Below are 61,549 nucleotides of genomic sequence, written 5' to 3'. Positions count from 1 at the left end.
TCCTTCATCACCCTGTCCCTCGAGCTATCATCATCTCTCCACTGAGCAACTGTGCCTGCATCCTACCTGATCCTCCCAATTGCACACTGGGTCCATCCAACATCTCACAGCCCAAGGGCACAGCTCATCCTGCACCTACTCCTCTCTCATGGGAAAACATTGATAATTTCTCCTGACTCTTGGAGACGGGTCCCTGAATGTTACATCATTTGGAAAGTGTCATGTTTGATGTCACTGCAGCCTCTTGTGATGCAGAAAGCCCAGCAGGCTTCTGTACACCAGCCACACTGGCCTTTTCAAACTCATACAAGATGATGTGTCTTCCGCACACAACTCATTTCCTCTACTTGGTACGTTTTTTCTTCTTGTTCATTCCATGTTTCCTTTATATTCTTCAGTTTGTACTTTCTCTGTTGTATTTTCAAGCTGAAATTATTGGATAACCCTTATTTTCTCCAATTATTTGATTTCTAAACAACATCTGCAACTTTTTGGTAATGTTTTCCACATTTGTTCTTTTGAATGTATACAAGTATATATATGTATGCACCTAAGGGTGAATTTTTATTTACGATTACTTTCCAGGTGAATAGCAAGTTAGTAGTGGTTTAAATCTTCTGTTTAGACTCATATTTCTTTTTATGGATATGAGTCTAGTTTCTAGCCTATGTTACTTATTAGTGATAATTAGTCGAATGATCTTGCCCAATATACTGAGATTTTTTTTTTCAAGACTGACATTTATTTCACCTGTGTTTATGTGTTTTCAGATACCTGACTTGTGTGATTGGTTGAGTATATTGATACTACCTCCCTCCCTATAATCCTCTTACACACACACAACTCTGGGCTCCTATCAATATCCTTGACCTATTTCCAGCCCAAGGGGAAATCACTATTTACCCACTAAGACTTCCCAGGACCTCCCAAGTGATATGCATCTCTTCACTTCTTCACTTCCACACTCCCAGTGCATTTGATATTAACTCAGCCCATGAATTTGCCTTTGTTTGTCTTTGATTAGCTGAATGCGTAGGAGACAGGCCCCTGTAGAAGGACCACTAACACATTAGGTCTAGTTCCACTCTGTATTGAAGATATGTGATCTTTGTAGTCACCATCTCTCTTTACATATCTGAATATGGGTTTGCTCTCACCATGTACAGACACACATATCAAATATTGTATGTGTGTGCTCAGTTGTGATCGCCTCTTTGCAACCTCGTGGACTGAAGCCTGCCAGACTCCTCTCTCCATGGGATTTTCCCAGCAAGATTACTGGAGTGGGTTGCCATTTCCCTGGGATCTTTCTAACCCCGGGATTGAACCTGAGTCACCTGCATTGCCTGTATTGGCAGGCAGCCAGATTCTTTACCACTAAGCCCCCTGGGAAACCCTGTCATATATTAAAATTATGTCATGACTATAAGAGAAATCATTGCAAACATCCAACAAATGATGACAATGATTACATTGTGATAAGTCTTCAGAGCAAGTCTATGTGATAAGAGAACACTTAAGGAGAGTTCAGTGAAGTACACGAGACAGTCATACTGATATTTTGATACTGAGGATATAAGGGCCTTGGAAAGATGTTGGGTCCCATAAGGATCTTAGTGGAAAAAATGTCAGGTCATCCTTTTGTTTAGTAAAATTAAAGAATAAAAATTATTCCACATATAAGGATATAATTTGTCATGTAACATGAATCAAGAGTAAAGTATTGAAAATTATTATGAAATGTCTTTACAGATTTCTACTCAGTTCACTTCAGTTCAGTCTCTCAGTCGTGTCTGACTGTTTGCGACCGAGTGAATCGCAGCATGCCAGGCCTCCCTGTCCATCACCAACTCCCGGAGTTCACTCAGACTCACATCCATCGAGTCGGGGATGCCATCCAGCCATCTCATCCTCTGTCATCCCTTTCTTCTCCTGCTCCCAAACCCTCCCAGCATCAGAGTCTTTTCCAATGAGTCAACTCTTCGCATGAGGTGGCCAAAGTACTGGAGTTTCAGCTTTAGCATCATTCCTTCCAAAGAATACCCAAGGCTGATATCCTTCAGAAAGGACTGGTTGGAATTCCTTGTAGTCCAAGGGACTCTCAAGAGTCTTCTCCAAGACCACAGTTCAAAAACATCAATTCTTCGGCACTCAGCCTTCTTCACAGTCCAACTCTCACATCCATACATGATCACAGGAAAAACCATTCCCTTGACTAGACTGACCTTAGTCGGCAAAGTAATGTCGATGCTTTTGAATATGCTATCTAGGTTGCTCATAACTTTTCTCCCAAGGAGTAAGCGATTTTTAATTTCATGGCTGCAGTCAACATCTGCAGTGATTTTGGAGCCCAGAAAAATAAAATCTGACACTGTTTCCACTGTTTCGCCATCTATTTCCCATGAATGATGGGACCGGATGCCATGATCTTCGTTTTCTGAATGTTGAGCTTTAAGCCAACTTTTTCCTCTCCTCTTTCACTTTCATCAAGAGGCTTTTTAGCTCCTCTTCACTTTCTGCCATAAGGGTGGTGTCGTCTGCATATCTGAGGTTCTTGATATTTCTCCCGGCAATCTTGATTCCAGCTTGTGCTTCTTCCAGTCCAGCGTTTCTCATGATGTACTCTGCATAGAAGTTAAATAAGCAGGGTGACAGTATACAGCCTTGATGTACTCCTTTTTCTATTTGGAACCAGTCTGTTGTTCCATGTCCAGTTCTAACTGTTGCTTCCTGACCTGCATACAGATTTCTCAAGAGGCAGGTCAGGTGGTCTGGTATTCCCATCTCTTTCAGAATTTTCCACAGTTTATTGTGATCCACACAGTCAAAGACTTTGGCATAGTCAATAAAGCAGAAATAGATGTTTTTTTTTTTGACTCTCTTGCTTTTTCCATGTTTCTGCCAAATATCAACATATGTCAGCTATAGATATACATATGTCCTTTCCCTTTTGAACCTCCCTCCCACCTCCCTCCCCATCCCGCCCCTCTACGTTACTATAGAGTCCTAGTTTGTGTTCCCTGAATCATAGAGAAAATTCTCATTCAATTAAAAAAGTAAATAAAATATTTTAAAGTATCATGAAATATCCTTTTTGCCAAGTCACGAAGCTTCTTATCTTGTATCTTGATGGTTCATTTTTGTCCCTCAATAATCTGATCTTGGACTGTACTTGATTTATTGACAACTAGTATCTTGCATTTCTGTCTTTCTAACTCAGTCCCCTTTTAACCTTCCAACACACAGGGATCTTTGAGAAAGAGAACCCTCAGAAGTCAGGACAAGTGGGAGCAGTTGAGCAACTCTCATGGCTTCAGGAATTGTGGTGAGCCTACAGGAGGAGGTGACCTGCCCCATTTGCCTGGAGCTTCTGACAGAACCCCTGAGCCTTGACTGTGGCCACAGCTTCTGCCAACCCTGCATCACTGCAAACAACATGGTGTCCATGAATGACCCAGACGAGGACAGAAGGTGCCCTGTGTGCAGAATTAGTTATCAGCCTGGGAACTTGAGGCCTAATAGGCATGTGGCCAACATAGTACAGAGGCTCAGAGAGGTCAAGCTGAGCCCAGAGGTGGAGCAAGAGAGAAATCTCTGTCTGCGCCATGGAGAGAAACTCATGCTCTTCTGTGAGGAGGATAGGGAAGTCATTTGCTGGCTTTGTGAGCGGTCCCAGGAGCACCATGGGCACCACACATTCCTCATGGAAGAGGTTGCCCAGGACTATCAGGTGAGAGAGCAGAATGGAGGAAAGACAGACCATAAAGTGTTACTTGAGGGGAAATCTCCACTTTGCATTTGACTTTGTTTACCTGGTCACCATGGACTCGAGGCCTGTGATCTCTTTTCATCCTAAGCCTACCTTCTGATGCCTGAGGGATGTTTCTGTAAATTCCCCCATTACAAAGCAATGATCTTAGACACAGACTTTAGGTCAGAAGTAGGTGGAAATCTGATGCCCAAAGAAGCTCTCAGGATGACTTTGAACATGAGGGTAATGAGGAAATGGGGTAATGAGGAGGGTAATGAGGACACTGAAGTGTAAGTTTTTCCCTGCTGCAGGATCAGGTTTCTCTAGAGCAAAGAGAACCAGTCTTCTTTGGAGAGAGAATGCTGACTCCTATCTCTTTTTTTTTTTTTTTTTTGACTCCTATCTCTTGAGTCTTAAGAATATATTCCCCACCTCGGGTTTTCTCCCAGGTCATATATTCTAATAGCTGTTCTCTATAGTTTTTGTAAAGTAGATTCTCTTTGGAAATCAGCCTCATTTCTCTCATTTATCTTCTGCAGTGATGCTGAGAAAGCCCATAGCTTGACTCTGGTGTGGTTCTTTTCTCACAGAAGAAACTCCAGGAAGCTCTAGAGAGACTGAGGGAGAAGCAGCTGGAAGCTGAGGAGTTGGAAGTTAAAGTCCAAGCAGACATTGCTGCCTGGAAGGTAGGAGAAGGCACTTCCCGAGGGAGTTAGACAGATATCTTGGACAGGACCTTGGGTGGTCACAAGTAACGGCCTTCCTCTTTGTTCCCCGACAGTTGTCATTTGATTAGTCCTTTCCTTCATCCTATCCCTGATGGGGTGGGCTAAAAAGGGAACGTATCACACATGAACATAGATACTGGAAGGGAGGTATTTACCAGAGGTCATCTCTCATGAGGATACCAAGGGAATTTCCTATTCCATTTCTGCCATGTGCTTCTGTCCTTGACTCTTTGGAAGGAGACATTTGGCAATAGCTCACGGCTCTGTCTTGGCTTCCCTGGTAGCTCAGCTGTTAAAGGATCTGTGTTCAATGCAGGAGAGCCCGGTGTGATGCCTTGGTTGGGAAGGTCCCCTGGAGAAGGGATAGGCTACTCACTCCAGTATTCTAGCCTGGAGAATTCCATGGACTGTATAGTCCATGGGGTTGCAAAGTGTTGGACACACCTGAGTGACTTTCACTTTCACTTTCATAGTTCTGTCAAACATAACTGAGCAACTTACACCTGTCCTCAGTGTTCAACCTTAGCAGAAGGTGGTGGGAGGGAGTCAAGAGTAATGCAGGAAGGCACGAGCATCCTGGACAGTTGTGTGAAGACTGAGTCACAGCCAGGGTTCCCATTTGGCTGTGAGTTGTCTTCAACAATGCAGATTTGGAACTATTATTTTGAAATGTGATGTAGAGAGAAAAGAACTATCCTGTGAGCTTCCCTAATCATTGCTTCCCTCCTTCCTTTTCTCCCTGTCTACCTCACTCTTTCTCGTACTCCTGAAGGATCAAATACAACGTGAGAGACAAAATGTCAAGGCAGTGTTTCAAAAACTGAGAAAGAACCTTAAATATGAGGAGGTGAAGGAAATGCAAAAACTGAAGCGTAAGGAGGAAGTTGGTCTACGTAACCTGGCAGACTCTGAGCATGTGCTAATCCAGCAGAGCCAGCTGGTGAGAAATCTCATGTCAGATGTGGAACATCGTCTGAAAGGGTCAACAATGGAGATGCTGCAGGTAACACTGGGCAAGAAACCCCAGCGTCTGTGATATGAACACTTGAGCTTTACTGTTCATATGATATATAGCTTTCTATGGTTTTAACTTCACTCTTCTTGTATCATTGAATGTAAGATATATGTCCTGTAGATGGCAATAGTGACTTTTTATCAGGTCAAAAAATCTTCCTTTTAATAGGGATATTAATACAATGCCATTTAATAATGTAATCATTGATCTGGTTATATATAAATTTATCATTTTTCTATTTGCATTCCATATGGCTAGTTTTCATTCTTCTTATTCACTTCAACTAGCTTCTTTTTTGTTAAATATCTCTGGTATAAAATATTGTTTTGTTATTTTCTAACTATGTATATTTTTTTCATTTTTTCCTAATAGTTGCTCTAATGATTAGAATGTTTCCTATCCCATCATGATCTACTCCTGACTAACACCAACTTCATTTCAGTAAAAATAGAAACTTCCTGTACCCCTGGTTTCATTTCCTTCCAGCAACAACACAATGATGTTTTAAATATTGCACCCAATCCTACAGACTAATGCCTGCAAGCATCTGAACTTTTCAGAACAATGGGAAGAAAAATTCTCTTTTCTTCTGGAGTTTATGTCAGGAGATTTTTGCTTTCTTCAGTAACTGAGAATAAAGTCAATATGAATGATAGTTGCTCAGTCGTGTCTGACTCTTTGCAACCCCATGGACTATACCCCAAGAGGCTCCTCTGTCCATGGAATTCTCCAGGCAAGAATACTGGGGTGGGCTGTCATTTCCTTCTCCAAAAGTCAACATAGGTGAAGTAAGTAGGATTGGAGAAATACACAGACCAGATTCTGATGACAAGGCTTGAGCTTCAAAATTAAGCATTGACTAAAGATGTAACGGTATTCACAAAAGGTTCTACTTATTGCAGTTTTATTTGATTTTTGTCATATACAAAAAAAATAGTAGAGAGATTTTGTTTTTTGTTTTTTGTATGTGGACCCAGCTGTTGTACTAGTTTTAGGCAACATGGAAATAAGTCTAATATTAAAGACACCAAATATACTGATAAATATCTGCTCAAAGAAAACAACATCTCTGATGATTAAGAAGATTAGATGGCTACAAACTGTTAAGGACTTGATCAAAACTGACTCAGTACAAACTAAAGTGCAGATAAATGCTCTAGTTATAGGACAATGACTGAGTGCTTATTGGTAACATTATGAAAATGGGATACAAGAGAGGAGACAGTTAGTTGATGAATAGTAAGTTACAGATTAAAGGTCCTAAATTACCGATTCTTGTGACTTATTTTTTACTGAATAGATAAATAAGCATTTCAGAGACGAAGATTGCCGGGAGAAATATCAAGAACCTCAGATATGCAGATAACACCACCCTTATGGCAGAAAGTGAAGAGGAACTAAAAAGCCTCTTGCTGAAAGTGAAAGAGGAGAGTGAAAAAGTTGGCTTAAAACTTGACATTCAGAAAACGAAGATATGGCATCTGGTCCCATCACTTCATGGGAAATAGATGGGGAAACAGTGGAAACAGTGTCAGACTTTATTTTGGGGGGCTCCAAAATGACTGCAAATGATGATTGCAACCATAAGATTAAAAGATGCTTACTCTTTGGAAGTAAAGTTATGACCAACCTAGATAGAGTATTGAAAATCAGAGACATTGCTTTGCTAACAAAGGTCCGTCTAGTCAAGGTTATGGTTTTTCCTGTGGTCATGTATGGATGTGAGAGTTGGACTGTGAAGAAGGCTGAGCACCGAAGAATTGATGCTTTTGAACTGTGGTGTTGGAGAAGACTCTTGATGGTCCCTTGACTGCAAGGAGATGCAACCAGTCCATTCTGAAGGAGATCAGTCCTGGTTGTTCTTTGGAAGGACCGATGCTAAAGCTGAAACCCCAATACTTTGACCACCTCATGCGAAGAGTTGACTCATTGGAAAAGACTCTGATGCTGGGAGGGACTGGGGGGCTGGAGGAGAAGGGGGCGGCAGAGGATGAGATGGCTGGATGGCATCACTGACTTGATGGACTTGAGTGAGTGAACTCTGGGATTTGGTGATGGACAGGGAGGCCTGGCATGCTGTGATTCATGGGGTCGCAAAGAGTCAGACAGGACTGAGAGACTGAACTGAACTGAACTGAACTGAAGAGTCAAAACTGAGTAAAAGTAAAGATTTGGAAATCAACTGTGTGTGTTATGCTGAAGTTAAGGGAGTGAAAGAGATCACTGATAGTGTGTAAAATGATGCTAGAGACACATGAAAAACATGTACATTAAGATATTTGTTTACTTCCAGCCTCATAAAAGCCATGTAAATAGCTTTAGGAATATTAGCATTATGTATTCATAGTTGATTCTCCAAAGCGTGACTTAAAGCTTGGCAAATAATAGTATAATACTTGATACTTTTGTTGAATATATTAAAGAACCATTAAATATTCAAATAGCCTCATGGGACATCTTATGCCTTTGCAGGAAAGTGAATATGTTGGTTTTTATGTTCTCTCATCAGCACATACTAAAAGCCTCCTGCTTTTACAGGTGTCAAAGCTATTTCACCTTTGTTGAAACTGTGACACCGTTACAAGGGTCTTCTAGAATGAATGACCTTGCTCTTGTCTTTATTTTTGCTCTCACATTGAGACCATCCTATTCACACAGTCAGGGGCTGGTGGGAATATAATGAAGATTTCTAAGTGGGAGGACCTATTACTTCTTGACTTATGTTTTTTTTTCCTTACTAGGATGTGAACAACATCATGAAAAGGTATGTGTGGGAGATCAGAGATAGTCCATTTATGGAATAAAAATAATTAAAACCACTGACTAGATTTATCTGGTGGCCAATTAGAGGAAAATAATGGTCAAGGCAGAAAAAATGGTATATAGATTTCCCTTCAATTTCTGTTCACAAATCAAGGCTAAATTTTTCCTAATGATTAAGAATGGACCAACTTCTACTGTAGATAATTGTGGTCATTGAAAGTCACAGAATTTAGTCTGTACCATAATAGGAATAAGACGTTGCAATAACAGACTCCTGTGACCTCAAATATTTAATGCACACTTGGTGTCCTTATGCAACTCAGCTTTCATATTTAGTAGGTGCTTGAATTACCTTGGGAGAGTCATGTCTTCTCAAGCACCCAAATTGGAGACAACTCCTTTATATTTGAATTTTGCCTTGGATATAGAAGAGACTTGGCCTTCTATATCTTTCTGATTAGATTTCCAAAAGCAGGCTTGAATATCAAAGACCATTATGGCTGTGCTGCAAACAATGGCTCCTTCTTGCTCACAGAGTCTAGAAGGCAGAATGGAAAGGTAGCATCCTTGTGTTTGAATTTGCACATGTACATGGTGGCAGCAAGATTGTTACAAACACATGAAATGTCAACCACTGTTGCTTTAGTATTCCTAATGTCCTGTTTCTCAAGGGTTGCCATTATTCCCAAAGAACCTGGGATGTCAGGGTATTCTGAGAGCCTCTGTTTTGGGGAGCAGACGTTGAAGATCTGGGGACTCTCTAGACAGTGTTCTCATACCTGGTATGTCTCAAACACCTGGGTGCCAGGTTCTGCTCCCTAACTTTCTGACACCTCCCTAGAACATATATCTATGCAGGGATTTTTCCACAAATTATTTTTTTGTGTTACCAAAATATTATTTCAAATAATTTCATATGCTTTCTAGGAGCTAGAGAGGGAGAAGTTAATGACTTCACTAAAGAAGGAAGAACTGTCCTGACAGGTCAGTACAGTCCCAGGTCGCACGGAGGTTAACTAGGAAGGTGGACATTAACACATTCCTTCTGGCGCCAAAGTCAGGTGTCCAGTCTCTCATTTCCCAGGACAGTTCAAGTGCATCAGTGGAGTGAAAGTCAGTGGTTTTAGAGGAACAAGAAGTCAGTCGTGTGGGGGTCAATCTTTGTCTTCCCTAGGAGTGAAACCTTAACCCTGAAGAAGCCCAGAACTCTCCCCAAGGGACAGAGGAGAACGTGTTCAGCTCTTGATCTGACAGACATACAGCGAGTATATAACGGTGAGGAGTGCTACCTAAGTGGGTGTCTGTGGAATTCTTGTGGTGGGGGTAAAACAGGGAGGAGGCTCCAATTTCTAGGTGTGGATAGAGACAGCAAAGCCCAGATACTTTGCGTATGACGATGTGGTCCTATTCGTGGGAAGTGACCAAGTGTTTGCTCATCTTCTCTTTCATCACTTCAGTACCTCACCACAGCCCTTCCCCTAACCTGGAAAAAACAGATTTCAGAGCTGACTCCCTTGTTTATATGTAACATTATGGCTTATTATTATTATTTCAGGGCTGACAGATGTGCAACGCTACTGGGGTAAGGAAACATCACAAGATCATCAAGCCACCCTGTTTTCATCATCTTTTAGATGCTTTCATTTTCTATTAGGTCTCATATTTTAAGATGTCTGTTTCCACTCCCAACACACACACTCACACACACACACACACACACACACACACACACACTACCTTTCCATTCAAGTTTTTTTAAAGATCCCTTTTACAGTGTTACAAATAAACCTACATCATAGCCCTAAACCAACCCTGTAATTTTTCCACAGTTCACATGTTCCTGAACCTTCTTGCTAGGACCTTGCCATTTCTGAGGACCAGAAGCAGTTGAGATATCTGTGCAATTTGGAACCAAATATATATAAGAATGATGATTTTGGCAATTATGGTGTCCTGGGCTCCCCAGTCATCACATCACAGAATAATCACTGGGAGGAAGATGTGTCAGAAAAAGCTGCCTGGATCCTGGGTGTATATGGTGGCAAACAGCATGGATATAAGTTGAAGTTTCTGTTTGAAAACAAGGGAAATTGTCAATATGTTTATTGGAGATATCAACCTAAATATAGCTACTGGATTAGAGGGTTAAAAAATATGTTCAGTTTGAATATGGTGCTTTTGATGAGTCTTCTTCCTCAGGTCCCTTGATCATAACCCTCTCCCTGAGTGTTCCTCCCCATTGTATTAGAGATTTCCTAGACTATAATACTGATGTTGTCTTATTTGTCAATATCACAAAGCAAGGAATTCTCATCTATAAACTCTCTTCATGTTCCTTTACTCAGAAAATGTTTCCATATTTCAATTCTGGGCAATGCAATGCTCCCATAACTCTGTGATGGCCAAACTCTTGAACTTTCTTAGATTCACACTCACTTGTTTGTATTCTCTTGATATATGTGCATCTAAGATACGTTTGCTTATCTACTAATGCCCCACCTCTCCTTCTTGTTCAATTTAAATCTCCTTACTTCATCAAAAGGACATAGAAAAGGCAGAGGAACCAGAGATCAAATTGCCAACATCTGCTGGATTGTCAAAAAAGCATGAGAGTTCAAAAAAAACATCTATTTCTGCTTTATTGTCTATACCAAAGCCTTTGACTGTGTGGATCATAATAAACTGTGGAAAATTCTTCAAGAAATAGGAATACCAGACCACCTGACCTGCCTCTTGAGAAAACTATATGCAGGTCAGGAAGCAACTGTTAGAACTGGACATGGAATAACAAACTGGTTCCAAATAGGAAAAGAAGTACGTCAAGGCTGTATATTGTCAGCATGCTTATTTAACTTATATGCAGAGTACATCTTGAGAAACGCTGGGCTGGAAGGAACACAAACTGGAATCAAGATTGCTGGGAGAAATACCAAGAACCTCAGATATGCAGATGACACCACTCTTATGGCAGACAGTGAAGAGTAACTGATAAGCCTCTTGATGAAAGTGAAAGAGGAGAGTGAAAAAGTTGGCTTAAAGCTCAACATTCAGAAAACGAAGATCATGGCATCTGGTCCCATCACTTCATGGGAAATAGATGAGGAAACAGTGGAAACAGTGTCAGACTTTATTTTTTGGGGCTCCAAAATCACTGCAGATGGTGACTGCAGCCATGAAATTAAAGGACACTAACTCCTTGGAAGAAAAGTTATGACCAACCTAGATAGCATGTTGAAAAGCAGAGACATTACTTTGCCAACAAAGGTCCGTCTAGTCAAGGCTATGGTTTTTCCAGTGGTCATGTATGGATGTGAGAGTTGTAGTGTGAGGAAAGCTGAGTGCCGAAAAAATTAATGCTTTTTACTGTGGTGTTGGAGAAGACTCTTGAGAGTCCCTTGGACTGGAAGGAGATCCAAGCAGTTCATTCTAAAGGAGATCAGTCCTGGGTGTTCTTTGGAAGGACTGATGCTAAAGCTGAAACTCCAGTACTTTGGCCACCTCATGCAAAGAGGTGACTCATTGGAAAAAACTCTGATGCTGGGAGGGATTGGGGGCAGTAGGAGAAGGGGATGACAGAGGATGAGATGGCTGGATGACATCACTGACTCTATGGACATGAGTTTGTGTAAACTCTGGGAGTTGGTGATGGACAGGGAAGCCTGGCGTGCTGCGATTCATGGGGTCGCAAAGAGTTGGACACGAGTGAGCGACTGAACTGAACTGAAGTATATATTGACATCATGGGTGAATTACTCTGTGCAGAGGTAAGCAGGTATAAAATCTGTGAGCAGCAGTGGACTCTGTGTATGTGCTATGGCCATGGGGAAAAAGAGCAGGCTAGATAACAGTATGCTAAGTGAACGAATCCAGACTGCAAATATCGTGTATTAAGGCATTCATGAACTGACCAAAAAGGAAATCTGTAAAAATGTGAAGAAGATCAGTGATCATCTAAGGCTCAGGTCACAATGAGGGTGACTGTTATAGTATTAGATTTGTTTTCAAGTGATGGAAATGCTCCAAATTTGCTTGTGGGTCAGAGACGTAGCCATGTGGAAAACTACCTTTCTCTCTCTCTCCTTCAATCTACAACCATTAAAACATTCACAGCTCAACAAAGGGACCTCCATCCAACACAAGGTGACACTGAAGAATTCTGAACATGAAAGATGGGTGGCCTGGAAGACTCAGTAGGTGGAACCAAGGGAACGGTGGGGGTGGGGCCTGAGATCCCCGGCTTCTGACCATGAAAGCTGAGCCCACTGCTCCAGAGGAGCCAGCAGCAGCAGGCAAGGCAGCACACATGACTTTGGCATCATGCATGGACACACAAACCCCACTTCCAAAGAAACCTGACAGTAGTGTCCGTGAAGACCGGGCCCACACCCTCACCCTTCCTGCTGCTGAGGCATAGAGCACCCCAGCCCCTGCACCCTCATCCATGGTGGTGGGGCCCTTGAACCTTTACAACAAAAGTCAAGGTGGGGATGGGCTGCTCAGTCCAGCTCAGTCCAGGTCCTTCCAGCTCTGCCCCTCTTCCCCACAATGGAACCTGTTTCAAGGGATTTCGGATGTAAGGAAAGAGCCCGCCATCCTGATGGAGAAAGCAGCTCTGGCACAAACAAGGCAGCAATGACACGGCTGTCACAAGATAGAGCAATGGAAGTGTGGAACTACCCACACCTCTTACAGAGACGGTGGAAGCTGGAAAGTGCCAGCTTGCAAATGCAATCAATCACAAGTAACCGCAGATACTAGAAGCCAAAAGCTTATGTGATGTTGCCACCTACTGGTATATAAAAAGAAATAGACTATATTGAATCTGTCATTTAATTTCAAAAGTGCAAGCAGAGGGAAAATGGATCAAACAATATGAAGAATTATAGTAACACCACACCACAAAAAGAAAAAGATAATTTTCTAGATGCCAAATTTAAAATAACTGGTAGTCCAGTGGGTAAGAATCTGACTTCTAATTCAGGGGTCCCAGGTGCAACCCCTGGGCTCAGCAGGGAACTGCTGCTGCTGCTGCTAAGTCGCTTCAGTCGTGTCCGACTCTGTGCGACCCCACAGACGGCAGCCCACCAGGCTCCCCCGTCCCTGGGATTCTCCAGGCAAGAATACTGGAGTGGGTTGCCATTTCCTTCTCCAATGCGTGAAAGTGAAAAGTGAACTAGGATCCCATATATCTGGAAGCAACTGAGCCCGTGTGCCACAACTACTGAGCTTGCATGCTGTGCTTGCCTGCTGTAGAACCCATGCTCCAAGACAAAAGAAGCACTTGACTACTGCAACTAGAGAAAGCCCAGACACCACAGCAAAGGGCCCGAGCACCACAAGGAAGACTCAGCAGAGTCAAATATAAATAAATAAATAAACAGAATAGTGTGATCGAACTATTGGAGAATTCAGAATAGTTGCCATGAAGAAATTCAAAGAGTTATAAGAAAACTCAGAAAAGTAATTTACTAAGCTGAGGAATAAAATTAAAGAACCTGAAAGAATACTTTACTAAAAAGACTGAAACGCTAAAGAAGAGCCAGACAAAAATTCTAGAGCCGAAGAACACATTAAATGGGATGAAGAATTCATTAGAAAGCATTTAAAAGAGACCAGATCATAGGAAGACAGAATTAGTGAGCTCATAAATAGAAATCTAGGAATAATACAAGTAGATAAGGAAAGAGAAATAAGATATATTTTTAAAAATGAGGAAATCCTACAAGAATTACTGGAAACTTTTAGAAAGGGCATCATTAGCATAATGGGTATCCTTTAGGAGAAGAGAGGGAAAAGGGAGAAGAAATATTATTTAAGAAATAATAGCTGTGAACTTCCCAAACTGGGAGTAAGAACTTGATATACAAGTCTATGAAGTTAAGAGAACATCTAAAGACCTCATTGCAAAAAGATCTTTTCCAGGACAAGATAATAAAATTGTCAAAATTCAATGCAAAGAAAGAATTTAAAGGCAGCCAAGGCAAAAGGGATGGCAACCTACAAAGGACCTCCTACTGGACCATCAGCAGATTTTCAGCAGAAACCCAACAGGCCAGGAGGGAATAGAATGACATTTGTAAAATACTCAAAGATAAAACTTGTCACTCAAGAATACTCTACCCAGCAGAGTTATTATTCAGCTATTATTCAGTTATTATCCAGCAGAGTTAGTATTCGCCCACCAGATATGGCAGGGAAATACTTACCCAAGCAAGAAAAAGCTGAGAGAGTAGATGAACCCTAGACCTTCCTTACAAGAGATGCTAAAAGGAGAATCTACCAGAATCAAAACGGCAAAAATACACAAAACATTCAGCAAGGTGATAAAGAGACAGAAGCAGAGAATTACAGAGCTTTTTTTATCCTGTCACTAATCTACTCTTGTTGTATCACAATGTGATAACTTCAGGTGAACGGGAAAGGAACTTAGCCGTACATGTACACTTATCCATTCTCCCCCAAAACCTTCTCTCATCTAGGCTGGCATATAACATTGAGTAGAGTTCTGTGTGCTATACAATAGGTCTTTGGTTATCCACTTTGAACACAGCAGTGTAAAACATCATTTTAATAATCTAATTTTCTTTACTTATTAAACATCCTGACCCAGTGCCTAAAGATTTGAAAAAAGATAACTTCAAAAAAAGTATTTAAAATAACTGAGTGTTTGAAGTTTGGATAATAATAGCAATATAATAACAATTAGTATTACAGCAGCATCGGGCTGCATCCTCCAGCCTGCAAGCCTTGTACTTGCTGAGTCTCAAGACCAAAGAGAAAGCCCAAAGTCAATGACAGAGACATGTTCAATAGACAGAGGAAACATTATGTGTGTGAAGCAAGGTCCTGGAGCAACTCCCACTGTGTGTAGCAGATAGAAGACAGAACACAGCAGCAGTCTTGCTGTTGGACAGAACTGCCAACAGCAGCGTTGAGGAGCTAGGGAAGCTGTCTGAGGGGTGAAAGTGAGGTGTGTCTGACTCTTTGCGACCCCATGGAGTATAAAGTCCATGGCATTCTCCAGGCCAGAATATTGGAGTAGGTAGACATTCCCTTCTCCAGGGGATCTTTCCAACCCAGGGATCTAACCCAGGTTTCCCACATTGCAGGTGGATTCTTACCAAGAATACTGGAGTGGGTAGCCATTCCCTTCTCCAGCAAATCTTCCCCACCCAGGAATCAAACTGGGATCTCCTGCATTGCAGGTGGATTCTTTACCAGCTGAGCTACCAGGGAAGCCTTAAAGATAGAGCATCCCTAATATTGATTTCTCGATTAGCAGAGAAACCAGCAGAGGGGCTAAGGACCTTCATGGGGTAAAATCTTCCCTTTGAAAAACTAGCATGGTGGAGTCATTCTTTTTTTTTTTTGGTGGAGTCATTCTGATCTAAGGATTAGAACAGTCACTAACCAGGGCCAGGGGGAAGGAAGTACACAGGTTTTTACTGATTAGGCTCTAAGTTTAAGAGGGAAGATCAGTCATGTGTGTAGAATGTAAGGAAAGAACATTCATGTATGTAGCATGGTTGAGCAGAGGATAATCCAGAGAGAGAGTCTGCTCAAACAGGCAACCAATGATCATTTAGGCCATGAAATGTCTTGACAAGCTTCTAAAGCATTTCCCAAATGCAATTATTATCCTTGACAAAGTGAAAATAAAATTAAGTCAAAGGAAGTTTAAGGTCACCAGCCCAAAGTCATGTAATTAGCGAGCATTCAAATCAGATTTTGAATTGAAATTTACCTCACTCACAGCCACTTAGGGAGAAAAAAGCAATATTTGTACTGTCTTTTAAAAAGTTTTGCTAATTATATTGAAGAGAAGGGTATAAAGTTGTTTGAAAACAAGTCCATTTTGTAAAGAAAAATTCTGATTTTTTTCTAACGTAGACTAAAGGGTTAGCTGATTCTTAATCTCACCTTTAATCATTATACTCCCCCGACTCTAAGTTTATTTATCTTTACAATTAGTGACAAACAAACAAAAAACAACAAAGACATAGCATGTAATAGAATTTCTGGAAAGTTTCTACTTCCCAGACTTTTATATGATAAATACTTCATAAAGAGAATTCCCTCCCAATAATTTTTCTCTTTTAAAAGAAATCCAGGAATTGTCTGTCAAAAACATGACTAAAGAAAGCATTTACATAAATCTTTTTTGTTTGCTTCTTTGCTTTGGTTTTGATTTGGATTTTGCTCAGAAAATCAGCTTGAAATCTTTGTGTACTTCTTCTTGTTTCTTACCTAGGCATGGTACAGAGCAGTCTATGCCACACAAATCTTTTCTTCTGTCCCTTGGGTTCCTATAAACAGTGATGTTATTCAGCTCCTTGAGGACTTGTAGGAACCTATATAAATCCTACTCAGCAGGGTAAGAAGGCACTGGCAAGAAGACACAGGTAAAATAACATAGTGATAGAATACCAGAAAAATGGGATAGAAGTAAGACTAAAGAGGGAGAGTTATTTCTATGAACTGGACAAGCATGTATGTATTACTGTTACTGAACTCGGGTTTCGTTGCTCTTTGCTCAAAAGCCAGTACTCAAGAAACAAGTGTTGCATGGAGAGGGAAGTTCGCTTTATTCTGGAGGCTGACCACCTGGGGAGAAGGTGACTAGACTCACGGCTCAGAATGAACTCTGAAAATTCTACTTTACTCTAAAAGTTTTTAAAGGGAGAAAGAAGTTAGTTGCAGTTAGTAATTTGAGAAAGAGATCAGAGTCTTCGTTATCTTCCACTGCATGCAGACTTTGTTCTGCACAATAAATCACAGACTTATTGGTGATGAGGGAGGCGTTCCAGGACTCATGCTTAGCATGATGTTGTCATCCTCCACCTGGGTAAGGGCCTTAGTTCCTGCCGAATAACTCAATGATATTGTCATGTTTCTCCCTTGATGAAGAACCACAATCCTGCTTTATCATTGCACTATTGTTTATGATTTCTCCTTTGTTTCTTCAGTCCCTCACTGTTCTGGTTAGCAACTGCTTGAATCTGCCTTTCGGAACTCATGGAAGGTCTTATGAGGCTGCCTGAAGTCCATTTCCTACAAACAAGAATCAGGGACATGAAAAGGATTTGTACCCACATGGTGCCCACAGGGTTCTGCTCAGGTTCATTACTAAAGAGATAAGTAAAGGAAGAATAGGGATGACTGAGCTTGGAAGATCACGGTCTACAAATGCATAAACATTTTACCAAGGCACTGATTACTGAAGGAAATTTTTTATGGGTAACATTATTTTGGGAGGAAGGGCACCAAAGAAAATATTTATTAATGATGAAAAAGCTGCTGGACCTCTGAGTATAGAGAGAGGATAGTAATAAATCTGCAGAGATGTTGGCTTCCATCATCTGGGACTTCTTCCTTTCCTGTTCTCTTCCTGCCTCCCCAATCTATTAGTCTTCATATCAGTTAAGATAACATCTATTATGGCCTTCAGTCACTTGGAGATTGCTGAGTACCAATTTTTGCTTTCTGATGGAGGAAAGCATCAGAAGCATGGAGGAAGATTTGAGCTTTTCAACTGCAAGATTAGAGAAAGCACAAGAAAGTTTTACCAGCTAAAAAAATAAAGTTTTACCAGCTAGCAATGTTATAAAACAAACTGATGAAATAGTTTATCCAAATAACTTTAGGGGAAGTTTATCCTTCGAGGTTCTTGACAAAACCTCCTCTGTAATAAAAGACAGATTAACAGGGGGAAAGAAACAGAAGTTTAAGAACATGCATATGTCCTGTATACATGAGACACACCAAGGAAAACTGAGTAATTCATAGAAATGGCATAAGCCATCACCTTAAATAACTCTGCAGCTAAAGACAAAGAAAGATTACCAGGGGTCTGTTAATAGGTTACAGGGAAAGCACAGTAAACAAGATCAGAAGACAAGGTCAAAAATGGTTATGGGGCAGAGGATGAGATGGTTAGACAGCATCACAGATTCAATGGACATGAACTTGGGTGAACTCCAGAAGATGATGAGGGACAGGGAAGCATGGGATGCTGCAGTCCAAGGGGTCAAAAAGAGTTGGATATGATTTAGCAACTCAACAACAGCAAAAATTGTTATGTAGATATAGGTCCTAGCCTTGTCTATTGATAAGAGTTTGCAGAGATTCACTCATCCTCCTCTTCTCATACAGAGAGGAAGATACCTTTACAAATGGACTGTCCCTCACAAATGTAAATATCTCTTCCAGAAGTGCAACTGTTCCAAGCTCACTCTGCTTGCTGTGCTCCAGGCCAATGAATCTGAGAGACAAGGTGTTGAGGCAAGAAAGAGACTTTAACTGGGGAGCCAGCAGACCGAGAAGATGGCAGGCTAGCACTTCAAAATAACCATCTTATTGGGGGCTGGATGCCAGATTATTTTATAGATCAGAGAGAAAGAAGCAATGAGGAACTAAAGTCAAAAGGCAGAATAAAGAAGAAGATGCAGTGGGGAAGAGAAGTTAAAGGGTCTTCAGTCTTGCAAAACATCTCCAAGGGAATGCCCAGCCTTCTGAAGGGGTGTGCTATTTTTTTCTATTCACAGGTGGGCAGGGACAAGCTATCTCCCAGAGCTGAACAAAGGCTGTTAATTTACAGTCAAGCAGAGGGGCAGGGTCCTTCAGGCAAATCATTGAATACAATCATCATAATAAAAGCAAGTCAAAAAAACAGTTTCCAGCAGGTAGTCAAAATTGGCTTCCTCCCTGCAAGATAACTTTTACCCAATTTTCAGAGATTGTACTATGTCTGCAGTGTTTTGTTTTTTTTTTTAAATAAATAATCAGCTCAATAGGCATATTTTGGATAGAAATATTGCTTTCCTGCACATCAATCAATATGAACTTTTAAAGCATTTCTGCAACCTATTGCCTGATGTAAAGAATCCAACTGCTTTATGCACCAAGAGCGTTTTTGCTTTAATCCAACCCTATGAGGCTCTCTCCACAGGTATCAGTCAGTTCAGTACAGTACAGTTCAGTTGCTCAGTCGTGTCCGACTCTTTGTGACCCCATGAATCGCAGCACGCCAGGCCTACCTGTCCATCACCAACTCCTGGAGTTCACTCAAACTCATGTCCATCAAGTCGGTGATGCTAGCCAGCCATCTCATCCTCTGTCGAACCCTTCTCCTCCTGCCCCCAATCCCTCCCAGCATCAGAGTCTTTTCCAATGAGTCAACTCTTCGCATGAGGTGGCCAATGTACTGGAGTTTCAGCTTTAGCATCAGTCCTTCCAAAGAAGACCCAGGGCTGATCTCCTTCAGAATAATGGACTGGTTGGATCTCCTTCCAGTCCAAGGGACTCTCAAGAGTCTTCTCCAACAACACAATTCAAAAGCATCAATTCTTCTACGCTCAGCTTTCTTCAAAGTCCAACTGTCACATCCATATATGACCACTGGAAAAACCATAGCCTTGACTAGACAGAACTTTGTTGGGAAAGTAATGTCTCTGCTTTTCAATATGCTATCTAGGTTGGTCATAACTTTTCTTCCAAGGAGTAAGCGTCTTTTAATTTCATGGCTGCAATCACCATCTGCAGTCATTTTGGAGCCCAAAAAATAAAGTCTGACACTGTTTCCACTGTTTCCCCATCTATTTCCCATGAAGTTGAAGAATCTAAGCTACTCCATTTTGTTAACAGAAACACTCCATTTTGTAAGGTTCCAGGAAAAGAGCCTTTGGAAATCCAAAAGCCTTTGGAAATCCAATGACCTCACCCCACCGCCCACGAGCCAATCAGACCCCAGACCAAAATCTCCTGACTTAACCTGGACAATAGGGACCAATCAAGAACCAACACACAACCCTTCGAAAGAAAGTGACCAATCAGACGTTCCCCTACCTAGAAATCCTTTTTTTCCATGTATACTCCCTATATAAGCAATGTAATCCAAAACCCAGGGCTCCTCCCTATAGCCACTGCGTCTGTATCAGTAGGAGCCCCAGCTCGAGCTTGGTAATAAAAACTCTCTTGCTTTTGCTCCCTGGTGGTCATTGGGAGATTTCGCAACTTGGGTATAACAAAGTGATGGGACCAGATGCCGTGGTCTTCATTTTCTGAATGTTGAGCTTTAAGCCAACTTTTCCTCTCTTCTTTTACTTTCATCAAGAGGCTTTTTAGCTCCTCTTCACTTTCTGCCATAAGGGTGGTGTCATCTGTATATTTGAGGTTATTGATATTTCTCTCGGCAATCTAGATTCCAGTTTGTGCTTCTTCCAGCCCAGCGTTTCTCACGATGTGCTCTGCATAGAAGTTAAATAAGCAGAGTGACACTATAGAACCTTGATGTACTCCTTTCCCTATTTGGAACCAGTCTATTGTTCCATGTCCAGTTCTAACTGTTGTTTCCTGACCTGCATACAGGTTTCTCAAGAGGCAGGTCAGGTGGTCTGGTATTCCCATCTCTTTCAGAATTTTCCACAGTTTATTGTGATCCACATAGTCAAAGGCTTTGGCATAGTCAATAAAGCAGAAATAGATGTTTTTCTGGAACTCTCTTGCTTTTTCCATGATCCAGTGGACGTTGGCAATTTGATCTCTGGTTCCTCTGCCTTTTCTAAAACCAGCTTGAACATCTGGAAGTTCACAGTTCACGTACTGCTGAAGCCTGGTTTGGAGAATTTTGAGCATTACTTTACTAGCGTGTGAGATGAGTGCAATTGTGTGGTAGTTTGAGCATTCTTTCGCATTGCCTTTCTTTGGGATTGGAATGAAAACTGACCTTTTCCAGTCCTGTGGCCACTGCTGAGTTTTCAAAATTTGCTGGCATATTGAGTGCAGCACTTTCACAGCATCATCTTTCAGGATTTCAAATAGCTCAACTGTAATTCCATCACCTCCACTAGCTTTGTTTGTAGTGATGCTTTCTAAGGCCCACTTAACTTCACATTCCAGGATGTCTGGCTCTAGGTGAGTGATCATACCATCGTGATTATCTTGGTGATGAAGATCTTTTTTGTACAGTTCTTCTGTGTATTTCATTGCAGTTTATTCCAGAAAATATTTCATAATATTTTACTATATGTTATTTTGACAGATATCTGAGCACTGAAGTTTTAAAAATTTAGCTTATCTAATGTCTTTTTCTGACCCCTCTGCCAATATATACCATCCCTAAAAGCTTGTAAAGGGCTTCCTTCGTGGTTCATATTGTAAAGAATCTGCCTGCAATGTGGTAACGAATCCTGCAACCAGGATTGGCCCAGGTTCAATCCCTGAGTCAGGAAGATTCCCCTGGAGAAGGGATTGGCTACCGACCCCAGTATTCTTGCTTGGGGAAATCCATGGACAGAGGATCCTGGCAGGCTACAGTCCATGCAATTGGGTCACAAAGCATTGGACACCACTGAACAACAAACACTTTCACTTTCACTAAGAGCCTGTAAAATGTTTTGTTTTTGTTTTTTTCCTCAAGATTCCTAGGTTCTGAAGACGGACATCTTTCTTCACTCTGCCACAGTTCCTTCATTTCTTTGTGATTTCATATGCTCAGAAGACCCAATAGCAATTGTTGTCTAAAAAAGAAATGCACAAGGTGAGAGTTATGAGTCAAGTTTTATTTGGGGCAAAAGGAGGACTGTAGTCCAGGAGACAGCAATTTCAGATATCTCTGAGAAACCATAATCTACAGGACTCTAGGGGGCTTTCCTTGGACAGACCCCTCCCCCATTTTCTGCTTTAGCTCCTCTCTGAAGTACCTAGATAACAGTATCAGAGGCACATTTCCTGTATTGTTTCACTGCTGTGAAAACCCCTCACCAAACAGGTGTTAACTACTTGATGACCGTGAGCTTATAGACCTAGGCCTATTGGAGCCTGCTGCTGCTAAGTCGCTCAGTCCTGTCCGACTCTGTGCGACCCCATAGACAGCAGCCCACCAGGCTCCCCCGTCCCTGGGATTCTCCAGGCAAGAACACTGGAGTGGGTTGCCATTTCCTTCTCCAATGCATGAAAGTGAAAAGTGAAAGTGAAGTCGCTCAGTGGTGTCCGACTCTTGGCGACCCCATGGACTGCAGCCTACCAGGCCCCTCCGGCCATGGGATTTTCCAGGCAAGAGTACTGGAGTGGGTTGCCATTGCCTTCTCCGTATTGGAGCCTGCTGCTGCTGCTAAGTCGCTTCAGTCGTGTCCGACTCTGCGCGACCCATAGACGACAACCCACTAGGCTCCTCTGTCCCTGGGATTCTCCAGGCAAGAAAACTGGAGGGGGTTGCCATTTCCTTCTCCAGTGCATGAAAGTGAAAAGTGAAAGTGAAGTCGCTCAGTCGTGCCCTAAGTACTGCTAAAGTTAACCCCTGTGACTCCACCCTGTTCCTCACCATCAGCCAGCCAGAGAATCCTGCACGTCCTGATCCCCTACCCTGCAACACTCCCTTCCTTATCTGGTTCTTAACAGCGCTTTGCTGAAACTCTGTGGGGAGCTTGAGGATTTTTAGGGTTTTAGCTACCCCAGTCTCCTTGCATGGCTCTGCGATAAATCTTTTTTTGCTCCAAACTCTAGCATTTTGGTGTTTTATCCTCACTGTGCATCAGGCCACACAGTGCCTTGCACTAAGGAGTTTGCAAGTCAACCTAGGAATCCGTGTCTGTGGCAGGTCGACCCGGGCACCGCAGTTGTCCCTTTCCTGAGCTCCCAGCAGCTACTGAAGCCCATTTCTCTTCAGGGATCTCAGAGGGACCGTCCGCAACAACTGCTGACTGCCCACCGCATGAGGCTGTTTGGAACTGAGAAACATTTGGAGCTTTGGTCCACATTAATTGTCCTTGGGGTGAGTCACTTCAGCTGGTGCAGGCTGGGAATTCTCTCTACTCCATTTGGACAGCTTCCTTTGTGGGAAGTGAGCTTCTGAGTCTATTGTGAGGCCTCTATCTGAGAGTGGAAATTAAATCTTAGACTACACCTCTGATTTTGTCTGTGTGACTGTAGCTTAGTTATTGTTTGTAGTTTTGTGTGTATCATTTTAGGTTGTGTTGACTTAAGAAAATGCACAGTGTGAGAGTTGCATGTTAAGCTTTATTTGGGACAAAATGAGGACTGCAGCCTAGGAGATAGCACCTCAAGTAGCTCTGAAAAACTGCTCCAGAGGGCGGGGGGGGGGGGGGGGGGGGGAGGGAGGGAATTCAGTGTATATGTGATTTTGGTGAAAGGGGAGTATATGCAGTCAAGCGTGTATTTTTTTCAGAAGGTTTCTTCTAGTCATGAGGAACAGTCATCACCATGAAGGACTTTAGCGCTTTTCTAGATATGAGGAGACACAAGAATTGGGTTCTTATAATCAGTTTCTGAGAATATCTAATTTGAAAACCTGTCCGGCCAATTTTTCCTCTAGCACAGAATGCCTCATTTCTTCTCTCCACCCTGAACTCAAGGGGTAGTGAAAATCAGCAACTGCAGCAGCGCATGATTTAATCTCTTTAGAGGTAGAGGGCAAGTGCCAATTTGTGATTGACAGGTGAGCCACTTGTGGTCCATTCTCTTTGTGAGCCAAGCCACTCCAGAGCCTCCGTCTGGGAATGAAAGTGGAATTTCCAGCCTTGTCTGATTCTTTGTTTTGTCTTAGTACTTGCATTGGCCAGTTGAGATGTCTTTGGTGAATAAAGGGGCTCTTGTGTGAGAAGACAAGGGTATTCTTCACTATTGCATTGGTTTGAAGGAGGAAACAGAATGGGCTCTATCTTGAAAGCAGGACTCCATCTTAGGCTGGACCATGGACTTTGAGCTATATGCCCAGTATCTAAGGAAACAACATACCAACTGGAAAACCAGGCCCCTGGAAGGAATAGCCCCAGGGCTCTCCATCGCCTAAAAGAATACCCTAATTATCTGTGAAACAGAATAAAATCATACATTCTATTATGCTTATTGGGGTATTACCACAAGTTATTGATACTTGTCCTCTGTTAACTACCTAGGCTTAAGGCATATGAACCACTGGTTAACTTTTATTGTATCTTTCTTTTTCCTTTGTTCAGACTAGTTTTAGGGAATTTGGGGAGGTGGATTTGGGCTTGTACGCTTAAGGTATATAAGGTTTTCACAAAAACTGCTCAGGGTCCTTGGCTAAGAGAAGACTCTGCCTTGGGCCCGCCGGTGTAATAAACTGAACTCCACTATCTGCATTGTCCTTCTGAGTGAGTTTGTTTCCCGGAACGCGTGGCTACAACAGGTTCGCCTGTGGTGGTGATCTCGGTGGGCAGGAACAAGCTGCGGCATGGAGCACGATCTAATTCCCCATCTAGGAACTCAATCTGGATAGCTTGGGTGAATAGGAATCCTAGCCACCAGACTAGCAAGGACTAGAGGCTAGAAACTAGCTTTTCCTGGATCTTTGCCTCCAGTGAAAAATGCATTTCTCATGGAGGCTGAAACTGTAAATGCAGGTACAAAGTTTATTATTAGCGACATAGCACAACAGCATGTGGGATAACATAGAGAAACAATTTGTTTAGTTGAGAGAGGCAAAGGCAGAGTTGCACACCCAGAAAGAAAGAGTGTGGGCATCCACTCTGGTGAGGATTTATATAAACATATAAACATATTCGAGAAGGAAATGGCAATCCACTCCAGTATTCTTGCCTGGAGAATACCATGGATAAAGGAGCCTGGCAGGCTACAGTCCATGGGATCGCAAGAGTTGGACATGACTTAATGACTAAACCACCACCACCACCATATAAATATATATATTTATATATAGTGACCTATATATAAGTATATAGGTCAGTTCTTCAGGGTCTTTGTCTTCCTTCAGGCCAATTATCTGGTTTCTTTTTCCACACCTGACCTGCTCTGGGACTCTCCCCTGGGGTGCACATATGCCCCTCAGTCAAGACAAATCAAGTGAAGGCTTCTGGGAGGAACAAGACTTATTATGGCTTGACAGTAATCCCTTGACTTTTGACGCACAAGGAGACTTTCTGCACATGTGTAGTTTCTCCCTTATCCCAAGAGAAAGAGGATGGAGATCCCTTAAACCTTTCCTCAAAGAGGGTTTTGCCCCCTCTTTGTCCTTGCCATTGCTATTACTTTACGGTATTTACAAGAGACAAATACTGGCCATTTACTCTGCTTCTGTTGTTACTTCTATTTTGGAGAGCAAACAGGAGGCTAATTATAAATTCCTTAACTGGAGCTCATCTATCTCTTGTCCCAGGAAATGCAACAGGAGGCTAGTTGTAAATGTCTAACCTGGAGCCCATCTATTTCCTACATCAATGGAACTTTGGTTTCCTTTTTGAACTAGCCTTGGAGAAGGAAATGGCAATCCACTCCAGCACTCTTGCCTGGAAAATCCCATGGATTGGAGGAGCCTGGTGGGCTGCAGTACATGGGGTCGCTAAGAGTCGGACACGACTGAGCGACTTCACTTTCACTTTTCACTTTCATGCATTGGAGAAGGAAATGGCAACCCTCTCCAGTGTTCTTGCCTGGAGAATCCCAGGGATAGGGGAGCCTGGTGGGCTGCCGTCTATGGGGTCGCACAGGGTCGGGCACGACTGAAGCGACTTAGCAGTAGCAGTAGCAGTTGGTCATTCTTCAGCTTCATCTATGATAGGGCATTGGTTGGAGTTGCCCCTTTTTGGACTGACTGGGCATTTGTTGGGAATTTTCCTTTTTTAGGGCTAGGCAATTCTGACCCTGAACAATCATTCTGAATTGCTGTTTGCTTGATATTCGCTAATGGTGATGATGAATAATTAAGTGTGGATGATCAGAGCTCTGGTCATCTTATAGTCCCTTGGGGTAGTTTTGCAAATTTAAGAGATCCTTTAGCTGTGCTCCCTAAATGAAAAAAATGCCTCAGTGCTTCCTGAAATCTGCAGGGCAAAGGCCTCTAATGGCTTGTCTATTGTATCAGAATGGATCTTTTGCAATTGCTTTTATCTTGCAGGGGGTGCGGAGGGTGGGGGTTGGGGGTGGTATTGTGTGTGAATGGATGTCTCAGTACCGGAGTCCAAATCCCTTACTCTCTTCCTGGTTTTGTTAAGAGTGGCTTGAGAGTGTGAGCAGATGATATGTATTGTTGTGTCTAATACTGTTACTTGGTTTTCTTTCTTTTTTAAAAAAACTGAGTTGGAAACTGGAAAAAGAGAGTTCCTTGAATATACCTCAAGATGGCTGGGTTTTGTATAAGTAGAAAAAAATTTGCATTTTATCCTCCTGTGCCTTTAAGATGTAAATGATCTACCTAGGCCCTCTGGAGCTTATCTGTGTTACTAGGATCTGAAGAAAACAGGGATGTAGACATAACATTAAAAAAAGACCCCTCAAAACTGCTGGGAGTGCTCCCTCAGCCAAAGTTTACATAAGTTTCATAAGAGATCATCAAGAAAAAACAGTAAAACTGTAATTATCTAACAAGCAAATTTAATGTATTCTAACTATTCTTTGTAAGCCAGCAAATTTATATTGTTGTTGTTGTTTAGTCACTAAGTTGTGTTCGACTGTTGTGACTCCATGGACTATAGCCTGCCAGGCTCCTCTGTCCTTGGCATTTCTCAGGCAAGAAGACTGGAATAGGTTGCCATTTCCTTCTCCTAGGGATCATTCTGACCCAGGGATAGAACCTGCATCTCCTATGTTGCAGGCAGATTCTTTACCACTGAGCTATATAGGACTTTGTAGTTTCAGTCGCTCAGTTGTGTCTGGCTCTTTGCGACCCCATGGACTGAGGCATGCCAGGCTTCCTTGTCCTTCACCGTCTCCTGGAGTTTGCTCAAACTCATGTCCCTTGAGTTGGTGATGTCATCCAACCATCTCGTCCTCTGTTGTCCCCTTCTCTGGCCTTTAATCTTTCCCAGCATCAGGGTCTTTTCCAATTAATAGTCTCGTCACATCAGGTGGCAAAAGTATTGGACACCTAGAACTTTAAGCACTTACAATTCAAATATTTAAAATGTTAGACAAAATATGTTTCAAGTTCATGTGAAAGGGGAAATACTATATTGTTGATACTTGGTATTAAGGTTAGTTTGTTGATTAATTAGGTCTAATTAATTTGGTCTAATTAATTAATTAGGTCTTTAGCGTCATCAATTTTCATGCTTTCACAAAGTAACATTTTCACTGAGCCTAGGTTTAGTAGAAGATAAAGGAAATCTTGTGATATCTGTTGCAAATCTGTCAGTGAGAAAAATAACTTGGTGTGGTGAAATTTTTGAGTTAATTAAACTATAGGAATAATTATGGTCTGAAAATTATCTAAAATAATCTCTCCAGATTTTGGTAAAAATTACTTGCCCTCTTGGTTTTCATTAGAAACTAAGGTGTTTAAAAGTTGGGGATTCTAATTTAACAATGTAATTAAAGTTACTAGACATAATAAAACATTTCACTATATAGTAGAAGAGTGGGTTATATATTTTGAGAAAAAATAAGTTTTATGCATGGTCAGGCTTATTTTAGTTTAAACTTAATTGGGTAAATGGATTTTGTTATTAAAGTAGATTGGTGAAGTGAAGTCACTCAGTTGTGTCCGACTCTTTGCAACCCCATGGACTGTAGCCTACCTGGCTCCTCCATCCGTGGTATTTTCCAGGTAAGAGTACTGGAGTGGGGTGCCATTTCCTTCTCCAAGAGAGCTTCCCAACCCAGGAATTGAACCCGGGTCTCCCGCACTGTAGGCAGATGTTTTACCATCTGAGCCACCAGGGAAGCACCACAAGTAGACTGGTACAGGACTAGATATGGTTCCTCTCTGCCAAAAGAACAAGTTTACTTCAAATGCTGCTTTTGATAATACATTGTGTGAACTTCCTTGCCTTTCAATGATATGATTTTGTTTTGAAATATTCAGTGACCAAATGTTCTTAAAACTTTTTGATGTTTTCGATGAACTTCTTATCCAATTCTGGGTTTCCCAGGTGGCACTAGTGGTAAAGAACCTGCTTGCCAATGCAGGAGACGTAAGAGACCTGCGTTCAGTCACTGGGTCGGGAAGATCCCCTGGAGGAGGGCATGGCAACCCACTCCAGTATTCTTGCCTGGAGAGCATACCATGGACAGAGGAGCCTGGCGGGCTACAGTCCATGAGGTCGCAAAGAGTTGTACAGGACTGAGCAACTAACACACACACACACTATCCAATTCTAATTAAATTTCTTTTGACCTCAGCTTGCTCTGGGATGCTTTAGAGGGCCCCTAAGTCATGAGATATTCCTTCCCAGGCAAATACTGGAGTGGGTTGCCATTCCCTTCTCCAGGGGATCTTCCGGACCCAGGGATCAAACCCAGGTCTTCCACACTTCGGGCAGATTCTTTTTCATCTGAGCCACCAGGGAAGCTCAGCACATTGAGTGGCTTACCAGGAAGTCTTCACCAGATTTGGGAATGAGCATTCCTAGCACCACGGGATGAAATGGTCATGAAATACCCCCAAAGCCAGGATCTAATTTATAAATACAAAAAGGCCTTGCCAACTGGAAACTGACACTTGCTCTCTACCTCTACAAGGATTAAATCATGAGCCACTGCAGTTGCTGACCTTGAACATCCCCTGAAAGGAATTTCAGGGTGGAGATTAGGAATGGGGCACTCTGTGCTCAGGGGTAAAACTGGCAAAACAGGCTCTCAAATAGAAATTTTAAGAAGATTTTTATGAGCCTAAATCATCACATCTTAAAAAGCATTAAAATCACTAATGGTGATGCCTTTTTTAGCCGTTTAGGAGAGAAATGCATTTGGATATAAAAATGGAGTAGCTGTCAGACTCAGACGTGCCTAGTCATTCTCACAGCTGTGTCTGTTGGAACTGTAACCCAGCAGAACCCTGTAGGTACCTCTATCAAGTGCATGATTAACCTCCTTATCTGAACCTGTATTCTTTTTCTTGTTCAAAACTTATTCTCCTCAAGATTGAGAATTATCAAAGAAAAAGGGGGAATTGTAACCCGGCAGGAGCCTAAGGGGCCTTCCCAGGACAGGCTTTTCCCCATATCTTCTACTTTAGATATACCTAGATAGAAGTATTTGATGCAATAATGTGACTGATAATGTTAACCCTGTAATATTACCCTGTTCCCTCACCCTCAGCCACTCAGAATTGTATACTCACTGATCTCATAACCTGAAACCCCCTTCCCTTACTTGGTTTTTAAAAATTCTTTGCTGAATTTCCCCCTGTGCCGGGAGCTCAGGGTGGTGGGTGGGGGGAGAGGAGTGAGTGTAGCACAGAAACTTCTCTCCTTGCATGGCCCTGCAATAAATACTTCTCTGCTCCAAACTTCAGTGTTTCTGTGTGTTTGGCCTCACTGCATCAGGCGCACAAACTTGCTCTAACAAAACTGTTCCAAAGATGTTGGTATACATACGATCAGTATACATATGATTTTGGTGAAGGGAGAATACATGCAATCAAGCTCATATTTGTTTGTAGAAGATTACTGCTGGTCACCAGGGGCAGAGGTCACTATGAAGAATTTTAGTGCTTTTCTAGATACAAGAAGAGGCAAGAATTGGGCTCATGAAATCTCCTGAAAACATCTAACTATCTGAAGACATATTCTGCCAGTTTTTCCCAGAACACAGTGTCTCATTCTTGATCTTCACCCTGAACTCCTTTCAAGAGGTGTTCAAGTTCAGCAGCTGCAGTGGTTCATAATTTGATCTTTGCAGAGGTAGAATGCAAATGCCAATTTATAGGTGACAGTATATTGTATTGCTTTTTAACTTTATCAGTCTATGCTCTCTCTTCTCCAAACTTTATTGTATCAAAGAATATCCTATAGTAGTTTTTTCTCTCTAGCTATTCTCTCCAACAGTGATAAAACAGTCCTATACTTTACTACTACAAGGGCATAACCACTTTCTGGACAGATAAAAAAGTCCTTGGGTTAAAAAAATGACTGATTTATGCTCTCAACTAGGTGAATGACAAGCTTTGAGCTAAAACAAGCAAAAATAATAAAGCATTTGTGAGCTCACTTCCTGTTTATCTCTTAACCAGATCTCTCTTGACAATACATCACATGATGATTTAACATGGTTGTAGAACTTTAATCTTATGTTTCCCACTTTTCACAGATTTTGCAACAAACTCTGGTCTTGTGGCTGCCTCCTCCAGTCATGTTTTTGGTTACTAACTCCACCCAAGTCCCCTTCTACTTCATCCTCAGGCGCATCCCTGGTTTTGAGGTCTTCCATACCTGGATTTCCATCCCATTCTGCTGTCTCTACACTATCTCTATTGCAGGCAACACCGCCATACTGGCTATCATCAGGGCAGAGCCCTCTCTGCATAAGTCCATGTACTTGTTTCTCTCCATGTTGGCCCTAACAGACCTGGGACTTAGCCTCACCATTTTGCCCACAACTCATGAGGATCCTCTGCTTCAGTGCCTCAGAAATGAGCTTTGAGGCTTGCTTTATTCAGTTCTTCTTCCTCCATGGATTCTCCTTTATAGAATCTTCTGTGTTGTTGGCCATGTCTTTTGACCACTACTGGCCATTTGCCAGCCCTTCCATTATTTTTCTCTCCTCACCAGGAAGGCAATCTGCAGAATAGGTCTAGCTGTCATTTGCCGCTGGCTTCTGGCTGTCCTTCCTGCATTGTTCCTGTTGAAAGGCTCCCCTTTTGTGGCTCCCCTCATCTCTCCCACTCTTACGGCCTCCATCAAGACATGGTTCACCTGGTGTGTGCTGACACCACTACAAATAATGGGTATGGATTTGTTGTAGCTCTGCTTATTATCATACTGGACCCCTTGCTCATTGTGCTGTGCTATGCACTCATCCTGAGACATGGCCTCAGAATTGCCTCCCAGGTTGAAAGGCTCCGGGCCCTCAATAACTGTCTGTCCCACATTTTGGCTGTTTTGGTCCTTTACGTGCCCATGGTGGGTGTGTCCATGACTCACCGCTTTGCCAAGCATGCCCCCCCAGCAATTGTACATGTCAGTATGGTCAGTGTCTAAGTACTAGCACATCCTGTGATGAACCCCATTATCTATAGTGTTAAAACCAAAGAGATCCGTTGCAGGATCTTTGATCTCTTTGCTCACAGACAATTGGAATAGAGTGTTGAGAAGTGGGCTTTTGGTATTACTCCATAAAATAATAGTTTGAGAAACTTGAAAAACTATGGTTTGGATGTCTAGTCATATATGAATCAAGAAGCAGGGCTGGGAATTAAACACAATATTGTGTTCATTAGATTTGTAATTTAAGCTAAGTTGAACCACCTGTATGTGGCAGAGCTGCTTCATTTACACGCACTTTTTGCACTCTAGGTTCCTCAACATTTTTATCCTGGAATTGCCAAGCTTCTAGTTCAAGATGTGAAATATGTTATAGAGTGAACTACCTAAGTTAGGTAACCCCTCAAAAGTCCTTCAAATGGGGACATCCTGTTTTTAACAGTGTCTCCTCTTGTGAAGCCCTCCCCTAACATGCACATGAAGCCTCTAAGTTCTTCCATTACACTGTTTCTTCTCAGAAAATGCCCTGAGAAGTAATTCTGGATTCAAAAGAAAATACAAAACAAAACAAAAACTCACTAGGCATCAAATGTGGGGTCTCTCATGATTCAGTATAAGTTCTAGGGTTTCTCCTTTTCACCTCTCAGCTTCTAAGTGGCAATTATTTCATCTTATATTTTTTAGACTTTAGATGTGTACTGGGACATTAATTTGGGAAATGGGTATTCACAGTGAAAATTTGTTGAGAAGGAGATCAGAAGAACCTTGGAAATAAACCAGCTTCCTCTTATGGGTTCATTCATTCATATACTTTTACTTGCTTTTCTTATTTTTTGGGCTAGGACCTACAGTTCAATGATGAATGAATGTTGACATGGTCTTTGATATGTTCCCACTCAAACAGAGAATGTATTCAATATTTAACCATTAAATGCGATGTTAACAGTGTGCTTTTTCTTACTTAGCTTGAGCAGATTGGTATCTCTAATTTATTACTACCATGACTGGATAGTGGATTTCGTGTAATGCATTTCTGCCTACATTGACATGAGCATTTGACTTTTACCCTCTTGTTTCTTATTTAACTCAACTACACTTGCAGTTTTATAACTGCAATATCCTAGTATTTTTTCTGTACTTAAAGCCTATGTTGTTACCTTGAATTTTTAACATGGTATTTAGTATATGTTCATACTTTAAAATACAACTAGTCTTTCTTTTGTGATTCTCTTAAGCCAAAACTTGATCTGTTTTTTGACTGATTATCATTTTTAGTTTTAGTTTGTCAATAAAAATCTATTTCTATTTGTCTTCATCTAGAATTGATGCTTTTGAACTGTGGTGTTGGAGAAGACTCTTGAGAGTCCCTTGGACTGCAAGGACATCCAACCAGTCCAATCTGAAGTAGATCATCCCTGGGATTTCTTTGGAGGGAATGATGCTGAAGCTGAAACTTCAGTACTTTGGCCACCTCATGTGAGGAGCCGGTTTATTTCCAAGTTTCTTCTGATCTCCTTTTCAACAAATTTTCACTGTGAATACTCATTGGAAAAGACTCTGATGCTGGGAGGGATTAAGGGCAGGAGAAGGGGATGACAGAGGATGAGATGGCTGGATTGGCATCACTGACTTGATGGACGTGAGTCTGAGTGTACTCCGGGAGTTGGAGATGGACAGGGAGGACTGGTGTGCTGCGATTCATGGGGTCTCAAAGAGTCGGACATGACAGTGACTGAACTGAACTGAACTGAACTGAGTGCATGTTAAATATAAAGTGATTTTCGTTTATACATTCCATACTTGATATGATGGCTGCTGTGAATTCCTTGTCTATTACATTCAATATCTGGATTATTTTGGAGCTGATCCCCAGAGATTATTTTTCTCTGGAATATGCACCACATTTCTAGTTTCATTTTACGTTGAATACTCTTAAATTGTATCTAAAATCCCTCAACCATGTTTTTAATAAGATGTTGAGATTCTGGATTCTGTTTATATCTCTGAAGAATTTGATTGGTTTTTATTCAGATAGTTAACTCATGGAACTCAAATTCTCAATTCATCCCTGCATTTTGAAGGACCTAAAGTCTTTGTTCAGTTTTGTTAGCCTTACATAGGCTGCTTGATACCTATCTCAAACGTGTACAGTTCAAATATTCACTGAGTTTATATGCACAAATTTGTATTCTTCTTCTTGCTCTTTCTTTTACATATATTTTCCTACCACTTTCTAGATATTCTGGCAGCTCCCAAACATTCTTTTTCTTTTTCAAACCAGTAAGTCTGTATGTTGTTTACTGAGTTTTAACTGACCCATCTCCTATCAATAGAGATCTCTGTCAAGCTAAAAGTCATAAAACAAAGAAACTCCCTCAATAATGTTCTCTTTTTCTAAGTAAGTGTAACTTTTCTATAAGTACACTGTAGATTCTCTTTTTTCACTCTCTAGTGCTTTCATAGTTTAAAAAAAAACACATTTGTTCAAGGTTTATAATGTTGATCTATGGGTTAAAAGTGTTGTTTGTTAGAATAAATACCTTTAGTCATTGAAATACATAGTCTTATCTATAGTTGAATTGCTGGATTGTAGGGTATATTGTAATACAAACTGTCATATTGTGTTCAAAGTGGTTGTGACACTGCATCCCCTCATACTTAAGGAAGACAACAATGATGATATGGAGTATGGTGGTTAATGCAGAGATATTCAGATGTATTTTTAGGTATATTATACAATCAAAGTTGGAGAGGATTCGAGAGAGTGAAGTCACAGTGCTTATATGACAAACACAGCATAGGGGTACTGTTTTCAATGTTGAAAAGAAATTAACTCCCTTATCCAAATGTATTTTCTCTGTCCAATTCTCTTCCTAATTCTTCTACAGATCCAGTATCCATCCTTATACTCTTTCTTTGACTCTCTGAACTGACCCAATTTCCTTGGTTGATAATTTGTTTGTTTGTTTTATAAAGCATTAGATTTATAAGCCTCCAGAAGCCTCTGCACAAGCTGAAATCAAGATTGCCTGGACACCAAATGACACCAAATGACACCACCCTTATGGCAGAAAGCGAAAAAGAACTTAAGAGCCTCTTGATGAAAGGAAAAGAGGAGAGTGAAAAAATTGGCTTAAAACTTAACATTCAGCAAACTAAGATCATGGCATCCAGTCCCATCACTTCATGGCAAATAGATGGGGAAATGATGGAAACAGTGAGAGACTTTATTTTTTTGTGGGGGGGAGGGGGCTCCAAAATCACTGCAGATGGTGACTGCAGCCATGACATGAAGACACTTACTCCTTGGAAGAAAGGAGACAACCTAGACAGCTTATTAAAACCAGAGACATTACTTTACCAACAAAGATCTGTCTAGTCAAAGCTATGGTTTTTCCAGTAGTCATGTATGGATGTGAGAGTTGGACTATAAAGAAAGCTGAGCGCTGAAGAATTGATGCTTTTGAACTGTGATGTTGGAGAAGACTCTTGAGAGTCCCTTGGAGAGCAAGGAGATCCAACGAGTCCATCCTAAAGGAAATCAGTCCTGAATATCCATTGGAAGGACTGATGCTGAAGCTGAAACTCCAATACTTTGGCCACCTGATGTGACTCATTGGAAAAGACCCTAGTTCCGGGAAGGATTGAAGGTGGGAGAAGAAGGAGACAACAGAGGATGAAATGGTTGAATGGCATCACCGACATGATGGACATGAGTTTGAGAAAGCTTTGGGAGTTGGTGATGGACAGGAAAGCCTGGTGTGCTGCAGTCCATGGGGTCACAAAAAGTCGGACACGACTGAGTGACTGAACTGAACTGAACTAAGGCTCTGAATTTAAGCTCTAGTCATTAAATGTCATGCCTAGAGAGGAATCCAGTGAAATATTTCTTCCTTTGGTCCATGGATATTTTCTCCTTTGAGAAAATCTTAGGCCAAAGTAAGAGTTACTGTGGTTAAAATGTGGTAGTGGAGACAGAATAAATACCAGTCTTGTAAATTTTAGAAAGAAAGAGGAGATAGGAATAATTACTGGCTGTAGTGGCCTTGTTCGCCGCTTTTCAGTTTTGCTGGTTGACGACGTCGCCCTGCTCACTTCAGCCTGCGGCCCGCCATCTCCTTGAGACCTAACACCATGCCTTCAATTAAGTTGCAGAGTTCTGATGGAGAGATATTTGAAGTTGATGTTGAAATTGCAAAACAGTCTGTGACCATCAAGACTATGTTGGAAGATTTGGGAATGGATGATGAAGGAGATGATGATCCAGTCCCCTTGCCGAATGTTAATGCAGCAATATTAAAAAAGGTCATTCAGTGGTGCACCCACCACAAGGATGATCCTCCTCCTCCTGAGGATGATGAGAACAAAGAAAAATGAACAGATGATATACCTGTTTGGGATCAAGAATTCCTGAAAGTTGACCAAGGGACACTCTTTGAGCTTATATTGGCAGCAAACTACTCAGACATCAAAGGTTTGCTTGACGTTACCTGCAAGACTGTTGCTAATATGATCAAGGGCAAAACTCCTGAGGAGATTCGAAAGACATTCAATATCAAAAATGATTTTACTGAAGAAGAGGAAGCCCAGGTACGCAAAGAGAACCAGTGGTGTGAGGAGAAGTGAAATTTCATGTCTAATGCTGTAACACTGTAAGGATTACTCCAAATACTAGTTGCACTGCTTTGTTTATAATTGTTAATATTAGAAAAACAGTCAACAAATGCAGCAGCAAGTCAATTGTATTAGCAGAATGTTGTCCTCATTGCATGTGTAGTTTCAGTACAGTTCCCAAACTTAAGGCCCAGTTTCTTCTAGTATGATTGAAAGTTTCTTTTCTTTGCTCTGAATAAAATTGAACTGTGGGTTCCCTATAGAAAGTGGCATTTTGGGCTTTCCCTTTTTGTAAAGCAATTTCTGCCTAGTTTATTGTCCAGTTAATTTTAGTTCAGTGACTTTTAAAGTTGGTGTTGTAAATAAAGCAACTTGCAAAAAACCTTCTGGAAAAAAAAAAAAAAAAGGAATAATTACTGGCCAGTCCTTCTCAAAGGAGCCATATTTTGTTCATAATACCATAAAAATTGCTGAATTTCATTATGTGATACAGCAATTGTGTTTACATGATGAAGAGTAGATAGATGTGTTATCATCAAGATGTTCAGTTCAGCTAAATTGTAGTCACATTTACATCTGTAGAACTGTATTTTTCACTCTTTTACACACCTTAGTCATTATTCAGTAAAATAAAGTCCTTATCTGATTTCATGAAACTTTCAGTTGGGGGTGCAGTGTGGGGCTGTGTTAGAGGTGACTAATGACAGTGTTAGTAAAGAGCACTATCCCCACTGTGCTTCACTTCTTCAGCTTCCACTAGGTGGTGCCAGTGGTAAAGAACCCTTCTGCCAATGCAGGAGACATAAAAGATGGGGGTTTGATCCCTGGGTCAGGAAGATTTCCCGGAGGAGGGCATGGCAACGCGCTCCATTATTCTTGCCTGGCGAATCCCCATGGACAGAGGAGCCTGGCAGGCTACAATCCATAGGGTTGAAAGAGTCAGACATGACTGAAGCGACAGCACACACACATGTATTTTAACTTTCTAATGGGTACACTGACTGAGTGGGAGTACTCCTACTTCTAGCCAGGACTTCCTGAGATTCTAGCAGTCATCTTCCCGGAAACATTGAAACATCAGAATTAATCTTCTTTCCACAGTAGCCACAGCATTCATAGGTTATGCCACATCTTGAGGTCGAATATCCTCTTGATGTACGGCAGTCATTACAAATCTCTTTCCAGCAATTCTCTTCATGGATACTAGTCTAGTTGAACGAGCCTGGGGTAGTTCTCAGTTGACAAAACCACTCTCTCTTAACTGCTTACCTTTCCCTTTATGCTTTAATGTCCCAGGAGGAATCTCATCTGATACAGACAAAATTCCACCTCATCCATACTACACAATCAAAGACACCTTGGATGTCTTATCCTAATTCTAGCATTATTAATGTTAATACTATTCTCAGTGCATCTTTTAGGAAATTCAAAGTATACTTCAGATAACTCCATCAAAACTTCCCTTCACATCAAACTACATGATACATCTTATTCATCTATGCAATCTTACAGTCCATTCCCAATAGTTCAGTGGATGTACAGGCTTTAGTCTTTCCAGTTCTGATTTTAGCAATTATCTCAATACTTTATGCATGTATGCTAAGTTGCTTCAGTCATGTTTGTCTCTTTGCGACCCTATGGACTATAGCACTCCAGGCTCCTCCGTCCATGGGATTCTCCAGGCAAGAATACTGGAGTAGGTTGCCATGCCCTCCTCCAGGGGATCTTCCCAACCCCGGGTTCAATCCCAACCCAGGGATTGAATTCCTGTCTCTTACATCTCTCCTGCATTGTCAGGCAGGTTCTTTACCATTAGTGCCCACCTGGGAAGCCCCAATACTTTATACATCAAAATAACAAAGCATAACATTTCAATCCCTTAGCCAATGACTATTCTGTGTGCTAGCAGCTGACCTACAAACACTAGCAAGAATTGGAGGACTATTGAGTATTCATTTGTCATCCCTGCACAATTAGCATCTATTTTTAAATTTCTCCTAATTCTCATTCTTCCACCACTAGCCAGTATCATTGAAAACCACTACCTGAAATGTATTTATATATGTAACCAAATCTTACCACATATTCTTTATCCATTCCTCTGTTAATGGACATTTACATCACTTGCATGTCCTGGCTTGCAAAGGTTCTACAGTGAAAACTAGAATTATGGAATCTTTTGGAATTATGTTTGTCTCTGGGTATATCCCCAGGAGTAGAATTGCTCGATCATATAATTGTTTTATTTTTGGTTTTTTAAAGAAAGCCCTATGCTATTCTCCATAGTGGCTGTACCAATTTGCATTCCCACCAACGGTCTAGGAGTGTTCCCTTTTCTCCACACCTGCTCCAGCATTTATCATTTGTAGATTTTTACTTTTTAATGACCATTCTCTCAGGTGTAAAGTAATGATGGCAGTGATTACATTGTAAACAACTTAGAGCTCTGCCATCTTAATGTTTCTTCCTCAAACCCTCTGTTTAGATTCATCTTTGTGTTTGTTGATACTATTCCCGTTGCTAGTGTATAATTTGTCAATGATAATTAGTTGAATGATGCTGCCTATTATTCTTCATCTGTTTCTATATTTTTTTAATGTATCTGACATGTGTGGTCTTATGAGTATATGTACTATATCTCTCCCCACAATCCACAGGCATGTCACATCTTCAGACTTCTACTAATGTGCTTGGCACATTTCCAGGCCAAGGTGAAATCTGAATTTGCATGCTCAAGACTTCCCCAAAACTCTCAGCTGCTCTGATGTCCTCACTTCTTTACACCCACCTCTGTATTGCTCTGGGTATCACTGGGTCCATGAAGTTATCTGGATTTGATTAACTGAGTGGAAGAGGAGATAGGCCTCTGAAGGAGGATCTCAAATACATGAAGTTCATCTCTATTCTTTGTATTTCAGATGCATGATATTTATAAGTCGCTATTTCTAGTTGCACATCTGATAGAAGCTTTGCTCCCTCTGTATACACAAACATGTTATCTTATATGATGATGATAGAAATAATTGCAAAGGTAAAGTAAATGATGGCAGTGATTACATTGTAAACAACTTAGAGCACGTCTTTATTATGAGAGAATATGTAAGGAAAGGGTTTATTGAAGTATGAGAGAGAGTTATATGAAAATCAGGGCTACCATTCCATGTAAGACCAGGTATGTATGCCCAAAGGCATAAGTGGTTTCAACCTATTCATACTGAGGATAATTTTGGGGCATAGGAATGAAAAAGCAGGATAGACGGTGAATCATACAAGTATCTTGGTAGAAAATGTCTCAGATCACCCTTTTGTTTAGTAAAATGAAATAATAAAAATCATAACACACATAAAGATGGAATTTGTCATGTGATATGAAAGAGTAAAGTGCTTAAAATTATCACAAAATGTTCTTTTTACCAGGTCATCAAGCTCTTTCCTTTGTTTTTTCACATTTTCTTTTTTGTCCTTCAGTAACTTGGTTTTGGACTGTACTTGATTTGTAGCCTGTTAGTATCATGTACAGAGAAGGCAATGGCACCCCACTCCAGTACTCTTGCCTGGAGAATCCCATGGACGGAGGAGCCTGGTGGGCTGCAGTCCATGGGGTCGCTACGAGTTGGACACGACTGAGCGACTTCACTTGCACACATTGGAGAAGGAAATGGCACCCCACTCCAGTACTCTTGCCTGGAGAATCCCAGGGACGGGGGAGCCTGGTGGGCTGCCGTCTATGGGGTCGCACAGTCGGACACGACTGAAGCGACTTATCAGTAGCAGCAGCAGTATCATGTATGTCTACCTTTCTTACTCTCCCCCTTTTCACATTCCCAGTCATGCAGGGATCTGTGAGCAAGAGAACCCACAGAAGCCAGGAGAGGTAGGAGCAGGCAAACAGCTGTCATGGCTTCAGTAATCCTGGTGAACTTACAGTAGGAAGCGACCTGCCCCATTTGCCTGGAGCTTCTGACAGAACCCTTGAGTCTTGACTGGCCACAGCTTCTACCAAACCTGCATCACTACAAACGACAAGGAGTCAAATATTGGCCAAGAGGGAGAGAGTAACTGCCCTGTGTGCAGATTCAATTATGAGCCTGGGAACCTGCGGCCTAATAGGCATGAGGCCAGCATAGTGCAGAAGTTCAGGGAGGTCAAGAGGAGCCTGGAGGAGCAAGACAGAAATCTCTGCACCAATGAGAGAAACTCCTACTCTTCCGTTGGAAGATGGGAAGCTCATTTTCTGGCTTTGCGAGTGGTCCCAGGAGCACCGTGGTCACCACACATTCCTCATGGAGGAGGTTGCCCAACAGTAGCAGGTAAGAGACCAGAATGGAGGAAAGAAAGGCCAGAAAATGATACCTAAGGGGAAATCTTGACATTGGACTTTACCTGGTCTCCATGAACCTAAGGCCTGTGATTCTTTCTTTCCTATGTTGTTGTTGTTCAGTCACTAAGCTTGTGTCCCACTCTTTGCAACCCCAAGGACCGCAAGCATGCCAGGCCCATCTGTCCACCATCGTCTCTCAGAGTGTGACTGTTTATGGAATTCTCATGGAGTGGTTTGCCATTCCCTCCTGTAGCGGACCGTATTTTGTCAGAACTCTTCACTATGACCCATCCACGTTGGGTGGCTCATAGATTCATTGAGTTACCCAGCCCTTTCACCATGACAAGGCTATGATCCCTGGAGGATATATTCTCCACCGTGAACTGCTCTCTTCTTTTTCTTTCATTCTAATATCTGAAAAATATTTCTGTACACTCACCCACTTACAAAGTAATAGCCCTACATACAGATTCTTAGTCAGAAGTAGACATTCATGCATCTTGCGTTAATAGGTGGAGATCTGTGCCCAGGAGAAGTTCTCATTACCCCATTGAACAGGAGGGAAACTAGGACATTGGGAAGATTGAGGTATACTTTTTCCCGCTCTAGAACCAGGTTTCTTCCAGAACAAAGAGAACCAGTCTTCTTTCTGGTGAGAGAAGATGGTGATTTCTATCTCTTGAGTTGTAAAGAACACATTCTCCACCTCAGTATTTTTTCAAAATCAGATTCTAATTGCTGTTCTCAGTTTATGTAAAGTTTATTTATTTATTTATTGGAAATCAGCCTGATTCCTCCACCATTTATCCTCTACATTCTTGCTAGGAAGGCCCTTTCTTGACACTGATGTGATTCTTTTCTCAAAGAAAATGCTCCAGTCATATCTGGAGAGGTTGAAGAGGGAGAAGCAGGAAGCTGAGAAGATGGGATTTGACTTCAGAAAAGAGATATCTACCTGGAAGGTAGGAGGAGAAGCTTACTGAGGAAGTTAGATATCTTGGCAGGACCTTGGGTTGATCTCAAGGTGCTGCCTTCTTCTTTGTTCCCTGACAGTTAAGTTATTTGACTAGGCCTTTTCTTCATCCTTTCCTGATAAGAGTGGTGGCTGAAAAGAGAGCATATCACAAATGGCCACAGATATTTGGAGGGAGACATTCTTATAGAGGGACTCTCTGGTGAGGATGACAAGCAAATTTCATTTTCCATTCTTGTCATATGTTTTAACCTTTGACTCTCAGAAGACATCTGGCAATGGCTCATGGCTTTGTCCTTGGGGTTCAACTTTTTGGCAGAGGGTGGTGGAAGGGGATCAGGAGTAATGCAGAGAAGCATGAGTATCCTGGACAGATGTGTGAAGCCTGCTCGCGTCCAGGGATCCCATTTGGCTCTGAGTTGTCCTCAACAACTTGGGGCAGATTTGGGGCCATAGTTTTGAAGTCAAATAGGAAAAAAATGGGCAAAGTCAGTTTCACCATGAATTGCTCTCCTCCTCTTTCGCATTCCTGAAGAATCGAGTATAACATCAGACAAAATGTCCAGGCAAAGTTTAAAAAACAGAGTGATCCTGGACAGTGAGGAGCTGAAGGGACTGCAAAAGTTGAGAAATGAAGAGTAAGTTGGTTAACAGAACATAGCAAATTCTGAGAATGAGCTGGTCCAGTAGTCAATTGGTGAGAGATCTCATCTCAGATCTGGAGCATCATTTGCAGGGATCGGCAATGGAGATGCTGCAGGTAAGACTTGGAAAGAAGTCTGAGGATCCAAGGTATGAAAAAAAATGAAGACTAAGTTTTCATCTCTTCTGTGTTGCTATACTCTTTGTGGTGTTGTCAGTAAGGTTGTTGTGGGCCTCCAGTACCCCTTCTTTGCATCTATTTCAGAGGTTTTAAGAATAAGTGAATGCATGAATTGAATGCAAGAATAATGGGGAAATTTTCATTTTTTTAATGTGCCAATTTCCCTGTAAATATTTGATTGTGGAGAGAAGATTCACTGTGTTTGGAGGTTTTCTAAAGGCCCCTGTTATCTGTGATATGGTGTTAAGCATTTATTGGATGCTTCTTCATGATGCAGCTTGGTCATAGACAAACAAATACACCTCAGATTCCCAGAGGCTTTTTTTCTCCACTCAATGTATTGAGATTTTCTCCCTCTTTCTCTATTTCCGAAGAAAGTTTTTAAAGGATTGTTATTTATTCTCTAAATATTCAATGGAATTAACTATTGAAGTATCTCACTCTGGGTGTTTTCTATTGAAAGGGTTTAAAATATCTTGCTTGTGTTAGGATCATTTAGATTTATTTTTTACAGTCCTTGAGTCAGTTATTGTATGTCTTGTAGAAAGTTGTCTATTCTACGTTGCCTGATTTGTAAGCATACAGTTGGTTATAACAATCCTCTATTATCCCTTTAATTTATATAATAATCACAATAATGTCGTTTATTCCTGATTTTGGTGATTTGCTTTTTCACTTTTTTTGGTCACTTTAGCTATGCTTTGTTAATTTATTGATCTTTTAAAAAAACATTGTTTTAGTTATTTTGTTTTTAAGGTTTCTTTTTTTGTTTATTTGTAAACTTTCTTATTCATTTATTTCTGCTGTTACATTTATTTTTTTCTTTGTGTGTGTTTTTGTGTGTGTTGGGGTGTGGGTGGGTGGGTGTGCTGGTTTAATTTACTCTTCCTTTCTGTTTATTGAATTGGAAACTTATCACTGATTTGGGACCATCTCTTCTGATATAGGGTTTAATGATATAAGTATATTTAACATTTCACATATTTTGATTGTTTAGTTTTAATTTTCATTCAGCTCAACATACACTCAAATTTCCTTCACAGTTTTCTTTTTCTTTAAATTTTGTTTGTTTGTTAAACCTTGGATATTTTAAAATATGTTGTTAATAAGAGAATACTTGGTGATTTCTGAGTTTAACATCTGTTGTGGATTTCCATTTTAATTCTGCCATAATCAGAGAACAACTTGTGCATGGGTGCTTGCTCATTCGGGACTAACTCTTTGCGACCCTAAAGACTGTAGCCCACCAGGCTCTTTTGTCCGTGGGATTTTCCAGGCAAGAACACTGGAGTGGGTGGCCATTTCCTTCTCCAGGGGATCCTCCTGACCCAGAGATTGAACCCGAGTCTGCTGCGTCTCCTGCACTGCAGATGAATTCTTTACCACTGAGCCACAGAGGAAGCCCATTAGAGAACATATATTTTTATTATTTCAAGCTTATAGATTTATTGACACTTGTTTATGGCCTAAAGTACTGTATACCAGAGAAAATTTTAGTATGAATTTGAAAATATTGTTATGTTTCTCATTCGTTGAGTAAAATTATCTTTATATGTCAGTTAGGTCAACTTGGTTGATAGTATTGTATGTGTCTTCAATATATTTGATGATTTGTATAAGCTGCTATCTTATTGACAGTGAGCTATTGAAATATGCAACTATTATTATTGAATTGTGTATTTCTCCTTTTATTTTTGCTTCAAGTACTTTGAAGCTCTGCTGTTCTGTGCATCTGTATTTATAACTGTTGTATATTTTTGATGTAGTGAATATTTTATAATTATAAAATTTCCCTCTCATATTCCCATAATATTAATCTTGAAGTATTTTATCTAATATTAACGTAAATCTTTGACCTATTCTTTTTTATTTCTGCTTGCATTTCAAGCATGGTATATATTTTTCTATCTTTTTTAACTTTGCCCTTTTTGTACCTTGACTATGTCTCTTGTAAATAGCAAGAAATGAATTTTGCTTTTTATCCAGCTCAACAAATCTCTGATTTCAATTGAGGCATTTATGCATGACATTTAATGTAATTGTTGATGTGACTGTGTTTAAATTTACTATTTTACTGTTTGCTTTCTATGTGGCTATTGTAATTTTCATTCTTTTTCTCCTTAACTAGCTTATTTTGTATTAAACGAATATAAACTAGTATAACGTTTTGTTTCCCTGTGTTCATGGTGGTATTTTTTCAGTTTTTTTCCCCCTACTGGTTGGTCTAGTGATTAAAATGTGTTTCCTATCTTATCTAGATCTACTTTAGACTAATATTAACTTAGTTTCAAAAAAATCGAAACTTTCTTCAGCATCCCTTCATTTCCTTTCTGCAACAATGTAGTGATCCTTTTAATATGAGCATCTGATTCTGTGCAGGCAAATGCCTGCAGGAATCTGCACATTTTACAACATCTGGGAAGAGAAGCTCTCTTCATCTGGAGTTTATATCAGGATGTTTGTGTTTCCTGTATAAACTAAGAAAAAGAATCAATATAGGTCAAATAAGTAGAACTGGAGAAAGACACAGATCAGATTCTGAGGACAGTGTTTGAATTTCAAAATTAAACTTTGATTAAAGTGGTGACTGCTTCCCCTGCTCCAATCCTGTATTCTTTCTCTACTTATTCTAGTCTAATTTGATTTTTGTCATGTACATGAAAGAGCCCTAATGTAGAAAGTTTGTTTTTTTGTTTTAAATTCAGATGTTGTCATAGATTTTGGTGACATGGGGAAAGTAAATTCGCAGTAAAGGAGACTAAATAAAGTGGTACATACCGGTTAAAATAAATAAAATATTAAATGTGGTGATTAAGAAGATTACATGTCTAAAAAATGTTAAGCATCTGGACTAAACAGACTCAATAGAGACTAAACTGCAACTAAATGCCCCCAGGTTTTAGAAAATGAGTGTGTATTGGTTCCGTTCAGTTCTGTCACTCGGTCGGGTCCGCCTCTTTGTGACCCCATGAAACGCAGCATGCCAGGCCTCCCTGTCCATCACCAGCTCCTGGTGTCTACACAAACTCATGTTCATTGAGTCGGTGATGCCATCCAGCCATCTCATCCCTTGTCATCCCCTTCTCCTCCTGCCTTCAATCTTTCCCAACATCAGGGTCTTTTCAAATGAGTCAGCTCTTCAGGTGGCCAGAGTACTGGAGTTTCAACTTCAACATTAGTCCTTCCAGTGAACACCCAGGACTGATTTCCTTTAGGATGGACTGGTTGGATCTCCTTGCAGTCCAAGGGACTCTCAAGAGTCTTCTCCAACACCACAGTTCAAAAGCATCAGTTCTTCAGTGCTCAGCTTTCTTTATAGTCCAACTCTCACATCCATACATGACCACTGGAAAAACCACAGCCTTGACTAGATGGACCTTTGTGTATATTGATAACTTTATGGAAATGGGTTACAAGAAAGGAGACAACAAGTTGCATATTAGATATCCTAAGTTACTCTTTCCTGTGGCTTATTTACTACTAAATATATTAATATATATTTAAGAGACAAAGGTGAGTAGAAATAAAAGAGTTGGAAATCAACTGCATATGTGTATGCTGAATATAATGGAGTGGAAGAGATTGTTAATTGTATACAAAACGAGAAGAGAGACACCTGTAAAGTACCTACATGGATATATTTGTTTGCTTGTACCCTCAATGAAAGCCATATGAATAGCTTGAGGAATATTAGAATTATATAGGATTATGTATTCATCTTTGATTCTTGAAAGCTTGGTTTAATGCTCAGCACAAAATTTGTATACCACTTCAATTTTGTTTAATAAATGATAGAATCATGAATTATTCAAATCATCTCTTGGGTCATCAGAATTATAGGCTTCTTGTTTTTCCCATAAATATGTCTCATTTCCATATACTAGAAGCCTCGTGCTTCCACAGAGGTTGGAGATTTTTTACCTTTTTAGAAATCTGACAACATCACATTCTGGAATGATTGGCCTCATTCTTGTATTTACTTTCTGGCTCTCACATTGAAACCATCTCTATTTCCACAATCAAGGGCTGATGGGGATGTAAATAAGCTTTTTAAGTGGGGGCACCTATTACTTTTTGATTCATATTTTCTTTTTTCTCAGCTGGATGTGAATGGCATCATGAAAACATATGGGAAGCCAGAGATGGTTTTATACTGGTAAAATAATTTAAAGCTAATAGAGTTATCTGGTGTGTAATTAGGATAAAACAATGCTCAAGGCAGAAAAACAGAGTATATATTTAGCTTAGATTTCTGTTCACAAATCATGACTAGATTGTTCTGTAAACTTTGAAAGGAAGTTGAAGAGTTTGTGTCAGGGCCAGTATTAGGAATAAGATATTGTAATATCAAAACCCTGTGACTTCATAAACTTAACTCACACTGTGTGTAACTATGTAACTCAGGTTCCCATATTTAGTATGTGCTTGGCTTATCATGTGGAGGTTGAGTCTTTACCTGTGAAGAACCTAGAATTAGAGACAACTCCTTTATATTTAACTTTCTGCTCTGGTTGAATCTTAAGGACTATTTTGGCCTTGAAGCAAAGAGTTGATTCATCTTAGCCACATAATTTAGGTGCCAGAATGGAAAAGTGCCATCCATGTGTCTGAATTTGCACCAATGTGTCAGCATCAGACTCTTTATGAACACATGAGATTCAGCCCACTCTTAATTTAGTGTTCATAATGTCTTCTTTTCCAGTGGTTTGTAATTATTCCCAGCTGTCATGAAACATCATGCTGTTCTGAGAACCTCCCTATAAGGGAGCAGCCTTTGAAGATTTGGAGACTCTAGACTGTGTTCTCATACCAGATATGTCACAAACACCCAGGAGCCTGATCCAGCTACATCACATTCTGACATCTTCCTGGGAACACATATCTATGCAGTGATTCCACAAATGAAGTTTTTTAGGTACCAAAGTTTTGTTAAATTTATCATGTCATATAATTTCATATTATCTCAAGGAGGAAGAGAGGGAGAGGTTAATGATTTCATTTTGAAAAGAAAACTGTCTTTCTGACAGGTAAAGATTATCTCAAATCACCCAAAGGTAGCTGGGACATGAGCACATTTCTTCTGGCTCCAAGGTCAGGCATCTACTCTTCCCTTTCCAAGGGTTTCCAAGAAGACAGTTCAAGTGCATAAATGGAGTAGAAGTAAAACTCAACAGTGTGGGGATCAATTTTTGTTTTCTCCAAGGGTGAGACCTTGACTCTGAAGTAGCCAGAAACTTTCCCAAAGGAAGAGAGGAGAGTATTTTGAGCTCCTGATTTGACAAACATACTATGAGTGTTTAATAGTGAGGCATGCTGCCCCAGAGGGTGTCTGTGGAATTCATGTGATGGAGAAAAACTTAGAAGACTCCATTTCTAAGTGTGGTAGGGAGAGGGAAGCCAGACACTATGTGCTGATGATATGATTGTTTCTATGGGGAGTGACCAGAAACTTGGTTCATCCTCTCTTTTACCAGTTCACTACTTCACCATAATCTGGAAGAAAATAGATTATAGTGCTTATTCCTTTGCTTATATTTAACATTGTGGATTTTTAAAAATCATTTCAGAGCTAACAGATGTACACTACTGAGATAAGGAAATAAAGAGACAGTATTATCAAGCCACCCTGTTCTCAGCATCTTTCAGAATTTTTCATTTTCTAGTTGGTCTCATGTTTTGAGACCCATGTTTTCCCGCCCAACACAACAAACATTGTCTTTGCACTGAAGTTACTCTATAGATCCTGTTCAAAATGTCTGAAATAAAACTACATCATCGCACTAACCCAAAAGTGAAAGTAAAAGTTGCTCAGTCCTGTCCGACTCTTTGTGAGCCCATGGACTCTACAATCCACGGAATTCTCCAGGCCAGAATACTGGAGTGGGCAGCCTTTCCTTTCTCCAGGGGATCTTCCCAACCCAGGGATTGAACCAAGGTCTCCCACATTGCAGATAGATTCTTTACAAGCTGAGCCACAAGGGAAGCCCGCCCTAACCCAACCCAACCCAGCTCTATGATTTTACCATAGTTCACATGACCCTCCATAATCCCACTGCTGCTGCTGCTGCTGCTGCTGCTGCTAAGTCGCTTCGGTCATGTCTGACTCTTTGTGACCCCATAGACAGCAGCCATAATCCCACAGGTATATCAAATATTGCTATTTCTGTGAATCAGAATGTAACATTTCTGCACAATAGGAGATAACACCTGTCAATGGGATATAACTGATTGCAAGGTCATAACTGATTGCCCAAAATGGTCCCTGGCATTGTGGTCAATTAATCTATGGCAAAAGAGGCAAGCATATACAATGGAGAGAAAAGCAGTCTCTTCAATAACTGGTGCTGGGAAAAACTGGATCAGTTCAGTTCAGTCACTCAATCATGTCCAACTCTTTGGGACCCCATGAATCTCAGCACGCCAGGCCTCCCTGTCCATCACCAACTCCCGGAGTTCACTCAGACTCACGTCCATCAAGTCAGTGATGCCATCCAGCCATCTCATCCTTGGTCGCCCCCTTCTCCTCCTGCCCCCAATCCCTCCCAGCATCACAGTCTTTTCCAATGAGTCAACTCTTCGCATGAGGTGGCCAAAGTACTGGAGTTTCAGCTTCAGCAACATTCCCTGCAAAGAAATCCCAGGGCTGATCTCCTTCAGAATGGACTGGTTGGATCTCGTTGCAGTTCAAGGGACTCTCAAGTGTCTTCTCCAACACCACAGTTCAAAAGCATCAATTCTTTGACACTCAGCTTTCTTCACAGTCCAACTCTCACATCCATACATGACCACTGGAAAAACCATAGCCTTGACTAGACTGACCTTTGCTGGCAAAGTAATGTCTCTGCTTTTGAATATACTATCTAGGTTGGTCATAACTTTTCTTCCAAGGAGTAAGTGTCTTTTAATTTCATGGCTGCAATCACCATCTGCAGTCATTTTAAAGCCCCTCAAAAAATAAAGTCTGACACTGTTTCCACTCTTTCCCCATCTATTTCCCATGAAGTGATGGGACCAGATGCCATGATCTTCATTTTCTGAATGTTTAGCTTTAAGCCAACTTTTTCACTCTCTACTTTCACTTTCATCAAGAGGCTTTTTAGTTCCTCTTCACTTTCTGCCATAAGGGTGGGGTCATCTGCTTATCTGAGGTTCTTGATATTTCTCCTGGCAATCTTGATTCCAGCTTGTGCTTCTTCCAGCCCAACGTTTCTCATGATGTACTCTGCATAGAAGTTAAATAAGCAGGGTGACAATATACAGCCTTGACACACTATTTTTCCTATTTGGAACCAGTCTGTTGGTCTATGTCCAGTTTTAACTGTTGCTTCCTGACCTGCATATAGGTTTCTCAAGAGGCAGGTCAGGTGGTCTGGTATTCCCATCTCTTTCAGAATTTTCCACAGTTTATTGTGAGCCACACAGTCAAAGGCTTTGGCATAGTCAATAAAGCAGAAATAGATGTTTTTTGGAACTCTCGCTTTTTCGATGATCCAACGGATGTTGACAATTTGATTTCTGGTTCCTCTGCCTTTTCTAAAACTAGCTTGAACATCTGGAAGCTCACGGTTCACATATTGCTGAAGCCTGGCTTGGAGAATTTTGAGCATTACCTTACTAGCATGTGAGATGAGTGCAACTGTGCAGTAGTTTGAGCATTCTTTGGCATTGCCTTTCTTTGGGATTGGAATGAAAACTGACCTTTTCCAGTGCTGTGGCCACTGTTGAGTTTTCCAAGTCTGCTGGCATATTGAGTGCAGCACTTTCACAGCATCATCTTTCAGGATTTGAAATAGCTCAACTGGAATTCCATCACCTCGTAGTGATGCTTTCTAAGGCCCACTTGACTTCACATTCCAGGATGTCTTACATATAAAAGAATGAAGTTAGAACACTTTCTCATATACAAAAATAAACTCATAATGGATTAAAGACTAACAATAAGACTTGAAACCATAAAAATATCAGAAAAAAACATAAGCAGAACACTGACAAATTGTAGCGATATTTTGGGGGGATCTGTTCTGGGGCTTCCAAGGTGATGCAGTGGTAAAGAATCTTCAGGAATGCAGGAGATGTGGGTTCAACTCCTGGGTGGGGAAGATCCCTTGAAGTAGGAAATGGCAATCCTCTCCAGTATTCTTGCTTGGAAAATGTCATGGACAGAGGTGTCTGGCAGGCTACAGTCCATGGGGATCACATGACTGAGCTACTGAGCACTCCTAAGTCAAAAGGAAAAAAAAAAACAAAAAAACAAAACTAAACAAATGAGACCTAACTTAAAACTTTTTGTAGCAAAGGGAACTATTGACAAAATGAAATACAAACTAGAAATGAGAGAAGATTTTTACAAATTATATGTCTGATAAGGTATTAATATCCAAAATGTATTAATATAGGCAGCTCATACAACTCGATATCAAAACAATCCAATTAAAAAGTAGGCAGAAACTATTTTTAGGGCAGCAACGGAGACACAGAGAGAACAGACTTGTGGACACTGGGGAAGGAGAGGGTGGGATGAATTGTGAATGGCATTGAAACATACACATTACCATATGTAAAATAGAAAGCTACTGGGAATTTGCTGTATGATGCAGGGAGTGCAAACCAGGTGCTCTGTGATAACCTTGAGGGGTGGTATGGAGTGAGAGGTGGGAAGGAGATTCAAGCGAGGTTGGGGGAAGGAGGGACATGTATATACCTATGGCTGATACATCTTGATGTGTGGCAGAAACCAACACAACATTGTAAAGCAATTATCCTCCAATTTAAAATAAATCACACATAAAAAACAAAAATGAGCACAAAACCTCAAGAGACATTTTTCAAAAGATACACAGATGGCCAATAGGAACATGAAAAGGTGTACAACATTGCTAGTCATCAGAGAAATGCAAATTAAAACTACAATGAGATATCATGTGACTTTCACCAGAAAGGCTATCATCAAATAGAAGAGGAAGGCAGAAGAGAAAACTCAGAGTGAAATGTGAATATGGAACATTGCTGGCTTTGAAGATGGAGGAAAGGGACTAGATACTAAAAAAAGTTAGTGAACAGATTACCTTCTAGAACTTTCAGAATGGAACACAGTCATCTTAATCCCTTGATTTTGGCCCAGTGACACATATGCAAGAATTTTGAATTACAAAACTATAAGATAGTAAATTTGTGCTATTTTAAGCACAAATTTGTTTTAGCAGCTATAGGAAAAAAGTATTCCACATCCACCAACAAAAAAAAGTATTTGTATTTTTTAAGAACATATGGACATCTTAACCCATCCACTGTGTGGATCACAATAAACTGGAAAATTCTGAAAGAGATGGGAATACCAGACCACCTGACCTGCCTCTTGAGAAATCTGTATGCAGGTCAGGAAGCAACAGTTAGAACTGGACATGGAACAACAGACTGATTCCAAATAGGAAAAGGAGTACATGAAGGCTGTATATTGTCACCCTGCTTATTTAACTTCTATGCAGAGTACATCATGAGAAACGCTGGACTGGAAGAAGCACAAGCTGGAATCAAGATTGCCAGGAGAAATATCAAGAACCTCAGATAAGCAGATGACCCCACCCTTATGGCAGAAAGTGAAGAGAAACTAAAAAGCCTCTTGATGAAAGTGAAAGTAGAGAGTGAAAAAGTTGGCTTAAAGCTAAACATTCAGAAAATGAAGACCATGGCATCTGGTCCCATCACTTCATGGGAAATAGATGGGGAAACAGTGGAAACAGTGTCAGACTTTATTTTTTGAGGGCCTTTAAAATGACTGCAGATGGTGATTGCAGCCATGAAATTAAAAGACACTTACTCCTTGGAAGAAAAGTTATGACCAACCTAGATAGTATATTCAAAAGCAGAGACATTACTTTGCCAGCAAAGGTCAGTCTAGTCAAGGGAATGGTTTTTCCTGTGATCATGTATGGATGTGAGAGTTGGACTGTGAAGAAGGCTGAGCGCCGAAGAATTGATGCTTTTGAACTGTGGTGTTGGAGAAGACACTTGAGAGTCCCTTGCACTGCAAGGAAATCCAACCAGTCCATTCTGAAGGAGATCAGCCCTGGGATTTCTTTGCAGGGAATGATGCTGAAGCTGAAACTCCAGTACTTTGGCCACCTCATGCGAAGAGTTGACTCATTGGAAAAGACTGTGATGCTGGGAGGGATTGGGGGCAGGAGGAGAAGGGGATGACAGAGGATGAGATGGCTGGATGGCATCACTGACTCGATGGATGTGAGTCTAAGTGAACTCCGGGAGTTGGTGATGGACAGGGAGGCCTGGCGTGCTGAGATTCATGGGGTCGCAAAGACTTGGACACGACTGAGCGACTGAACTGAACTGAATCCATTATTGAGAAAATCAAAAGACTACATTGATTCAGTCATATATCATATTTATCTTACTTATTATACAAATATACAGTATTATAAACATATAAAGTAGTTCCATATGACTGTATAGATTCCATGCATTCAAGTGTGTGTATGTGTTCTTGTAAATTCAGAAATTGATTTTAAAGCTATCATGGTAACGCAAAGTGCCAGGAAGGTTAAAAATTTTTGGAAGAAAATGTTGGAGCACTTATATTCCAATATCAAGACTTGAAAATTTTAAGTGTAAAGAAAAGTGAAAATGTTAGTCACTCATTTGTGTCTGACTCTGTGACCCCATGGACCGCAGTCCACCAGGCTCCTCTGTCTGTGGAATTTCCCAGACAAGAATACTGGAGTGGATTGCCATTTCCTTCTCCAGGGGATCTTCCCCACCCAGGGATTGAACCTGAGTCTCCCACATTGCAGGTAGACTCTACCAACTGAGTCATCAGGGAAGCTTTTAAGTGTAAACCTGCAATGTTTATGCAAGTTTATACAACTAGACTAATTAATGAAAGTCAAAAGTACAGGAACATTCTTAGGCCTATGAGAATTCTGTCTCAACAGACTGAATTTTCTAGACTGAATCTCTCAGGGATCCAATAGCCACAGTGTACTGAAACCATCAAACTTCATTCCATCTCAAGGGAGAGAAGTTAATATGTTTGATTGTATTCCTTGCCTGGCAATGGGAAATGGAGGGGATATAACCTATGTTGTCTCTCCTGGGGATATAAGAAAATGCATAAATGTTTTCTTTCATCTCTTTCAGAATCTCCTCCAGCCTAAAATTTTGCTTTCTTCCTTTAAATTGAAACTTCCTACTATTTCTGTGAAGCAAGAGACAGAAGACAGAGCTTGGTGAGTTGAAAACTATAATCAACTAGAAAGAAGAAAAATGCTACACTGGCTCTATGATCTTATCAAATAACATAACCTTGAGTTTATTTAGTGTCCAAGTAGAGGCTGTGCCCTGGAGGACATGACTCTGGGAGGAAGATGTTCCCAAGTACTGTGACCGGTAACGGCAGGGGATTCATAAGCAAAGAAGAGCTCTCTGGGTAAAAGGCTGAGTTCAGTCAAATGATTTTGACTAAAGCAGCAGACCATGGTTTGGATGTTTCTTTTTTGACTCCCTTTTGTAGTTTTAATGATTAGGGGTTTATTTTCTCCTTTTATTATAATTTTTTTTCCTGTGACCCTGAGGAAATGTGCTTCTTTTCAGGAAGCAGTAAATCTATCCTCCAAAGGACTGAGTTGCAATCTAGCTTAAATTTGCAGTTACATTTCTGAGCTTTCATGGTCTATTTATTCTTCATGCTACAAGAGATGATGTTACCATCTTTTTAAGGGAGGATTTTGCAAGGTCTGTTGTCCTCTTTATTCTAAAAAGTTCAGTGCCTGTAGGAGTTCAGTCTGCATCAGCTCTGGAGGAGTAATTTAGAATATATATTCTTGGGTTTCCCAGGTGGCTCAGTGATAAAGAATCCACCTGCAATGCAGGAGATCCGGGATGATTCCACAGGCCCATGTGCCACAACTATTCAGTCTGCGCTCTAGAGCCCAGGAGCTGCCACTATTGAGCTCATCTGCTGCAACTGCTGAAGCCCACACAACCTAGAGCCCAAGCTCCACAAAAAGAGAAGCCATAGCAATGAGAAACCCACAGGCTGAAACTAGAGGGTAGCCTCTGCTCTCCATAACTAGAGAAGAGCCCATGCAGCAACAAACACCCAGCACAGCGAAAAATAAATAAAATGATTACTATGTTTTTTAAAGCAAAGCAACCTTAAAAAAATAGAGTATGTTTAAGGGGCAGAGAGCTGTCTTTGGACAGTGGGGACTAGTTACATTCCTCCTAAGTAGATATTTTGTTCACTTAGGCTAATCCAGGGCTCTTGCAACAACCAAAACCATCCCTTGTGAGAAGCTCACTATATAAAGCTTTGAGCAGGAGTAGGAAAGAGAGATCTCAAAATTCTACATGGCTCAATCCACTTCTGCCTCCTTGCCCACAAAACTCTAGAAAACTGACAAATACAATGATACAGAGCTGTTATAGCTTGTCCACAAAATCCACTTCCTTCCTTAAAATCTTTTTGAATGACTTTGTAAATATGTGATGGAGTATAAGAGCTAAACCTCTCCAAAACTGGCCTGAAGACGACTCAAGTTGTGCTGGGCCTTTCTGTTGCTGTGCTCCCTGGTAACAATGTTACTGATTCTCTTTTCAGAAGTACTTTGTAAAATAATCACAGAATAGAGTTAAAACTCAAGTGATACTTCCAATGCAAAAGTTATCTTAAAGGCCAGCTCTATATGGGTAAAACTGAAGATTCCCAAAGATGGATTTGCAGTTCAAGTACTGGCAGATGAGAAAATGAAAACACTGATCAAAACTTTATTAGTCTTTATTTCATCTCTTGGAGGTGAAAATATGCTCCACTTGACTTTGCCTAGGTTAAATCACTCTGGCTGATATCTAGTATGGAGGCATTCCCAGACCTCTGATGGAGGTGTCTCCCAGTTGATGTTAGGAAGCAGATCCTCCAAAGCTTAGGGCATTGCCCCTGAAGTCATAAATTATCCTCTGAGCTCACTGCTCTCTGAGTCACAGAAATGTTGCTCACTTGTCTTGTGCATTTCCTGACAGATGCCTTCTCTTATGGGCTTCCCAGGTGGCACAGTGGTCAAGAATCTGCCTGCCAATGCAAGAGATACAGGAGGCTCAAATTTGATCCCCAGGTTGGGAAGATCCTTTAGAGTAGGTAATGCAACCTGCTCCAGTATTCTTGCTGGAATAATCCCATGGACAGTGGAGCCTGGTGGGCTACAGTTCATGGGGTAGCAAAGAGTCAGACATGACTGAGCATCCATTCCTTTTCTTAATAGTCACATCCCAGTAAGCATCTGAACTGTATTTCAATCTCTGTGTAACAAACCTCCCATAGTACACACAACACTGGAATATGTCCTTTCTTTTTCTCCTCCCCGTCATTATTTTTCTGCTACTTTATTGAAATACCTCAGATATTTTATCAAATCCAGTGTCTAAGACATAATATTTACTCCTTACAGGTCAATTACTCCCTTTTTGTCTTGTCTCATCCCATTTAATAATTTTAATATTTTTCTATTTCCCCCTCTCTCTCTTCCTCTCTGTTTCCCTCATACATCTCCTTTCTCCTCATACATAATTTATTTCTTCATTTGAACCTATGCCTATCCTAAATATTCTCCATTGGTTAAAGGGACATGATTATTTAGGTTTAATCATATGAAATTGCTGACCTACAAAAATAACTATTTCACATGGTTTATTAACAAATGCATAAAGAAATGAAGTGGGGCCAATGGCAAAGCAAAGGTGGCAATAATAAGTCAATTCTATAGATGGTAGTTCGTCCAGGGGAGAAGGTACTTCTCATAGAGGAACGCTGAATGTGACAGCTGCTGTCCTCAACAGCTCACCACCAGAGTGCTCATCACCAGGGTGGAATTATTACCTTTCATGATATATTCTGACAGCTGATTTGTCCTCAGGGCTCAAAAACCAGTGGATCCCAGACTGAAAAGACCATGTATAACTTGAGCTGTTACAATCCTGGCTCCTTTATCCTTGCTGGACTACCTGGCCTGGAGAAGTTTCGCGTCTGGATTGGGATTCCCTTTTGTGTCATCTATGTTCTGGCTATTGTGGGCAATGGCACCCTCCTCCACCTCATTGTCATTGAGGACAGCCTCCATGAGCCCATGTTTTTCTTCCTCTCTCTGCTGGCCACCACAGACCTCATCTTGTCTACTGCCACGGTGCCCAAACTGCTCAGTAACCTCTGGCTTGGCTCCCAGGAAATAACATTCACTGGTTGTCTCACCCAAATGTTCTTCCTCCACTTCAGCTTTGTAGTGGATTCAGCCATCCTGCTGACTATGGCACTGGATCGCTATGTGGCCATCTGCTTCCCCTTGAGATACACCAGCGTCCTGGCTCCTCAGGTGATTATCAAGCTTGTGGTGGGCATTGTTGTGAGGAGTTTCTCGGTCATCTTGCCAGATGTCTTTCTGCTGAAGCGGTTGCCCTTCTGCGGAACACGAATCATCCCCCACACATACTGTGAGCATATAGGTGTTGCTCAGCTTTCCTCCGCTGACATCTCCATCAACATCTGGTATGGATTTTCAGTGCCTCTCATGACTGTTGTCTCAGATGTGATCTTTATTGCTGTCTCCTATATCTTCATCCTCCGTGCTGTCTTTCATCTTTCATCCCCGCGTGCCCGCCAAAAGGCACTCGGCACCTGTGGTTCCCATGTCTGCGTCATCCTCATGTTTTACACACCTGCCTTCTTCTCCATCCTCGCCCATCGCTTTGGGCACAGTGTACCTCGAAATATGCTCATCTTATTTGCCAACCTCTACGTGGCCATCCCTCCTGCTCTAAATCCTATAGTGTATGGAGTGAAGACCAAGAAGATCCAGGACAAATTTGTTCTCCTCTTTACTTTGAAGAAGATGCAATGAGTGGGGAGCATCACTGAAGGAGAAATTTAGGTAATACTGATAAGATAAAATTTTACATAACATGGGAAGACATAAAACAAAGTTGTAACTACTATTTACTTGAAATTTTAGAGCTCTACTCATGTAATAAACATATAAGCAGGAGGGAGAGGGGAGAAATAAAATCTTTGGGACTTCTAGAAAATCAAAGATTTTCTTGATTTAGCTTTTCTTACCACTTGTATGGAGAAACTGATGATGGGTACACAACAGCAGTAAGAGTAAGGTTTATATAGTTTCTATTCCCAATTTTGAGATTTGATGGCTAGATATTTCCTAACGTGCAGCCTACCCCTGTGTTTCCCAGTTTTTTAATCAAAGGCAAAGCCTCCTGCCTTTTTAGCTAGCTATTAATTCTTTCTACTACAACTAACAAACTTAGGGCTTCACACTTCAGTTCTTGATTCTATACATTATTAACCCCTCCTCCTCTGTCCTTTATTGTTTTTACTTTGCTATTTTCCCTACCAATATCAGATTACAAAAAGTGGATTATCTTTTATATCTATTTTCTTCAATTGAGTGCTCCAATAAAGTTTTCACTGCCCTTGGCCCATATTTTACAACTTTAGTTTAATTTATACTAACTATATTTAACTTAAAAATTTATATTTGAATATTTAACTTAAAATTATTTTGAAAATATATTTAATTTAAAAATAACTTGAGAGAATATTAATTTATGAGGAAACAAAAACATGATTACCAAAAGACAAATAGAGGTTTAAAATCCAAACCCAAGTCTGTCTAATTCTGTGTTCTTTATCCCATTGCTTCTTGGATAGCTACTCACTGGACTGGGTCACAGTCTTCTGAAACTTAATTTTCCAAAACTGACCTGGAAATTCAGTAACTTTCTCTATAAAAAGTGTTCTTCCTTTCCTGTCTTTCTGTACTGGAAATAGCACCACTTCAAACCTGAATTCCAAAGCTGTGGTTTGCTTTTTATTTTTTCTATGTCATTGTCCAACAAAATGAACTCAGTATTTGAGTTGAATATTTGAGTTTGAAGAGCTTAAAAGCCATTAGAGTGGGTATATACATCACATTCTCACCTTTATCATGGCCAGCTGCTCTGGATCCTTACCTATTACTTGTCTCTCTTGAGAGCCTTTCAAAATCATCCTTTTAAATGAGTTCCAACCCTGTTCCATCCAAACCACTTGGTCTATAAAAGCCAAAGTGTTCATTTTACAAGTCAAATATGATGGTGTCACTTTGTGCATTGAAACTTCTCAATAGTTCCATCATTTAGATATGAATAAGTATTGTCCTTAGGATCACTCCAGGGAATGGAAGACTAATAAAAGGAGCAATCTACCATGAAAATCAGAACCTTGCACTTGATTTACTATTCACACTTTATGTTTATTTTCATTTTATTTACACTTCCCTGACTCTTTGAGCAAGTAATTTCAAACATGTTGTTTTTTTTTTTCTTTTGGATTGTCATACTCAATATTCTGTTATTTTGGAAAACAAAACAAACTCATTGTGGGTAGAATGCGTGTTGGGTGGATTTGGGTAGGAGTCATCTATTCTCTTAAGAAACTGTCCCAGGATAAAACCGACTGTTCCGAAATCTCAACTTAAAAAGAAGCCATGCTTTTAATCAATATGAACAAATTAAATTCCTTCAGAGTAAATAAGAAGTAAAGAGTAAAACTGACATTCAAAAATAAGATCCTTTGTATATGTGTGTACTGACTTTTTTTTTCTTTTTGTCTGCAATACGCTTTAGAGAGTTTAGAAGAGACACATGCAAGGACTGTTTTATTCATAGCAGTCTCATAAACCATCACACTTATTTGCTTATTATTTATCAATCTACTCCTATATTATGAATTCCTTGAAGGTAGAAACTTAGACCTAGGCCTCTTCTTACATCCTGTCTTATAAAAATACCTGACACACCATGTGTTCTCCATAAAGGTTTCATGCATACACAAAATTCATCAGGAACCCCTTCCTCCATGCCGTTGTCTGTTTTCCTTTCTCCTCTATCCAGTTTAGATGCCATAGTGTATCATTTTAGTTATTTGTTTATCCTAAATGCAATTTGTCCTAAATTCAACTTTCTCTCTTACACACTCAGTTGACAAAAGATATTCCAGAAAAAACAAAGTTAGCCCTATATTTTGAAGAAGTTGGAAAAAATGATCCCACAGGGCACATTGATACTACCATTAATAAAGTAAGACAATATACCACCATACTTGCTGAGTTTCAGCTTCTCAGATGTATCAGATTTCATCTTGTCTCTTCTACCTGTGTTTTCTCTTTATTCTTTGCTTGGAAATTCCTTTTCAGGCTTCAGTTGAAAATCCTTCCTCAGATATTCCCCCTTTAACTCTGTGTATTAGATTAGTATCTATTGTATACAGTCTCATTACACAAAGTCCTTTTTATTTCAGGACTTATCACAAGTTTAATAAGATGAGTGCTGGTATACATAACTATGTCATTAAGACCAGGTTAGTTTCTGCCTTTTTTCCATCACTTTCCCATCACTTGCAAAGCTCCTAGTTCATTACAGGTATGCAATAAGTATTTGCTGAAGAAAGTGATTTTTGCTTAATGAATGAAATCCCTATTTTGCATGATGGGAGTCTATCTGGATTTATGGAGTCAGAGAAAAAGACATTTTGTCCACAGTAAGGTACTAGCTGTTTTTCCACTTATTCCTCAAAGTTCTTCTTTAGTCTTTTCCAAGTTATTACCTTTCCATAGTTGTGGAAACTGAACATTTCCAGAACAGTTTAAGTATTGTATTAGAGCACAAAGGAAGAGATGAATGGAACAAGGGATAAATTACAGATTTTGACCACTAGACAGTGAAAGTAGACTACCTCACTGAGCTGACGGGCAGGCGTATTGAAGGTCTTCCTATCGGAAGTCTATACCAATAGACTATACCTAGACTGGCTGTCTATGGTCTGCAGACCTGCACTTTGTGTTAGAGATCTGCACCACATTAACAAAGAATTACTAGCTTGCAATCTGAATAATGAGTTGAACACAAAGTGATGCTTCTCAACTGATGGAAGTTGGAGAGAACTGCCAAGCAGTTCTGAACACTGAAGTGAACGTCTAAAAAGACATTTCTTATTAGAAACATCTTCCCACCTGGGAAAATGGCAGCCACAGTGGGAATTGTTTCCAGCATTTTATTGTCTAAGGCTAGAAGTAGATGTGTTTCAATTCAACAGACATTTTTTGATTATCCACTATGAAACAAGAGATTCAAAATAAAATGAAACATTCTCTGCACCAGAAGTTTTAGGAGTTCTGGACTGGATCTGGAGGCATGACGGAGTTTTTTTTTGTTTTGTTTTATCAAATTACTGATCAAGCTAGGTCAAGATCCCACTGAAACGCAGGTAAACTACCATCCTAGATTCTAGAATTACCAAGCCGCCACTCGTAAAAGCAGAGATGTCAGTTCCTAAGCTGGGAAAGTGTTAATTCGGCTGGATCCTGGCTTATGCCCTAGATTGGCCTGGGGCCTTGGGATTTGAGACCCATACTTCCCTCTGGTTTAGAGATCCTCTTCTAACTTGTCTCTAATCCTTGGAGATGACAAGGGAAGTATTTTTGCACTCCACTCCTCCAGACTTTGTTTATCCTTCTCTATTGTAAGCATGATCCTATGGCTTTCTCCCTTGTTGTGCTGACTGTTCTCACTAACCCTGGGACTGCTTTTTTTTCCCTCTGATCCATTTTTTGATTGCTGTGTTTCTGCAGTCTTCGGTTCTTACCCTAACTTTGCAAAACAGTTCCAGAACCAGGACTTCCAAGGTATCAGCCAGTGGTGAACTTTCTTGAGTTTCACTGAGCAGGGAATAAAGCTGGTGAGAAATGGAGGTGGTGAGAGGAGAGAGGGAGGTGGGCAAAGAGTGGGCTCTAGGAAATAGGAAAGGCCAAGATTAGAACTTTGAATAAGATTCTATTAATAGAGATGATACTTATGGTAAGAGTATGACATGAAAAATAATGATCTATTAGAAGCTTAATTCTGAGTCTCTCTCCCATTGTTTTCCCCAAAATGTTTCTAGATTTTTCTGAAAAGTAAAAATGTTAAGTGCTAACAATATTTAAAAAAGTTTAAAGAGAATAAATGGTCATGATAGACTTAGGAATGGTTATAGCCAACTGGGGCCCACCATTTAGAAATTAAAATTTGGTATGCTGCCTGGTAGCTCAGCTGGTAAAGAATCTGCTTGCAATGCAGGAGACCCTGGTTCAATTTCTGAGTCAGGAAGATCCCTTGAAGAAGGGATAGGTTACCCACTCCGTTATTCTTGGGCTTCCTTGTTGGCTCAGATGGTAAAGAATCTGCCTGCAATGCAGAAGACCTGGGTTCGATCTCTGGGTTGGAAAGATCCCCTGGAGGAGGGCATGGCAACCCACTCCAGTATTCTTGCCTGGAGAATCCCCACGGACAGAGGAGCCTGACAGGCAGTAGTCCATGGGGTCACAAAGAGCTGGACATGACTGAGACTAAACACAGCATAGTACGCCACCTGAGAGACTTAGGATATTTTGTGTAAGCGTGGGTTTATATTTGTGAATGCATTTTTGAATGTGTCCTGTTCGGGGGGATGATGGAGCAAGCACTAAGATATCCATCTGTCCTACACACCATGGAGGGACAAAAATAAATACCTAACGGAGGTGAACGGTTACTTTCTGAAATGAGTCTTACA

The 61,549-nt window shown here is 40.7% G+C and overlaps 2 protein-coding genes and 3 pseudogenes across 2 annotated transcripts; all 5 read left to right on the top strand.

The window, feature by feature from the left end:
• The first annotated feature begins 3,307 nt into the window (after window positions 1-3,307).
• On the top strand, window positions 3,308-10,656 carry LOC128060113 (tripartite motif-containing protein 5-like). Its single transcript, XM_052652396.1, is given in 8 exon segments — window positions 3,308-3,730; window positions 4,342-4,437; window positions 5,252-5,482; window positions 8,236-8,258; window positions 9,432-9,532; window positions 9,813-9,839; window positions 10,032-10,418; window positions 10,457-10,656. Coding segments are annotated over 8 exon segments (1,488 nt in total).
• A 19,666-nt stretch (window positions 10,657-30,322) lies between these two features.
• LOC128059860 (olfactory receptor 51Q1-like) lies at window positions 30,323-31,272 on the top strand (annotated as a pseudogene).
• A 3,947-nt stretch (window positions 31,273-35,219) lies between these two features.
• Window positions 35,220-36,170, top strand: LOC128060330 (S-phase kinase-associated protein 1-like; annotated as a pseudogene).
• A 3,514-nt stretch (window positions 36,171-39,684) lies between these two features.
• On the top strand, window positions 39,685-41,091 carry LOC128059859 (tripartite motif-containing protein 5-like; annotated as a pseudogene).
• A 14,771-nt stretch (window positions 41,092-55,862) lies between these two features.
• Window positions 55,863-56,804, top strand: LOC128060556 (olfactory receptor 52H1-like). The gene has a single exon (XM_052652958.1). It carries the CDS (start codon window positions 55,863-55,865, stop codon window positions 56,802-56,804), a length of 942 nt encoding a protein of 313 aa, XP_052508918.1.
• The last annotated feature ends 4,745 nt before the right edge of the window (window positions 56,805-61,549 follow it).

This window comes from Budorcas taxicolor, chromosome 15 (genome assembly GCF_023091745.1).
Source record: "Budorcas taxicolor isolate Tak-1 chromosome 15, Takin1.1, whole genome shotgun sequence".
NCBI lineage: Eukaryota > Metazoa > Chordata > Mammalia > Artiodactyla > Bovidae > Budorcas > Budorcas taxicolor.
Note: the sequence above shows the minus strand (reverse complement) of the source record. Positions and strands in the feature narration are given on the sequence as shown.

Excerpts from the sequence above, each read along its gene's own strand:
- LOC128060556 (XM_052652958.1), top strand. The coding sequence starts at position 55,863 with ATGTATAACTTGAGCTGTTACAATCCTGGCTCCTTTATCCTTGCTGGA.